The sequence below is a fragment of the Pyrus communis genome, chromosome 6 (assembly GCF_041283825.1).
Source record: "Pyrus communis isolate YQ-2024b chromosome 6, ASM4128382v1, whole genome shotgun sequence".
Lineage (NCBI taxonomy): Eukaryota > Viridiplantae > Streptophyta > Magnoliopsida > Rosales > Rosaceae > Pyrus > Pyrus communis.
The window spans coordinates 16,699,574-16,771,662 of record NC_142570.1 but is presented as its reverse complement, the minus strand read 5'-3'; the positions used below and the strand labels follow the sequence as shown (position 1 = coordinate 16,771,662).

Sequence of the window (72,089 nt, the reverse complement as noted above, 5' to 3'; positions counted from 1 at the left end):
CTTGGTTATGGTTATAATGTATGACTTCACATGCAATCATAAAAGAAAAAAATTCGTTTTTGTAACATGCTTGAAGGAAGGAACTCAAACAAACGCTACAACCCTGAGAGACTTGAGCCTATAACGTTCTTTGGAGAGTATAATCTGTGATTTCTTGTTTTCTAAAGTCGTTGCATGATCTCATTATTCCTTGCTTGGTTGCTACTTAGAATGCAATTGTATCATGATAGAACTAAATGCTAGAACTTATATCCGTTTCATTCAAAGCATGATATTGATTGCATAACATATATCAAGATGAAGTTGTGTAGTTGCCACCATAGCCAAATAGCCTTACTTCCCATATTTCGTATATATTGTAAGTCTTAACCCCGTTGAGCCTCGTTTAACCTATTTTCTTTGCTAACCACATCAACCCTTACCTAGCCTAGATTAGGACCATCCGTACCCTTGTTCTTAAAAGATAGTGAGCATGACTTAAATGAATTCCTTTTGAGTACATTATGAAAGAAAATGAGTGTGGGGGAGAGAATGTTTTGTTCTTAAGCGTTTATGTATGTTTTGAGAAAAAAAAAAAAAAAAAAAAAAAAAAAAAAAAAAAAAAAAAAAAATTGTGAAAAATATATGTAAAAGAAAAACAGAAAAGAAAAGAAAGAAAGGAAAAAGAACTTGTTCCCCCTTGATCAAAAGTTGAGTTTTCATTCAAAAGTGATTTCTACGTTAATTCAAATGCTTTGCTCGCTATTTCTTTGAGAACCTTTGTTTTCCATATACCTTCTTTAGCCAAACACCTTTAGCCCCGTTACACCCCTTTGACTTCTATCTTGATCGTTATGTGTTTAATAATGTGGAGTTTGGAATTGATATGAGCTTATGGAATCACTGGTTCTCATTCTAAGTAGTAGCATTCCATTCATGAGATCATATTCATGTCGTTATCGTAAATTCAGAAAATGCTTTCCTTGTTATAACATATGTGAGTGTTCGTCTACATGTTTACATCAATCTTCTCACATATAACTAGTGTAGGGTGTGTAGTCAGAAAATCTATGTGAAAATAGAGTGCATTCTAGTAAGGAATTGAGGGAATTCTCTAAGGCATGTTACTACATTCAAAACATGGTTTTAAATGCTTAATTGTGAACTAGTATGTGGTGACTATGAGTAAGAATGTACTTAAGTGTAAAAATGGCTAAAATCTGTGGGAATAATGATTTTTAACTTGTCATGTGCTTTGGAAATCCCTGAGACGTTTGTTGGAAGGTTTAGGTTGTGTTTTACTTGTTCGTTTTGTTTTGTTTCTGGTTTCTTTTGTTTTGTTTTGCTCGAGGACTAGCAAAGATAAGTGTGGGGGTATTTGATAGGAGCATTTTCATGCGACTTAAATGGCTTGTTCTCGTGCATTTACGTTATGTTTCTTTAGTTATTTTAGTACTTTAAGCTATTTTCGTGTGTTTGTAGGTCGAAAGGGCTAAAGGAGCAAAAAGATGCATTTTGGAGACTTTTGGAGCACTTTTGGGCTAAGGACGGATAGCTTATGCTTGAAGCCAAAGTGTTGGACGAAATTGAAGACCTAATTGGAGCCAAAGTGTTGGAACCTTGTTCTCTTTAGTTTTAGGACATTTAAACCTTTCCTAATCCCAATCATGCCATGCATAACACACATCCATTCTAACACATTGTCATTGCACATGCATTTCCTTCATTAGTTAACCCACATGCACTTATCACTTATCATCACCACATATCATATCACTTAATCACTTATCACTTATCATCACCACTTAACCACTTATCATATCATAACCACATATCATATCACTTATCACTTATCACTTAACATATCATCCACCTACTTCACCTACAACATCCACCTACTTCACCTACAACATCCACTTCACCTACAACATCCACCTACTTCACCTACAACATCCACCTACTTCACCTACAACATCCACTTCACCTACAACATCCACCTACTTCACCTACAAATGACATAGCCATATGTTCCCTCCACTACTCCTATAAATACCCTTGCATTCATTCAATTCAACATCTCATTTTCATACACAACACATTACAAACACATTCTCCCTTCCCTAGCCGTGAGCTTCCCATCTCTCCCCTTATAATCCAAACACCATTTTTCCATTCCACACTTCCATCCCCCAAACCAATTATCCCTAGACCTTATGCTATTGTGCCGCAACAAAGAAGGAGAAAGAAGAGAGGAGAAGCCTTGGACGTTTTGGCTATTCAAGCTTGGATTGTTGGAGCGTTTCTAGGTGTATTCAATCTTTGTTTTCAATGTTTAATTTATATTCTCTTTGTTTTGTTGTAAACATGAGGAGCTAAACTTGTTTTAGCTAGGGGAGACTTTGAAACCATGATTATATTTGCAATATGAATTGATTAATTCCAGTTGTGATTTCATAAATTGTGAATGCAATTTACTTAACCGTTTGATGGATAACTTATTCTTGTTTGTTGATTAAGGGTGCACACTTAGTTTGCATGCATGAATTTGGGGCTAGAATATAAGGGAGTTTCACATAATCGTTACAAACTTATATTCACAAGTAGTTAAGGTTGTTTTCACAATCATGTTAAGTAAATTCCTAGCATGAGTATCATGATGTCATAGTTACAAGTGCTTTGTCAATACTTATGATTTTCATAGAACGTAATGATCTTTGATTGTATCTCTATTATGATGTCATGTAGGGGACTTTTGAAGAATGCTTTGGGTTGTCGTATGATGTCATCCAATCCAATAACTTAAGGAAAATCTGAGGGTTAATTAGTGATGTCACGGTTAATCTAGGGTGTTGAGGTTCATGGTTTATCGAAAAGCAACTGGAAATCAATTTGTATGCAAGTGTGTCATGTGTGGAGAAGGACCCTCTAGCTAGCTAATCACCCATCCATATCCCCAAATTCGTCCAAAGTTTACTTAAGTCTTTTAGTTACTTGTTTTTCTTTTAAATTCGTCAAAAACCTAATCCCCTTTATTTAGTTGTGTCAAATCTGTCCTAATTGTGAGTTTGAGTGTTTTTGAGTCAAAACCAATTCTATTTTCGTCCAAGTCAAGTCCTAGAGTCTAAATTGAGTCTTTTTTATTGTTTTGAGTTGTTTTGAGTCTTTTAAGTTTGTTTTGAGTCATACAAGTTTAGTTAAGAGTCTTTTGATTTTGTTTACGTGTTTTGAAGTATATTTTTACATCTTTGAGTCAGTTTTCATTAGATTAGCAATCCCTCCTAATCCCCGGCCAAGAACGATCCCTACTTATAACTATACTACAATTGTCAAACGAGGGTTTAATTTGTGCGCGTATAAATCTCGCATCACATATCATGTACAAAGTTTTATAGTTTCCACATGTTCTTTTGGATTGATTTTACGCCTACTATGCCATATTTTATTTAATTTTAGAAATGCCACATTATTGTTGAGATTTATATATTGTCATGGCATATTCATATACATTATACTTGCTCATCAGACATACTCGCACCGGTGTAGTACTCACCCGGGCCAAGGCCAGGCTTCACACGTATGCTCACATCGCACCGTACACTCACCTTGGATCTATTGTAGGTGCTAGTCCTATCATATAGGTTGCAATAGGGAATCTCGTATGTGATGCGCCTAGCGCCAGCCTTCACGTGATTGTAGTACTAGAGCGTATATTATGATTACACCCAGTCCTGTTCATGTCAGATTCCCTCTGCATGAACTCGTGTGTTAGCATAAATTGATGAGCACCTACTTTTATTATTCTACTGTTGAGATATTGTGATTTGGTGTATTTCTGGAATTATTCTTAATTTGCATTTGATTTCATACTTATACGTAGTACGATTTTCTGGAAATTATACATGTTTTACGGCGAGGGATTAGTATGTTTATTAAATAAATGTGTTTTATAAGCCTTTGTTTTTGCCTACTCACCCTTCTGTTTTTCGCCCCTTTAGGACTTAGATAGTTGAAATTCTCCATGGTGTACGAGGAATATCTGGCGATTCTAACATATCCATAAATAAATGTAGGGGGCTTTTCCCAATTGTGTAATAAGTACTTTAACTAGTTTCGAATGCACTACTTTTGTCGTACTATCATCTATGCTCTAAACATTTGTGTTTCATGGGTTCTTCCTACTACTGCGCACTCTGTACTTTAGATTAAAGAAATGTTAGCTTTGGTTTAAATTTATCCATATTTTTGTGCTTCACTTTACTTTTTAGTTATGTCACATTCAGGTATCGACTAGTATGCCTCAAATCCGGTCAGGGTGTGTCAATCGGGCCCCTAGCTGTTCTCATATGAAGGTAAAGCTTACTGCTGCTTCAGATACCGTTAAGCATGTAAATAAGTCCTTCGCTGCTTCCAGTTTGGATGGTAGAAAGGTGATATCAGGTATTTCTTCAAGTCCTTGAATGTTTTCTTGCACTCATCGAAATATTCGTCTTGTTGCTCTTTTTCGATTTAGTCGAAAAAATGGCTCACATTAATTGGTGAATCACTAGAGTAAACGGTTGAGTGCGGCTGCTTATCTGGTTAGACCTTGAATCTTCTTCAGAGTAGTGGGGGACTTCATATTGAAGACCACTCGAATTTTCCTTGAATGTGCATCGGCGGGGCTGGGCTTTGTTGCCTCCACCAAGTTATTGATGTGGTTTAACCACTGTTTTAGCTCAAGAAATATGTGATCGGCGTCTTTTGACCCATCGTCTATTAAGATAGAAGTGTCTTTCTACACTTCAGTAGCCTCTATGGAGGTAAAGGATTTCTTCTTTGACTCCTTCAATACTTGCACAGTGTATCGTCAAGATGTGGCTTAGTTTGACTTAATTTCTTCGATTCCTCCTCCCGGGATGCGGAATCGGATTTTTTCATACTCAATAGAGGTTACCAGGCTCAGCCTTACTAGCTAGTGCCAACCTAGAATCCTATTATAAGGAGACAGGTCGCTAGCTATTGTGAAAATTTTCTTTGAGACCACTGGGGGTGTTCTCACGTCCACTGTTATTTTACCAATGACAATCAACTTGTGACCGTTGAATTCGGTGCGTACCTCCGCTCGGCATATGATTGTGTTTTCCAGGCCCATCTGCTAAATGACTGAGTGTTGGAGTAGGTTGACTACGCTGTCGTTGTCCACCATCATTCTGTCGATTATAGCGTGGGCTTGTTGGAAAGATACCACTAGTGTGTCATCGTGTGGGAAGTTGACGCCTTCGGCATCTTACTTGGTGAAGCCAACGATGGGTCCAAATTAGGTGTTGCCTAGCTGCACTTGTAAGACTAATAGACTCTACTAGATCTTTCTATTCTTGGAGTTGTTGGTGGCCTCCAAGTGCTCAGATTCGGCAAAGATGTTATTGATCCTGCTTGTCCAAGTATATGTCGACCTTGCCTTCTTTCACCAGCTTCTCTAGGTAGTTCCTCCAAGTGTAGCAGTCGCCAGTTGTGTGACCGGGACCTCGATGGAATACGCAGTACTTAGTGTGGTCCAACTTGGAGGTATCTCTCTTTGATTGTTTCGGCAGCTTGAACCATGGTTCGTTCTTGATGTCACAAAGGATTTGGTGGATCGAGATCTAGAACTTAGAGTAGTTCTTGGGCGTCAGGCCTTCTTTAGTAAGGGATCTGTCTTTGGGTTGGCTTCTGCCTGCTTTTGTTGTTGTATTGCTTCCCGTCCTCCTCTTTTTGAGTTATTGGCGATTATTTTCGAGGTTGCTTGAGTGCCTTATTTGCTTGCCGAGGATCGTCCCAAAGTGCATACTTCTCTGCTAGAGTGAAAGAGTTTGCCAGAGTTAGATCTTCTTTCATGATCAATTCTCTGAACAACGGGTTATCTGCTGGGAATCATTTTTGGTAAACTGCACTAACTATTGAGTCGTTGCATCTGACTATTTTTGCCTTCTCTATTTTGACCTTCTTCACATAGTCACGAAGCGAATCCTTTGGGTTCTTATTCACGTTAAAAATGTGGTCAAACTTCTTCTTGATCGAGCGAAAGAATGAATATTCCTTGGTGAAAACCAAAGAAAACTCATCAAAACTACGAATGGATTATGGTGGCAAGGTGTGGAACCAATCTTGTGCCCTTCCTTGTAAAATGGTGCCGAGTATCTTGCACATGAGAGCGTCGTTGTTCCGATAGAGGATCATTGCACTTCGGTAGTGCTTTAGGTGTTTCTCTGGGTCTTCATCCCCTTTGAAGGATATGAAATGCGGTATGCTAAACTGTGAAGGCTCTGCCTACTCGATCTCGTCTGTAAAGAGTGACCTCCTTGTGTTGGTCATGTCTCATCGTAATGCCTCGTCAGTGACCACGTTGCGTTGGAAATCACACAATCTTAGGTCATGAGCCTCTCTACTTCTTCCTAAATTTGCCTTTGTTGGGGTAGCAGAACTCTCAGCTGCTTCGATTGCGACCTATTAGTCTAGGCTACTCTTCTATGTGTTTGGCTCGTCTATGTCGCGGTTACAGTGCATATGGTATGTTCCTAGCAGGCGAGAAAGTTTCTTGCAAGTTGCCAATTGAACTTGAGCCGGATTGAGGGACTACTTTTTTCTGTCTGTCGTGTTGCCTACTCCGATGTGAGGTGAATGATGCTCCTTGCGAGCCCAGCCACGAATGAAAAATTAACCTAAAAAGTTGCTCATGTTGATTATCGGAGTGTGGCTTCATCTGTGATTGTATGCTCATTTATGGGCCTAAATGAGAGTGCACACTTGTCTGCACGCTAAGACAAGAGTATACGCTATCTCAAGGACCTAGTTGGGAGTGTACACTGCCAGAACGCTCGATTCATGCTTGGTCGAGTAGATGATTGCCGGGACACTGCTGGAGAGGTTCATTGTCTGCCCTTGTCCTATTTCGACACACCTTGTCTGGGGCACGCTACATCTCGGTATGCTACAAAAGCTGATTCACCAAAGTCGTCTGCAACGCAAGGGCGCTTGTCAACCCTATGACTTGTTGAGACAATTGTTGTTCACCATTTATGTTGGAAGAGCTTGGACAGTATACGTCTCCTTGAGTAGTGGAAGTGTAATAGACCCCGGGCACGAGATTTTAAACTTCAATTAGCCAAATCTGCATAAAAAATAAAATAAATAAATAAATAAAAACCAAAAAACAGGTCTGAAACATCGAAAAACAGGTCTGAAACTTCTAAAAATGGTTCAAAATAGCCAAAAATAGGCTTGTATGGGCACTAGGAGTCACAGATCTGGGTCATGAGTCAGCGGGTGCAGATTCTGGTCAACTTGACCCACGTTGACTACGGTCGGATGAAGGGCTAGGCCTATATAGATTAAAGGTTGTAGCACGCTGAGCTTCTATGCATTGGGTTTGCACAAGAGTAGGCCTGGGCAACTGCTGCCATGGGGCTACCTCCATGTGGCTGCTGCAACCAATGCTAGGCTCAGATAGGAATTGGCTTGGAAGGCCAAGTTGGAGCACATTCGGCTTCTGAGTCCTGCACACATGGGTTTCCACATTGGGCCTGCGCCTTAGCCTTTTCTGGAGCCCTTCGGCTTGCTGGAATGGCTCAACGCATGGACTGAAGGTAGTCGGTTGCCTTATTTGGCTACAAAAATTGCATCGATGGTTGGTTAGGCCACGGCAGTGGCAGTGGGTAGTGGTAGCCATCGTTGCTCCGTAATTCGTCGAGTGAGTGAAAACTCAAATTTGTAGGGAGCGCCTTTTGTGGTTGTTTCATAATTTTTTTCGTCATTGTATTTCTTCCCTAGGGCTATTCAAAGAATTTATGTAAAAAATTCTAGGAGTAGGAATGTGTGGTTATATCTAAGAATGAACGAAGAAATTTAGAAACGTTGAATGCAAGAGTCTTCTTCGAGCGTGTGAATCAAACTCTCAATGAAAGCACCAATTGTGGATGTAAATTTCTGTCGTCTTCTCCTTTTGACGAAAATGCACCTGCAAAATAATAACACCTAAGATTAAGGCCAAAAGCCTCACGCGCCCACGATAAATGAGTGGGGCTTTGGCCAAAGAATCTCTGATGCGAAAGCTAGAATTCTGAAAAGAATGTGTTTAGGAGTTTATGGGTAGCAAATGGCTTAGCTTTTTAGTGGGAAAATAGGGCTATTTATAGGGGAGTGGCCGGCCCTATTTGGAGAATAGTGGTCACCCATATATGGTGTAATTGGAGAATAATTGCAAGATATTATGTGAAATAATATCTTGCAATTAATCCTAAATTAAATAGGAAAATTAGGAGTTACCTTTTGAATAAGGATTTGATGAGGAGTGATGAGATGGATTTGAATAATTCCATTTTGATCACCTTTGACTCTTCCTTGATTGAGTCGTTATTGTTCGTTGCATGCGCGTGATGCCTCGAGGGTAATATTGTCCTTTTAACCCAAAAGTCCATGTGTCACCTCCATAATTTTCGTGATTATTTTTTGCTCCATAGTATGTGCATTGGAATAAAGTAAATAATACACAATATTTACAAGGTTCGGCAAGTGTGCCTATGTCAACGATGCATCAATAGTAATCTCTCCTATTATCAAATGGAAATTACAAATGGAAACAAAAGATTGTATGTTTTCTTCTATCATAACATTTGTGAGCTAATAGGCCATTACATAAAAAAACATATCATTCCCTACTAAGGCCAAGATATGTGAAAGTAGGCAGCACAACTTCAATATTTGTAGGCTGACAAGATCTTCAACTTTGGTAGGCTGAAAAGAAAAAAAAGGGCGGACAATGCTTATTTCCTCATGTGGGTCATCCTTCTTTATAACACTTCCCATTGGATGACCATAAGTCTTTTATTGATTGTCTATAAAAGTTCTCCAATGATAACGAACATGAATGAATGGATGGTCTAAAGGAAACAAAAATACTTTTCTCAAGTAGCATACTCTTAGACACTCCCCCTGATGATATCTCCCCTTGATTAGAATAAACTTGGGTTAACTAACTTGTTATCATACCAATGCATGTTGGTGCAGTTCTCGAGCTTCTGAAATGAAAACTTTTGGCAAATAGTTGGTGAGTTGTGTGCCATATTAGCTTTGAACGTGTTTCTCTAGTTTCCATTACTTAATTCTTTCTATGAGCCATCTTTGTGCATGCGAGAGAGATACTAAAATGCTTGCCCAATAAGACCATGGCTATTAGTGAGTTCATTGGAATAGAACAAGAACATGTCTGTAATTTCTCGAAGATATCAATATATAAGCTTCATTTCATTCCAATACCTATATGTTGGCAAGTTATGTTTCATTTGATTCAATGTATTGTGCTAAATACAATAAGGCATATAATTCACTAAGATGTGGTACATGTGGACTAAATATTAATTAATTTTCTCCCTCACTAACATGAATGATCCTTCTTAGTGTCTAAATATTGATTGATCAGTTGAGTGTTCAACTCATGATCTTCAATCCATATGGTTCTTTAATACATAAACATCATGGATAAGATTTATGTTGACATATTGTTCGATCTGCAGCTCGAGACAATATTCCTTTTAACACTTTATAATCTTTCTAGACTCTTTGGGAGTCCCAATCCAATATCAACTATTGCAAGAGATTTAATATGTTGCAACAACATCATAATGATAGTACTCACTAAGGCAATTTATACCATCCATTGGTATTGGCTACGTACTCACTAAGTCAATTTATACCATCCATTGGTATTGAGTACATAATTTATGCTTTACCCTTCCAGGGCTTTCTTCAAGCAATTTAAATCCTTCAAGGATTTTGTACACTTCATGACACATTCTTCTTTGGATTGTATACATAGCAACTTGCTTCCATGTATACTTTAGGGATTTACTTATGTAGATATGCTTCTAGCATTTCATAAGCCTTCGTATAATACGTATAATTCTCCATTGAAATGAACAAGTTTCACAATAGGAAGTCAAGTTTGTATTAAAATTTTAGGTTTCAACTCGGAACCTTGTGTCATACCATGTGAGTGTAGTTCACTGTATTACAAATGCCCATATGTAATCTTATGGGTTCAACATCATTTGGTGATTTGTACTATAGGTCCATTTTTCCACGTTCTTACTAAATTGTAATGGAATTGCCCTTCTCCATTTTTGGCCAATAATTTTTCTTTTTGTCAACGAACAAAAGAACGTGGCTCAGTATAAACACAGCTCATTGATGAATTTAGTAGCTACTGTAAAACCAAAATTAACACTGATAATCATCTATTCATGATCCTATAATTCTTATGTGCATGCGCATGCATCTTTATAAGTATTTCATTACTTTGGATATCCTTGCCTCCTCAGGGGCTTTACATTGTCTCTTCTATGATGGCCATCTCTTATTAGATGAATTGTTTTGAGAATTTGGATCATAATCTCCTCCTGAGTGTTATAGAGCTTGGATTTTTAATCTCCACTTCTCAGGAGTTGAATCATTGGAACCTATACATCGATCATGCTTCAAACACGAGATTTATTAAAATTGCCATGTCCATGGATTTTCTTTTTGGAACTTGAATCCATGGGACGACAATCATGCTTCAGGAATGCAATAGTTTAGTAATGCTATAATGACCCGTCCTAAAAAATTATAGTCTTTATAATTTTTAAATGTGAATTTATGGAAATGCCCTTCGAGGCAAAGACGTTGACTTTTGTTGACCGTCTTATCATGTCACGTAAGGTTTGTTTTCTTGGTGTATCCTCGTAGTACTCGTCACTACGAATGCGTGTGCGCAAACGGAACATAATTTGGTGTTATAACGAAGGAGTTATTAACAAATGAAATCGAGGGCAAAATTGTAAATTTATTATTTCTGGAATGCTCCAGATTTTTGGAGCAAAATCTGGAAAACCACGGGTGTAGCCCAGATTAAAGGGAAGAAAAGTTTGGTGGTGGAGATGAAAGATAAAGGAAAGGGAGAAGGATGGGCGCTGCCCAATCGGGAAAAGAGAAAGAAGTGAGTGACCAATGGGAAGAGAAACCAATAAGGGAAAACGAGATGGAGGGAATCGGTCGGGTTCCCCTTAACCCGAGCGATGACCCGACTTCCTTGTAGTTTTTCGACAGTTTTCCATCTAATTTTTCAACCTTCTTTAACCTTCCATCACCACCAAACCTCATCACAACACCCCATCACCTAATTCTAACCAAACCCAACGAATTTTAGACCCGATGTGGTGAGAAAACCCACCGACGGGTCTAAGTGGGTCTCGACCTTGAATCAGCATTTGTGAAATGATTTCTATAGATCTTTACCACTATTAGACTCTCCTTGAACCCAAGAACAAAACCCAACCAACCATAGAGGCAGTTGAGCACCGGAGGAGTCTAATCAATGCACACCCAAATTCTAGGGTTTCGGACGGTTCATGGTGATTTGAAGCTTTTCCTGGCCAAATTGGACTTGACCACAACTATAAAACTTACTCTGCTCGTTGAGATCTTCACTTTTGTGAAGTTTGAGCATTTTTAGAAATAGTTAATTTTTTCGGCGAGTTAGGGCGGTGCATGGGCCGAGGTATCCCCTGACCTTCCTAGGCTAAATTTGATTCCCCAATTCCATATGTGAAATCCGATTGATGAATTTCCATCGTTTGAATCTAGTTCCATTAAGGTCTGCCAGTTGGTTATTATAGCAATCGACGATCTAAACGTTGGATCGTCACCAAACTTTGATACGTTATAGTACGTAATATTTGAGGATATTAGAAACTTACGGATCGAGAATCCGACATATGGATCTTCTTGAATAAGTTATGTAAGTTACGTGTTCTATTGATAAGAATTCTGAGACGTGATTTGATAATTGTTCTAGGCGCCGATCGTTCATGACGCCTCGATATTCGTGCTAGGGAGTTGAAGCATGGATCTCATGTGAGTGGGTCTTTTTCGTTTTTATACCTGATAGTTTTCTAGAAATGCTTTAAATTGATTATGCATAGCATGCCATGATTTAAATGTGTGTATTTAAATATTGCATTGTGATGAGATTTGTGGTTATGCCAAATAATCCTACGGAGGCACTGGTAAGTTCAGGTAAGTTGTTATGTGATTGAAATGGTTGAATTATATGAGCATGCATATATTCATTTAGAGCTCATCATTATTGCACCTTAGTGTTAGTGCTCCCGCCCCGGGCCAGGGCATAGCTTTCACGTGATTATTCACCTCCCCCACCGCACGCTTGCCTTGGATCCAACTAAGGTGCTAACCTGTCGTACAGGTCGCATTAGGTGACTCTGACTCGTAGGTGACCCATGTATAGTGCTAGCTTTCACATGATCATAGCACTAGAGCATACATATTTACACCCAGCCTATCGTACAAGTCACACTAGGTGACTCCGACTTGTGTGCTAACATAGACTGATGAGCAAAAGGTCCAGTCGTACAAGTCACATTTGGTGACTTCGACTGGCATGTTAGTTTAGATTGATCTCACACATGGCTTACATTTATTATTGCTGAGATATTGTGGCATGGCATGCATATGTTTTTACTGCACCTATGCATTCATTTTTCGTACCTACGTAGTATTATTTTTTGGAAACTATACAGGTTTTACCGCAAGGGATTATAACATTTTCGAAAGTTTTTCATTAAAACTTTCTTGTCAGGCCCACTCACCCTTGTTTTTCGTCCTCCAGGTTCTAGTAGCAGAGTTTTCGTACCGACGAGGATTATCAGTGTCACATCCCGACCCGGGCGGGACCATTTCCCGGGCCCGACTCCACTGTAGCACGATATTGTCCACTTTGGGCCCCCAGCACACCCTCATGGATTTGTTTCTGGGAACTCACACGAGAACTTCCCGATGGGGCACCCATCCTGGGAATGCTCTCGCGCGCTACTCGCTTAACTTCGGAGTTCCTACGGAACCCGAAGCCAGTGAGCTCCCAAAAGGCCTCGTGCTAGGTAAGGATGAGAATATACATATAAGGATCACTCCCCTGGGCGATGTGGGATGTCACAATCAGCAAATCTTCGGGTGGACTGTTGGTAATGTGCCTTAAAACCAATCATATGATGATACTTTATGGACATTTCACATGTTAAACTAATCTAGTTTAATATAAAGGGCAAAGATTATTGTTTTAAGCCGTCTCATATAAATGTTACATGCTTAAACGATAAGTCCAAGGAATATGTAATTGGGAGAATGTGATCTAAAGAAGTTAGATTCAAGAGACTATTCTCTTTCTTATACATATCCTAAACGTTCCTGATCATAGGATTGTTAATTGGGCATTGACATTCCGTTAAGATTAGTACGTGTTGTGTCTTCTCTTAGGGAAAGTGACTGGCCTCGAGTCATTAGTGTGATTGACACCAAGACAAGCATATAGGTGCTCAATAGAGAATGAGTCCACTGAACACGATCAACGAGGAGTTCTCATACTCATGTCACATGAGAACTCATGGTTGGGATAATGCAAAGTAGTCCTTTAACCGGAGGCATCATAGTTGTCTTGTGGTTAGGTCCTTGATCTTTGACTGTGTAAAAGTCACTCCGTCAGAGGGTGTCCACGACATAGTTGAGGTTAAGCCACTTAGCCATGGAGGCAAGTGAATGTGCAACAAGGGATCTCTAACGTTCAAACCGTTTGAGGGACAATATTCTATAATATGATAAGAATCTCTGGCCAGAGTATGAATCAGATTTAGGAAGTCGTTCCAAATCACATTCAAGGTCATCATATAAGTAAATGAATCACATTGGATAGTAAACATGAATAAACTATCAAACCAAAAAATGTGGTCAATAGTATTGTATTAGAGAAAAACCATATTGCATTGTAATCCTAAACTGAATAGGTTATCCACCTCTTCTGATTAGCTTGGGTAGCCATGATATACTGCTAGGTGTCGCTCATGGACGTTGGAAGCCCTAAAGGTGTGTAATCACTAAAGGGAGAATTGAAAGTAAGTTTCAATTCACAATCTATTTGAAGAGTTCTAATCGCCCACTGCCTCGCTAAAAGGAACCTAATGGATCGTACACCGTGTAAGGTAAAGATTGAGGAAATAACGGAGATGAGTAAGGATAATTAAATGGTTTAATTATTTATGGCTAGGATTAATTAATATGTTAATTAATCAAACGAATAAGTTCGTTATAGACCTTGGGTTAGTTTTAGGCCGCAAGGCCCAATGGGATTTGAATGTCAAGCCCATTAACATAAGTTGTATGACAACTTATTGACTTAAGACCCAAAAGGGCCCAAACAGCCCATAGCTCTAAGGAGGCCGGCCATATAGAGAAAGAAAATGGTTTTGGCTCTTTTAGTCACTTAATTAAAGGGACTATATAAAGGATTTTATAACCATTTTATCATTAGGGTTTTCCTAGAGGAAATTAGAGAGATCACAAGCTCTCATTTCCTCTCTAAGAGGCCGGCCACCCTAAAGGAAATTAGCTAGCAATCTTACTTCCTCTAGGTCACTCATCTCTTCATCAATGCTCTCCTTGGTGTGGAGACTTAGAAGTTCTCTATTTTGGGAACTTGGAGAATCCATTCTACCATATTCATCCAAGAAATCCATGGAGCTAAGAAGTAAGGAATGAAGGCCCTATCTCTTAGGTGATTAGCCCTTGCTTATGGAAAGAGGAATCAACAAAGGTATAATATTTCTCAACTCACTTTGTTCTTGAGTTGAGTCTTGATTCACCACACTCAGTAGGCCTTGAATTCATGGGTAAAGTTTTGTTTTTTAGTGCATACAAGCATGATTCCGCCTTTTAATTGTTAATTGCATGCATAGATGTTGCTTAAATGGACTAGTATCACAAATAATTTCCTTATAGATGATTACCATCAATGGTATAATTCTCACCCTATTTTATTGTACTATACTTATGCTCTGTCATCACGTATGAAGTAAGTTCATACCTGCGCACCGCGCACTCTTGTACTTAGGCACTTTTAGGTTTAAATTTATTCACATCTTTCACATCAATACACTTTCTGGCTTTGTCACCTTCCAGGTGTCAGCCAACACAACTTGATTCGAAGTCTTAGTGGACATCCCGAGTCAGGGTGTGTCAAGTGCCAAGTCCATAAATAGTCTTATTAAGACTTCAATCCATATGGCATCTTTGTAACTTGTTAATGCATTTGATAGTTTATTAGTAATCGTGAAGATTGTATTACCTTTACATTATCCAAATGATATAAACTAGTAGAGTTTGTTGGGGCTATGAGTAGGATTCCCATCATTGAAGTTTAGTCTTCCATTCACTTAGTCAGACACTCATTTTCTCTCTTTGAACTACTATAGGTTCATTGTTGATCCTTCAGCTTCAACTTGCTGCTCAACAAAAGTGGTGCGCAACCTTTGCCTTTGAATGGTCTTTCAAAGCATCACTTCTTGGTGACTCATCCATACTTGGCAGCTTTAATGTAAAAATCCAATAGTGTACCAACTATTCTGCGACATCGGTGACTTAAAACCCAGCTCCAATAGTAGTTGAAGAAGACAACTTGAGAGCAATGGAAGGTAAGCAACCAAGCAAAGGTTCTAGGCAATCAGTTCCAGACCAGAAGTTTTATTTCAAGTTCTAATTGATTACTTTCTTTCTCCTTGTCTTGCAGGTAGGAGCAAGGGCAAAGGAAAAGACAGGGAAAGAGCTTGATATGAGATACTCTTGTTCTCAACCCTGATGATATAAGATATTTTTAATCTTAAAGAAAAATAATAAATGGATTTGACACTGATGTAAAGCTTCTGGATCAAAATTTCTATTTTCTTGTTGGGAAAACAAGTTTGGCATTTTGAGGGACTTGGTTGAAGAAGTATTGTCAGGGAGAAGAAAGATTGAGTATTTTGTGAAGCTTAGTTGAAGATGCATTCTCGGCAAGGAAGGAAGAAGAGCTAGACATTTTTGGGGCTCTACTTTGACATGGAGGATGAAGTCGACATATATAGGAATTTCCCAATAACAGGTAATGGTGCTATTGAGACCATCTCCTTCATGCTTGTTGGCAACAGTGGTACAGTTTGAACAGTAAAATTCACATTTTTCAACTATGCCAGAGATATTTTGACAGAGTTGTCCTTGATATCTAGAAATCAAAGATTGCATCTGAGAAGTGTCAATGAACTTCATTCAGGAAAATCTGTCTTTTGAAATTTGGAGAGTAATGTATCTTCAATTTTTGAACAAAGGGTTGTGTTGCCTCTCCTTTTATAGAGGCATCAATTGCATCCAAAAGCATGCTCGAAAAGTTATCTTCCTATGAAAATTGCCTTTAAGATTTCACCTTATCTGACCTCTTTTTCTTTCATCTTTTTTGAAAATGGCTTGCCCATCTAATCGTCGTTTCAATTTAAATGTTATGGAAGATGTAGACGTGTCTCTTCAAGACAACAAATGGCACCCATCCTTCTTATCCTCTAATGGTCCTCTTACGGTAGGGGACTCTACGATGAAGAATGATATAACTGCCATAGTAATAGCTAGGAATCTTCTCACTCCCAAGGATAAAAGAATACTTTCAAAATGGTCTGATGAATTGCCTATTCAAGACTCTTTGGCTTTCACTATTAAGTGTGCAAGCTCTGTATCTAATATGGGCCAACGTCTACTTGTTTGAACTCGCCAAGTTAAATCATTAATGGCTAAGGTAGTAAGCCTTAGACAAGAAATTAGAGGGCTCAAGCACAAGAATAGAAGGCTACACATGCTTGCAAATAATTACTCAACGAGCATGAAAAGAAAGCTCGACTATCTACAAGAATCCGAAAGTCAGATTCAAAGTGATCATCAGAGAGTCGTGGCTCTAATCTGAAGGCATCCATTTCCTCCACTGCCTGGAGTTTTACTAAGTACAGATGCTTCAAATGATCAACCTCCGGTGCCTCCCCTTCTAGTGTTCTACCAAGTATTGAGGCGTCACATGATCAATCTCCAATGCCTCCCTCCTCTGGGGTTCTGCCAAGTGAGGCTTCATATGAACAATCTCCAGTGCCTCCCCATTCTGGGGTACCGCCATGTATTGGCTTAACATGAGTGACCTTTGTGAAGGTTCCCCCTTATTTGTTTGTTTTTGTAGTTGTAACTCATTTGTATGCACATCTTAGATATAGGAAACTATGGAAACTTCTGGTTCCATAAATATGATTCAATGAGCCTTTAAGCAAACATGTTTTCAAGTATCATATGCTTTCCACGTGAATTCTCAGGCATTATGAATTCATGAAAATGTCTCTTGTCACTGTTCTAAAAATCCTTGTTTAGCGCAACCTAGGCCCTGTCTAGGCACTAGGCGGCTGGCCACCACCCCGATTAATGCCTAGAAGTATACAAATGAAGAAAGGGCGCCTAGACCTGGTAAGGTGCCCTCCTAGATCGCCTAGGCACCCGCCTAGCTTGCCCAGACCCACCTAGGCACCCACCTAAGTCGCGACTGATAAGAGCACATTTATGCGACTTTGTTAGTCTATTTCCTTGTATTTAGTGAGTTAGTTTCTATTTATTATAGTGATTTAAGCTACTTTCGTGTGTTTGTAGGTTCAATTGGCTAAAGTGACAAGAAAAGGCAATTTGGAGCATTTTAGAGCAATTTTGGGCTTGGAATGGATAGCACATGCATGAAGCAAGGTGAATGGATGAATTTGAAGCTCAAGAGGGGCTAAGAATATGCTAAAGAGATGGAAGAATTAATTCAAGACAAAGAAGATATGGAGCTCAGCAAAGAAAGAAGGAAATATGAGCCAAACTTCCTTATTTTGTCTTAGCCAATCCTAATCCTACACTACCCTAAGTTCCAGCTACAAAGGGGATCCCTAATTATAGTGGGACACTTAAATATATGATTCTAGAAGGCTTATTCCTATTTCTAAAGGGGAGCCGCACCTTTCCTTCTAGAACAACAATTCCTTGCCGCAAACCCCTTTCCCTTTCCCTCTAGGATCTGCCACATCCTATTTCCTTTTCCCTCTTGTATTTTGATTTTAATTAGCCCTTTTTCCTTGTGGATTTGGATTGCAAATCCTTCTCCAAAATTAATTAGGGTTTCTCCCTTTAAATAAATACATTATGCCGCACCACAAACACATACCACTCATCCCTATACCACCATAATTCACACCAACCATCCATCACACACAATAACCCAATTTCATACACAAACACCCTTGTGTCGCAGCCTTGCAAGGAAAAAGGAGAGAAGACCCTTGGAGTCGTACCTGTCATTCATGACTTTTGGATTGTTGGAACGTTTTTAGGTGTATTCAATCTTTTATTTTCAATGTTTAAATTTAATTGTACTTGTTTAATTGCGAACATGAGGAGCTAAACTCATTTTGGCTAGAGGAGAATTCAAAGCCATGAACATATATTTGATATGAATTGATTTCATCCAATTATTGTTTCGTAAAACATGAATGTGATTTGCTTAACTGCTTGATTGATAACTTATTCTTGTATGTTGATTGAGGGTGCACACTTAGTTTACATGCATGAATTTGATGCTAAAATATAAGGGATTTTCACCTAATCATTATGAACTTATATTTGCAAGTAGTGGAGGTCGCTTGTCACGATCATGTTAAGCAAATTCCTGGCAAGAGTATCATGCTTTTCATAGTTATGAATGCCATGTCAATGCTTATGATTTCCATAGAACTTAATGATCTTTGATATGTATCTCTATCATGTTGTTCATAGAAGGAACTTAATAAGAATAATTTGATTGCATCGCTGACTCCAATTCAATGAAATTAGGGAAATCTGATGGTTAATTTGTGCAGTTCACGATTAACTTGGGGCATTGCCATTCATGGTTTATAGCAATAATAATTGGAAATCGATTTGTATGCATATGTGTCATGTGTGGAGAAGGACCCTCTAGCTAGCCTATCACCCATCAATTCACCCAAATTCGTATTAATTTACTTTGTTTTTGTAATGTGTTTGCTTTTATTTTAAATTCGTCAAAACCCAATCCCCCTTTAATATTTCGCATTTACTTAGTTGGAACCTGTTTAGATTTGTTTCTTTTAGTGTTTTGAGTCAAAGTAAAATCGAAATTCGTCCAAAATCACTCTTAGTTTTTGTTTTGAGTCAATTTGCTTGTTTTGTGCTGTTTTGAGTCATTCTAGTTTGTTTTGAGTCATTAGATGAAATACATATAAAAAAAATAAAAAAAAGGGGGCTATACCATGTACGTGTATAAAGGGTTCCCCATTTACTATGAGTGCGCCTCCTGTGTATTGAAAATGTCGAGGATTGGTTGATCGGAAAGCTCGGGCAATAGTAGGACATTCCATAAAAAAATTTCTGATCCACTAGCCTCTCAAATCCCATTTTTTCATCGACAGTTAGGGTGTCTAGTTTTCTGTTTTCGAGTCTAGTTTAAAGTTTTAGAGTTAAAATTAAGTAGATTAGCAGTCCCTCCTAATCCCTAGCCTAGAACGATCCCTACTTTCACATACTACAACTATCAAAAAGAGGGTTTAATTTGTGTGCTATTTTATATCACATCAATGACTCACTTAAATAGAAAATAGATAACTTTCATTTTGCATTTTATTTTTTTCAATAAATTGTTAGAGACTTGTTGCATACTTAAATGAACACACATTATATCCTTATTCCCTATGTTTTCATTTTGTTCTTATACTTCATAATAAATATGTCATTCTATTTTGTAGTTTATAATGAAATTATATACATTTAAAGTATAAGCAGATACTTATTTACACAAAATACAATAGATTTACTTAAATTTGCCTAGGCACTGGGCCCCAGCCCGCCGCCCAACAAGCACCTAGCGTCTTTTAGAACCTTGTCTCTTGTATAAGATATCGATGGTAACAAAATCGAGTTTTGCCTAGTTCGCCATTTTTTTATTCCCAAAAGGAAGAAATTCATGTATGACGGAACTTGAGATAATTAATTCATACCACATATAACACATGTCTACAAAAAATGTTAGAATTTCAAGTTCTTACCAGTATTCATATTTTGAACTTCAGGTCAAAACATTATGCATATGTACTCAAAATTTATTCTCAATATCGACATCATTAGAACCTTTAGGTTCATATTTTTGGAATTCATGCCCATACTTAATATCTACATCGATTAAGGAACTTGTGGTCCTTATTTATATGAATCAAGGAACTTCAAGTCGTCCTATAATAGTCTGTGGACTAAGATGCTTATGGCCATCATTTTAATTTAGTTGAAGAACTGTTGTTCTCTCAATTAATTCAAAAGCTTCAGATTTTGGTTTTGATAAAGGAACTTCGGGTCCAATCATTTTATATGATCAGGATCAAGGAACTTCAAGTCCAATCTTTTTATATAATGGAACTTCAGGTCTAATGATCAAGATCAAGAAACTTCAGGTTCTAATATGATCAAGGAACTTCAGGTCCTTTTTATACTCATCATAACAAAATGTAGTACAATAAGTAAATCAATGCAGAGGGCGGTAATTCCAGCCGTTATAAATAAATTGCTTTAAATAAGTAATGATTGTAACAAGGGCTTTAACTCAGCACCATTCACATAAATATCAAAACTTAAAGATAATAACTGTTATTATATGGAGGGCGACAGTGCCGCGCCATTCATATATATATAAATGTATGATGAAAAAATTCTTTTTTCTCTTTAATGGGAGTTCATCTAAGCTAAATCTCAAGCACCTTCCTAACATCCTCCCTCTTTAAACCTGTACACCCACCACCTCCATTTCCTTGGTCCCTATTTTCCATCTGTCCCATGACCCAGTCAAATCTAATCCCCCTTCCCAACAAAAATCTAGAGGTAAATCGCAATCATGTACCCAAATCTCACATCGTGGTTGTATGTTTTGCATATCCTGGTTTTTCTGCTGTAAATCCTCCGTCAATTTTTAGGTGACCGCAAGTCAAATCCTCCCCAACACTTAACATTTGAACCTCTCAATCTTTCCCCCAAATCAAAGAAATCTAATTTACAACATAATAGCCACCAAAAGTAATGTCCTCAATCCCAAATTCCTTTAGCCCTTTCCAAACCCATACCCACCCTTCATCCCAATACAAACCCAAAGTCTTAGATCAAATCCTCACCTTAATCCCAATACCTACTTTCCCTGATGTACAAATGCACTCCCTACAAGTTTATTTTTAGATTTTAGACAGCTGCAAGTCAAATCTTCCCCAATATATTTCCTGTACCTTCCTCAATCAACCTTGCCAATCAAAAAAATTGGAAACTCCCAAGACCTTTGGTACTCAACTCTGTCAAAATGGCTACCTTCACCCCCTATTTAAACCTGGTCAACCTGCACATCTCAAACACCAGCCCACACAAGTCCCTAATCTTACGAAAAAAACATAGATTGTGGTCCCCCAATCATCTCTCAATCACCACCATGAGCAGCAAATCACCTAACCAAAACAATCTGGTCCTCCAACTCCAAAATAATCTTAATCTAATGGATAGCCAGGGAGGTCTGTATTTAGCTTCTTTCATTTTTGTTGAAAAGTCCCCAAACAGGGGTGCTTTGGTGCGCCTGTTGAATAAGGCTTGGGCAAACCTAGGCAAAATTCGTATTGCTCCAAAGTCTGATCTTTGCTTTGCTATAGCATCCCTAAACCATGGAATCACAGAAAAAATCATCAATGGAGGTCCCTGGAATGTTGTGGGTTACTGTTGTTCGGCACAAAACTAGCTACCTCATCTAGTGTTTGAAGAGATCTCGTCCCATTTGGTGGTGTACTAGGTTTAACTCCATGGTGTCTCTCTGGGGCAATATTCTGAAACTAATGCTCATATGATCAGGGAAAAATTTGGAGATGTCTTACAGGTGGAGGACCCTTTTGCATGCCCAGACGGTGTTCGGGAATTCCTTCAAATCCGTCTCCAGCTGGACGTGCGTAAGCCTATCCCTACTGGCTTCTGGCTTTGAAGAGCTGATGGTTCACCATCTCGTGTTGAGTTTTACTATGAAACGCAACGAATGTATTCCTATGCTACAAGTGTGGTAGGTTGGGACACATGAACAACATTTGTCATTTCAACTATAACCCACAACCAAATTTTGGTAGGCGCTACGGTGGCTGGATGTTTGTTGAACCCATAAGGTCCTCTATTCCGATCACTACTCCTGCTAAGTCCACAACGAATACCCCAACGGGTTTGGAGAGATGGATTTCTGGATCGAGACGTGAACCGCTGATTCTAAGTATTGCAGCCAGAATTTAACCCGAGCCCTAGATAACCATACTTATGACAGGTGTCAAACAGCCTCACTTCTTGAAAATATTGATCAGGCTAGGGGTACGCTCTCTTCCCCTAGTACCAGGCCTGTCCTCTCCAAACTGACAACTTTTTCCAATCATACAATCAACACCGAGCTGCCTCTTCAGCCATCCCATTTTTACCTTCTACAACAAAAGTTCCTCGTTGGAAAACATCTAACATATCTTCTCCCACATGAGTGTTCTGCCCCAACCCCTGGCATATCTCCCCTGTGAAAATGAAACCCTTGGCTTGACTATGGGCTGCCAATTTAGGCCTATGGATACTGCAGACAAATCCACAGAAACTAGGCCTATCTCCACCCATTCATCCTCATCTACTGTTACCGCGAAAAGCCCATTTTTTTCCAGAAAAAAAACCCCTCAAGCTACAATATAGCCCCGTGGGTGGAATAATTCTCAACCAACCCTAACAACCCCTTTCTGTTACTCAAAAAAGCATACTACTTCGAGTGTAACCCCTTTCTCATCCTATAAAAAAAACAAAGAACATAACCTACCCCTAACTCAATCTGGTTGGGAATTGCAACTATAGTGCGGGGTTTTCCTCTACTCCACATAGCAAGGATCGAGGCAAAGGTGTTGCCGCCAGTCAGAGAGGGCACTTTTCTAGTTATGTTGCCCGTCGTGTGGTTACCCAATCTCAACGGGAAGATAGTCTGGTGGAGGTTCAAGTTAATATGAAAGAGGAGATTACTATCATTAGTAAACCCTGCAGAAAACTCTATTCCAGTGGAAGACTTGAGAGGCTTTGATAGAGTGGTTGAGGAAACATTTCTTGCTTCTGATTTGGAGGAACTTGCAAACCTCCAAGGTGGTGGCCGCTGGCCTAATGCAGCCACAGATGAGCCATGATCTACCTGTCTTGGAACTGTCGAGACATTGGGCAAGACTCGACAGTTGATGCAATGCGAGAGCAAATCCACAAACAAAAGCCCTCCATTGTCTTTCTTTCGAAGACTAAAGTGAAAGGCAATGGAATTGAAGTAATCCAAAGATCCTTGGGTTTCCAGCACGGTTTTTTTATGGGTTCGAATGGTCTCTCTAGAGGCTTATACCTATGGTGGAAACATCACCTAGCGGTACAAATTCTTTTCTCTTTCATAAATACCATTGACACTTGTGTTCAAGATCCTTCTCCAGGGGAGGCCATGCAGTTGTCCTAGTTTTATGGCTCTCCACATGAAGAAAATAAGTCATCCTTTTAGGACGGTCATGCTAGGTCTTTCTCGGCGGATGGCTGTCCTTGGTTGTGCGCTGGGGATTTTAATGAACTTCTTTGATCACATGAAAAGCATGGAGGTCGAGAGTGGGACCCGAGCCACCGGTGTTTTCTAAAAGATTTTATGCAGCAAAAGGAGCTGGTAGACTTGGGATTTTCTGGTCCGCATTTCACATGGGAACGGGATTTGGAAGATTGGGGTCGCATTAAAGAACGGCTGGATAGTGCAGTGGCAAACAACCTCCAGATGGATAGCTGGCCTAACACCATTGTTCATCATCGTCCCCTAGCACTACAAACAAAAAATTGTCATTTGCCACCAACTTTTTCCGAGGACCTAAAAATACTCTTGGAAAAACCACTATTTCCGACCAAAAATTGTGCTCCGTCAGAAATATGTCGACAAGAGGTTTACTATTTTCGACACCCAAAATGCCTCTGGAAAAGAGATCCATCTTCGTCGGAAATAGCTATTTTTGGAGGGAAATCTTGGCTCCACATTTATTTACGACAAAACTTATTTTCGTCGGTAATAGTTATATTTTTTCTAAGAGCGTGTTTAAATTGTCGGAAGTAATTGTTTATTTTCAAGGATGATTAGTTATATTGGAAGTGAATGTGTATTTGCGAGAGGAACTAGAGGCCGTCAAAATTAACTATCTATATTCGAGGGCAATCCATGGCTTTTAAAAATGAATATTTATTTATAAGGGTATATAGTTGTCGTCGGAAAGAGATCATTGCCTAGCGTAAATATTTGATTATGTGGTATTCAATAGTGTAAATATTTTAAATTGAAGATCAAATTAGTTCATTGTATTCTTATAAGTTCGAGGAGTGTGCTTGTAAAAAAAACATCAAAATTTGAGGTAAAGTAACCGTTAAATCGTGATTTTTTTGTAACCGTCGAAATTTTTTGTCCCATTACCTAATCTTTGAATGTTTGGTTTATGTGATTTTTGGCGTATGCGATCTCAAAGTATATACAAACAAGTTTGCCCGTTGGATTGTTGAAACTAGTTTCGTAGAATGCATATCTTGTCAAAACGATATATTTAATAAACACTAGAGTTTATTTTATACTTTTCTGAAGTATAACACAAGATTTTGTTGTATCTACTAGTATATTATTTTACATTAATGGTGAAATTAGTTCATTGTATTCTTATGGGTTCGAGGAGTGTACTTGTAAAAAAAACATCAAAATTGGAGCTAAAATAACCGTTAAATTGTGATTTTTCGTTTATAATCATTGAAATGTTTTGTCCTGTTACCTAATCTTGGAATGTTTGTTTTTTGTGATTTTGGACGTATGTGATCTCGGAATATATATAAACAAGTTTGACAGTTGGATCGTTGAAACTAGTTTCGTAGAATGAGAATCCCGCCAAAATGATAGATTCAACAAACCCTAAGAGTTTATTTTACACTCCTATTAAGTATAACATAAGATTTAGTTGTATCCACTAGTGTAAATATTTTAAATTGGAGATCAAATTTGTTTATTGTATTCTAATAAGGTCGAGGAGTATAGCTGTAAAAAAATATCAAAATCGGAGCTAAAATCACCATTAAATCGTGATTTTTCATTTATAACCATAAAAAAAATAAAAATAAAATTGTTCCTTTGCCTAATCTCTGAATGTTTGGTTTTTGTGATTTTGGACGTATGTGATCTCGGAGTATATACAAACAATTTTGACGGTTGGATCGTTGAAACTAGTTTCGAAGAATGGAAATCCCACCAAAACAATGGATTCAACAAACACTAAGAGTTTATTTTACCCTCCTAGTAAGTATAACATAAGATTTTGTTGTATCCACTAGTGTAAATATTTTAAATTGAAGATCAAATTTGTTCATTGTATTCTAATAGGGTCGAGTAGTGTAATTGCAAAAAAAATATAAAAATCGGAACCAAAATCATCGTTAAATCGTGATTTTTCATTTATAACAGTAAAAAAATTTCGTTCCGTTACCTAATCTCTGAATGTTTTTTTTTTTTTTTTTTTTTCTTTTTGCGATATTTTACATACGCAATCTCGGAGTATATACAAACAATTTTGACGGTTGGATCAACTAGATTCATAGAATGCGTATTTCGTCAAAACAATAGATTCAACAAACACTTCGAGTTTAATTTATACTTCTATTAAGAATAACATAAGATTTTGTGGTATCTGTGACAGCCCGTCCCGGACTTTTCATACCGTAGGGGTGAAATGACGATTTTGCCCCTAGTATGGTTGTTTCGTTGTGTGGTTGTTTTTGGGTTTTGATTGGTTGATTTTGGACCACACACACCCCACACTCATTTCTCTCTCTCTGCCCTGTCCCGAGTCCCTCTCTCTATCCCTTTCCTATCTTCTTCGTACGGACAACACCCAAAACCCTTGAAATCTTCACGGATCGAGGAAACAAACTACATATTTGTGCTCGTGATGTCCTTAGGAGTTCAACCATACCCATTTCAGGTAAGGGAACCTTCATTTTCACGTCGAACCCGAGAAGTGTAATTCGAGGTATGTTCATGCACACGTTAAATTTTTGTGTTTTTGGGAATTTCAAGCTTGTAGGAAGCTTGGTGAGGTCCTTAGGAGGCTCGGGGTGGTTCGTTTGAAGGTTTTGGACGTCGGGATCGTGAGTTGCAGGTTTGGCCGGAGTTGGTGGTGTTTTCCAGCGCTGGCGACGGCTCCGGAGGTTGGCCGGAGAAGATGACGGAATATTCTGTCAGTTTGGACGGAATATTCCTAACTGCGTTAACAAAATCAGTTAGATTTAACGGAATATTCCTGACAGTGTTAACTGATGCCGTCAGTGTGCCAGGCACGTGCCTACGCATGGGCGGCACGTGTGGCCGTGCCTTGGCCGACACGTGGGGGCGCGTGCGGTGTCAGAAAATTATTTTTAAAATATGGGGATGTTCGTGAGGTTGAGTAGATCACGTTGGTGTATTCATACACCTCATTTGAGCATTGTATGAGAAGTTATTTCGTAATGTTGGTTATGTGCTTTAAAATTTACGTTTTTATAGTTGTTTCGCATATAGGTGAGACATATCCCGAGGCAAGAGGGTTACGACCCTTCTACATACCAGTGAGTGGGCTTTTGGTTTTCCGTATATACCTATATACTTGTGTTTTTCCCAGAAAGTGAAATGAAACGTTTATATGTTTTACATGCCATGCATTATGTTTGCCCGTTTAATTATGCATTATTAGTTGCATATATATATATATATATATATGTTTGGTGCTGCGGACGCACAGGTAAGTGCTAGGTAAGTTATGGTTTATGTTTATGTTTGGTAGTGATTTGAGATGCATAGAGAGCTCATAACCTGCACCCCCGGTGTTAGTGCTCCCCCCCAGCGTTGGGCACAGTCCTTCACGTGATGTTCACCTCCCGCACCACACGCTCATCTTGGATCCAAGTTAGCTGCACAGTCCTGTCGTACAGACCACTTTAGGTGGTTCCAACTTGTAGGTGACCCGCGATTATTCGCCTAGTCTTCACGTGATCGTAGCACTTGAGCATACTTATTATACACCCAGTCTTGTCGTATAGACCACTTTAGGTGGTTCCAACTCGTGTGTAGGTGTAGTTAGTAAGTTGGAGATTTGAGCTCTAGATTCAGCTGTACAGGTCACGTTAGGTGACTCCGGTTGACAGATTATATGGCATGGATTGGCATTACCTGAGTACTTGCATCTTATTTAGAGGCATTTGACATGGCATATTTCTGAGCATGATTTATGTATATGTATATATTATATTTTTCTAGGAAGTATACAGGTTTTACGGCGAGGGGTTAGAACTTTGTTTATGAAATGATTTTTTTGAAAAGCTTTGTTTTTGCCTACTCACGCTTTCTGTTTTGCGCCCCTCCAGGTTCTAGTTGGCTAGCACTTTTGGTGGCTCCCCAGAGGATTTTCTCGGCTTATCTGACAGATTATCACCAGTGTAGGACCACCTTTGGGTGTGTTTATTTAGTGTTCTTTCTCCCGAACTGCACTAGGTCTTCCGTGCTCTGAACTTGGTTTTTTTTCACACTTACGCTTGCACATGTATGTTATTTACTTTGTGTATAGCTAGGTTTGTTTTTATTCGTACTTTTATTATTATTTCTTAGCTTCCGCATTGTGCACATGGTTACGTCACTTCCACGTGACGGCCAGCATGCCCTGATCTAGGTCGAGGTGTGTCAGTATTGACTAGTGTAAATATTTTAAATTGAAGATCGAATTCATTCATTGTATTCTAATAGGGTCGAGCAGTGTAGCTATAAAAAATTATTAAAGTTGGAGTTAAATTAATCGTTGAATCAACCGTAAAAATAAAAAAAAATAAAAAAATTGCCATGTTAACCAATCTTTGAATATTAAATTTTTGAGATTTTTTACGTATGCAACCTCGGAGTATATACAAACAAGTTGAACAGTTGAATCGTTGAAATTTATTTTGTAGAATGCATATCCCGTTAAAATGATAGATTCAAATAGAATCATACATTTTGACAAAACAAAAATTAGAATCATTCATAATTAAAAAAATTTGGAGGAGTCGAGAGACAAAATTTTTGGAGGACTGCTAATGTCACATCCCCGCCTGGGCTCCCACCACATCCTAGGCTCAACTCCATTGTAGCACGATATTTTTCGTTTTGGGCCCCGACCATGCCCTCATGATTTTCCTTCTGGGAACTCATGTGAGCAGAACTTCCCAGTAGGTCACCCATCCTGGGAATGCTCTGGCCCTTTTCTTGCTTAACTTCAAAGTTCTGATGGAACCCGAAGCCAGTGAGCTCCCAAAAGGCCTCGTGCTAGGCAGAGATGGGAATATACATATGCGGCTTATAGGATCGACTCCCCTGGGCGATGTGGGATGTTACAATCCACCCCCTTCTCGTCAGCACACTTCCAGCCAAGGATTGGCTCTGATACCAAATTGTCATATCCCGGCCCAGGCCTTCACCACATCCCGAGCTCGACTCCATCGTAGCAGGATATTGTCCGCTTTGGGCCCCAACCACGCCCTCACTGTTTTGTTTATAGGAACTCATGCGAGTAGAACTTCCCAATTGGTCACCCATCCTGGGAATGCCTTGGCCCCTTTCTCGCTTACGTTCGGAGTTCCGATGGAACTCGAAGCCAGTGAGCACCCAAAAGGCCTCGTGCTAGGTAAAGATGAGAATATACATATAAGGCTTACATGATCCACTCCCTTGGGCAATGGCTTGACTCCACCGTAGCACGATACACTCCGCTTTGGGCCCTTACCACACCCTCACAATTTTGTTTCTAGGAACTCATGCGAGCAGAACTTCCCAGTAGGCCACCCATCCTGGGAATGTTTTGGCCCCTTTCTCGCTTAACTTCGGAGTTCTGATGGAACCCTAAGCATGTGAGCTCCCAAAAGGCCTCGAGCTAGGTAGAGATGGGAATATACATATAAGGCCTACAGGATTCACTCTCCTAGGCGACGTGGGATGTTACAGCTAAAATTTTGGCATAGAGCCCAAAAACTTAAACGAAAACTAATGAAAAAATGCTTCAAATCTTTGCATTTTAATACAAAATCATCCAGTAACTATATTTTATGATAAGGAACAAAATTATTATTATTTTCCACTCTGGTTTCTCCCCATTGTCAGCTATCATTAAGAAAATTTTGGCATGGAGCCGAAAAACTTAAAGGAAAACTAATGAAAAAATGCTTCAAATCTTTGCATTTTAATAAAAAAAATCATCCAGTAACTATATTTTATGATAAGGGACAAAATTATTATTATTTTCCACTCTAGTTTCTCCCCATTGTCAGCTATCATTAAGACATTATTACTACTACTACTACTACTTCTAACACTTATAATTATTATTATTACTACTACTACTACTACTAGCATTTGTCTACACACTTTGTGTATATGAACACATTAGAAAATGATATAGATTATTATTATTATTATTACTACTACTACTACTATCATTTGTCTCCACACTTCGTGTGTATGAACACATTTTTTTAGAAAATGATATAGAGAGAGAGGGAGAGAGAGAGAACGTGAGTGGAGTGAAATGTTTTTGTTTTTGGGTTTTTTTTTTAAATATTGAAGGTATTATTATTATTATTATTATTATTATTACTGCTACTAGCATTTGCCTACATACTTTGTGTGTATGAACACATTTTTTTAGAAAATGATAAGGAGACAGGGAGAGAGAGAACGTGGGGGGGGGGGAGTGGGAGGTTTTGTTTTTGGTCTTTTTTTTTTTTTTTAATATTGAAAGTATTTTAACATCACCTGTAGGTGATGACACACCCCAACTCAGAATGTCCACTAGGACCCTGAATCGAGCTGTGCTGGCCGACACCGGGAAGGTGACGAAACCATAAGTGTGATAGTGTATTAAATGTGAATAAATTAAAACCTAAAAGTGCTTAAGTACACGAGTGCGCGATGAACGGGTCTGGACCCATTTCATGCGTGATACAGAGCATAGGTAAAGTACAGTAAGGTAAGATAATGTTTATACCAACATAAGAAGACATATGCACTGAAAAGTGCCACGAATCCTCGTCGATACGGAAATCTGCTACTAAAACCTAGAGGGGTGCAAATATAGAAAATGTGAGTGAGCGAAACAAAACTTCTCAAATCAATTTCAATTACCAAAGGCGGTAATACCTCGCCTTAATACCTGTATAATTTCCTAGAAAAATAATAGACGTGACTATAACTCAAAACCATAACCAAAATAACCGTCTTACCGTTACGCCATGTCAAATATCTCAACAAGAATAAGTAAACCAAGTGATATAAATCAATATGAAAAGGTATGTTAGTCGGATCCACCTATTGTGGTATGTATGGCTAAACCAATAGCTCATCAACATGTTAGCCAGAGTCACCTCGCGTGATCTGTATGGCTTATCCATATCTCATCAATCAACGTTAGCATATAAGTCGGGAGTCACCTATAGTGACCTGTACGACTTAATCAATATCTTATCACATATCTTATCAATCAATGCTAGCATATCAGTCGGAGTCACCAATAGTGACTTGTACGACTTAATCAATATCTTATCACATATCTCATCAATCAACGCTAGCACATAAGTCGGAGCCACCTATAATGACCTGTACGACTTAATCTATATCTTATCACATATCTCATCAATTAATGCGAGCATATAAGTCGGAGTCACCTATAATGACATGTACGACTTATCCATAGCTTATCAAACATGCCTGCACACAAGTCGAAACCACCTCTAGTGGTCTGTACGACAAGGCTGGGTGTAAATAAATACGCTCAAGTGCTACGATCACGTGAAGACCGTACGAATAATCGCGGGTCACCTACGAGTTGGAACCATCTATAATGGTCTGTATGACAGGACTGTACACCTACCTTGGATCCAAGGTAAGCGTAAGGTGCGTGAGGTGAACATCAAGTGAAGGACTACGCCCTGGCCACGGGTGGGAGCACTAACACCGGGGTGCAGGTTTATGAGCTCTCAGTGCATCTCAATACAACATGTATAACTCGTGGGCAACCAGTATGACAGTGTCAAAGTTGCCTAACACATAAATGTAGTCAAGCCATAACTCCATCGATCCGACTAATACTATAAACTCACCTGAACTTACCTGGGTGTCCTGCGTTCACCTTCGCACTTCAAAGCATTCACAATAATTATGTCCAGGTAACACACATGGACATACCAGAATGTAAATCTAAAATTCAACCGTATCATAATATTTCCAAATATAAAAACATATATACAAATGGCATAATATGCGTAAGCTGTAGCACCCCATTCCCGAACTATTTATTTCGGGTATAATTATCAGGAACAAGTCCAATTAAATATTAGTTTAATTAACCATCATTATTTATGATTCTTTACTTCACTTCACTCTCTCAATGCCTCACATATTGATTTATGACCAACATTTAACCACCAAAAATATAAGGTTAAATCTTACCTTTCCACCAACTTCCTTCACATTGCTCAAATTCCTAAATAAGGCTTTTGTCTCAAATATATTATGGCTGCATCTAACGTCTTGTTAGACTGCCTACGTACCCTAAACAAGGATCAAGCCATTCGTAGTTCATATTAGTACTTCAAGCATTCACATTAATTATATGAAGGTAATATACCTAAATCAATTTAAAAGTGTTGATAGAACTCTCAATAATATGTACAATAAAAAGGAAAAGATCCACTCACCTGGAGTCCATGCTATGATTCTCTAGCGCACGCATCAAGGCGTCCTGAATGATTGGCGCCTGTGACCAATTATCGAATCACATTTCAGAACTCTTATCAACAGAATACGTAATTCACATAAAACACAACCTCAAGGGCATTCTAAAATAGTTCGAGATCCATTGACCACAAGTCAACAGTCAATCAAAGATCGACGGTAAGGTCTACAACCCTGTATAACTCGACCCGAAAAATTCGCATATCAAATTTCCAATCCGCAACTCCCAAAGATCCACAATATGTTTCTAGAATAACATATTAAAATTTCATTACGATCCAACGGTCGAATCTCCACTAATTTCCCAAAACCAAGTAGCAGTAACATTTATTTTACTAACTTACAAATCCAATTTGGGAAGATCCGTATATCAGATTCCCGATCCATAAATTCCTATGATCTTTAAATATTACGTATTACAATCTATCCAAGTTTGGTGACGATCCAACGGTCGGATCGTCGATTCACATTTTTATCAAGTAACGCATCGTAACGAATTTAGGTTCCAACGATCAACCTACGTCATTTAAATAACAAAACTGAATTCAAGACATTCGACATAGCCTAAAAATAGCATTGGCGGCCCACTGGCCAAGCGCCGCCGCACGCACCGCCGTGGGTGCCGGTCAGCCGCCCCAGCTCGTCGGAAAATCCAACTATTTCCAAAAATTCTCAAACTTCACAGAAATGAAGATCTCAATGAGTGGAGAAACTTTCATACCTGCCACGAAGTCCAAAAGGGGACGCAAGATGGTCAATTTTGCCCACAAAGCTGGCGGGTGCCTAAAACTTCCCGACGTCGATTCGTCGTCTACGGTGGTCCAACGGGGTCAAGGTTGGTTGGGTTTTGCTCCTGGGATGATGGGCTACAAAGCCCAAGTGGTGGCATCGGCCATCGCTTTGCCGATTTTCAGGAAAATCAAAAAGGGTGCCCGGAGCACCGTGAGAACCGTCAACTTTCGTGGCCTCAAACCGCCACATACCGTGGTTAATCAAGGCGGTTATTGGGTGGGTTTTGTAGAGGGGAATGAGAGCTTCAAGATGGTGGTGGTGGAGTCAAAAAAATCCATCGGAGTTGGCCGGAATCGGCCTTGGAAAATGGGTGGTCGCAAGGGAAAAAATGCACGGGAAAGCTGGGAGCTATCTCTTTTTTTTTTTCCCTTCTTTCTGAGGCTTTCCTCCTCTCTTCTAATTGGTTCCTTGTCCCTTTAATTTAATTGGTCCACTATTCCCACATGGTGGGAGTTCAAAATTATTTAATTAACAAGTAACCAATTTCAATGTCCGTAACTAAATCTTTATAATCCGGACTCGCAAAAGGTTTCGCCTATGCGTTCGTACCAACGAGTACTACAAGGACATACTAAAAGAATAAGTTCCACATGTTTATAACCGATGGTCAACTAAGGTCAACACCCTCGCCTTTAAGGGCATTTTCGTAAAATCATGTTTTTAAAATTTATAAAATTGTAAAATTAGGGATGGGTTGTCACAATCTAACCCCCCTTAAGAAAATTTCGACCCCGAAATTTAAAATGATCAGTAAAATTTGGACTTGTGAAATTACATTATTGGCCATCATTTTTTTTTTTTTGTGTGATAGAATATTAATTTATCTTTTCACCCCCCTTAAGAAAATTTCGTCCCCGAAATTTAAAATGATCAGTAAAATTTGGACTTGTGAAATTACATTATTGGCCATCATTTTTTATTTTTTTTTTGTGTGATAGAAGATGAATTTATCTTTTTACCCTCTTTTGGTTGACAAAGAGAGTTTCATTAATTAGTAGAGATTATTATTATTATTATTATTATTATTATTATTTTGCATAGAACAAGAGAAAGAATCACATTTTCCCAGTTTTATTTTTATGGTGTTGTTTCCCAATAGTAGTCAAAATGACGAGATATTAGAAGATTAATTTATCTTTTCACCCTCTTTTGGTTGACAAAGAGAGTTTCATTAATTAGTAGAGATTATTATTATTATTATTATTATTATTATTATTATTATTATTTTGCATAGAATAAGAGAAAGAATTACATTTTCCCAGTTTTATTTTTATGGTGTTGTTTCCCAATAGTAGTCAAAATGACGAGATATTTTTCAATGTGCCCAGAACATGGAGTGATACACCACGTCTCTATACAAGTGGTGAGATTTTTGTGTTAAAAAAATAAAATTTCCCACCACTTACATAATAACACGTGGTGTAGAAAGTTAAGATTGTTGGTGGAGGAGAAGAGGAAGCCGTAGATGGGCGGACAATAGAAGAAAATTAAGTAATTGGTGTAAAAGGTTAGAAATTGAAGAGATACAAAGAAAATTTGATGAGTATCGAAGAAAATGTGTTTGGAAGGTGAGAATGTGCCAAGAAAATTCAAGAAAATGAGAGAGAAGAATGTAGTGTCGTTAAGTTTCATGAACAATGCAGTACTGTTAAGTTTCATAAACAGTGTAGCACCGTTAAATTTCATAAACAATGTAGTATCGTTCAGTTTCATAAACAGTGTAGTAAGTTTCATAAACAGTGTCATAAGTTTTCATAAACAGTGAAATAAGTTTCATAAATAGTGTCGTAAATTTCATTAACAATGTAGTACCGTTAAGTTTCATAAACTGTGTAGAAAGTTTCATAAACAGTTTGTGTGAGGATGTGTGGAGCCGCTTGTCAGATTTTTTTTAAATTTTTTTAATATTAAAATTATATATTTTTCATTAAAATTTAAGTTCTTTTGTTATTTTTATTAAAATTTAAGAATATTTCATTAAAATTTAAGTTTTTTTAATTAAATAAAATTATAATATATAATTTTTTATTAAAATAAACTTAGCTTAAATCCTTTCCATGAAAGTTTCCCAAAACTTAACTCTCTATTTCCAAAGAGAGCCGTTTAGCGCTCTCTCCTCCTTTTCATCTCTCGCAACTTTGCCTTTCCTCTTCAGAAACAAAACCCTAACCTCCATCCTTCATTTCGTTCTCAAAATCTCAGAGTCGCATTCATCAAAATCTTCTCCATTTCTCTCTATCTATGCCTTCATCCAAAAATTTCCACACGCCTCCACCTCTGCAAAGCCGAGCACAATTACACCTTTTCGAAATCAGAAGCAAACCCGGCGAGTTGTGAACACGTCCTCCCCTCCTTCTCTGCAACAACATGGGTTCCTCTGCTACACACCACAGCCGCGCCAAATTGTGCACCCAAGTCCGCGGCTTCTTCTGTAAGGTAAAAATCTGAAGACTACGTTCCAATATGCTCATGTATGTGTTTCGTCTTATATTGCATGTAACTTGTGCTGCGATTTCTCTTTCTCCTTTGATAGAAATTTGAATAGAATCGGTCTGACTTGGTGCTTCTCCTCTGGCAGCCGACGTCAAAACTTGAAGTCCTTCCCCACTTACAAGTGTTTCTCGTCTCCAGCTTCTCGTCCAAATCTAAGATCACAGAATCGGACGGCCAGAAACAAGTGTTGCCGGTGGTGAAGATGTCTATTGTCTAATTTCAGAATCTGAGACTTACTTAAAATTTAAACATCTGAAGCTTAATTTTGAAATTGCTTAATTTTCAGGGTGAGATTGATCGATCGACGGAGGGGAAACTCTTGCCACATCTGGACCCATCAGTGAAGGTAATTGAAATGTGAGTTGTCATTTATTGATTTATTTATTTATTGTATCATTACTTTTGGGTTTTTGATATTTGTATAGGTTGTGGTGGGAACTAGACCTACTAAAGATGGTGCAAATTGGGGAGATGACTGTTAAGAAGGTCTTGTGGCGCAGTTTTATCTGTTGGACCTTACATTTTCATTTGATTCAGTTTTTGGTTTGAAATCATGACATGTATGATTCTTTGATTGATCTACAGTTGTTTGTAGACTAAATTTTGAAAACTAAAAAACATGGAAGTTGATGATTGATTTATTAGTTAAGCGTTGATGGACTTGCTCATTTCTATTAGTGACACATCATTTAGTTTGCAATTTTAGTCTCCAAATTGAGTTTTCCTAACATTACTCTTTTTTGAGTTGGTGAAGCCTGAACAATATGACGAGTGTGGAATTGAATTTTTGTTAATCTTCTTAGCTTCGAAAACTAAATTCAGGCGGAATTAATAATGCATTGAAATTATATCATTAATGCGGTGTTTTTGCCACACAGTATATACCATGACACTAAAGCATGCATTAAATTTTATAACAATAATTTTCATATATATATATATATATATATATATATCACGTAATTAGGGGAATTTTAGGCATTCAGAAATTTTACAAAATGTGAAGTCAAACTTAATTAATTATTTTGCTTATGTGGAGTCTAGTCAGTGAGTTTTATTTAGAGAAAAATACTATGTTAGGTTTTAGGTAAACAAAATTCATTTTTAAGGGGTAAAGTTATACTTCCGTTAATTTATTAACTGAACTTTTGAATACTTATTTACAAGTTCGGTTGCTGTTTGGATTAACATAATGATCACTGGGAACCAATGATTTTATGTGGAGTCTGGTCCAGGAAGAGATGCGTGTTGGGGAACACTTTGTCCTGGTTGATGCAACAAAACAGAAGGTTTGGTGTAATTATTGTCAATGGGAGTTCAGTGGAGGCGTATACCGGATGAACTTTCACAATTAGCTCAAATTAAAAACAAGGATATAGCTCCCTGCACAGAAGTTCCGACTGATGTGCGAGATCAAATTTTAAGCATAATAAGCACTCCCAAGAAACAGAAAACTCCCATGAACCTAATGGTGGATAAGGCAATTGTGCAAGTGGCTCTTTACCACAATGGTGAAAAGGAGTTAAGCCCTTGCATGACGGTGTGAGTTTGAACCTCGTCGGTGGCTAATTTAACATCTAATCTAATAAAATATCGTTTGACAATAAAAGATAAGGCACTTGCAGTCAACATTTATATATCTAAAGGGAACTCTCTTTCTGAAGTCAATTGATGTATAAGGTCATGAAGACGATGCTTCTTAGGCCATCTCCAACTGAAGGGTCCAGAGGGTCAGAGGGCCGAAAATAACCCGAAAACCGTCTCCAACTGAGGGCTAGGCCAAAGGGCTGTGGAATCTGAGAGGGCCCCACGGAATCGAAGAGGGCTAGAGGGCTGGTTACATGCAGCAAGCCAGCCAGCCCGAGGCTGGCCAGAATTCAAATCAATCCTGTCAGTTATAACCGACAGTAATACATTTATACTAAATAATATGCATGTATTATTGTCGGTTTTAACCGACAGGATTGATTTGAATTTTTTTTTTTCAGTTTTATATTATTTTTTATTTACGAAAGTTTTCATATAACTTCTATTTTTCATTTTTTTTTAAATTCTATTTTTTTTCCTATAACTTTTATTTTACAAAATTTGTAGTTTTTAACAACATTTAACAAATTATTAAAAACATTTCTAGTTTTTCATATTTGTTAAAAAACATTTAACAACATTTAAGTTGTACTTTTTAAATAATAAATTATGTTTAGCCCTATGCCCCTCGGTTGGAGATGGTTTTTTGTGATAGGCCTAAAACGAGCCATCTGGCCCTTTGGCCCTCGGTTGGAAACGGAAGCAAATATGGCCCTATATTGTTCATTAAAATATTAATATCTTGAACAATCTTGGAGGGCCAGAGGGCTAAAACAAGCCCTCTGCCAGCCATCGGTTGGAGATGACCTAAGGCCTTCTCCAACTGGACTGGCCAAAAGGTCATAGACCGAAAAATAGCCCGTTTTGAAAATACTAATAATAATAATTTTTCGGATATAAGTTTAAAGCATGTGAAGAATTGAAATAAAACAAAGAATGTGAAGAATAATAACAATAATTTTTCGGATATGAGTTCAAAGAATGTAAAGAATATGAAGAATGTGCCAAACGGGCTATGTTTTAGTCAACGGCCCTTTAGCCAACCCGATTGGAGATGGCCTTTCTTGTTTGAGTTGAGCTGATTGAGTCTTTTGTCTTGGAGGTTGGTGTTGAGAATATTGGGCAAGTTATAACGAATACTTCTGCAAGTTATGTTTATGCAGGAAGGCTTCTTATGACCAAGTATAACAAATTTTTTTGGTCTTCTTGTGCGTCTTATTGTACTAATAAAATGCTGGAGGACACCGAAGAGGAGTGGATGGCTACAGTTCTAGTAGAGGCAAAGACCATCGCAAGGTTCACATACAGTCACGCATGGACTTTGAGTACGATAAGAAAATTCACTGGCGGAACGGAATTGCTATTGCCAAAACTTGGTAGATTCGTGACTAATTTCCTCACCTTGAGGTCCATTGTGATTCAGGAGGATAATTTAAGGAACATGTTTTCTGTGAGAATGTGAGGATAACCTCCCATATCAATGAGGGACTAAACTATGTAAAGGCTTATACGAAGTTGGCCAACTTCTCATATTGTCAATTGATTTTATGGTGGAACCTAACTTTCTTCATTGTATCATAGCAGGTTGGCCCACGTGTGAAGCTCAATAGCCACATGTGTTTCACGTCACCCCGTTTATATTGTCCACATATTAGGTTTGAAAATTCATCATACATAAAGAGTCATGAGAGTGAAGATAAAATCGAAATTCACCACACATAAGGAGTCATGAGAGTGAGAATTAAGTCCCACCTCTTGACAAGGAACAAAAGCTACCACACTGAATGTCAATGCATGTACAAGGCACTCTTGGGGCGGATTTTGCAATCATGGGAACGACACTGAATGCCCCAGGTACGTAAACTTGCAATTACAATCAAACATGTTGAACAACAACAATAATAAAACAAAACATTTTTGGAGCATGTCCTGGTTATATAATTATGGTTGCCAACTAATGCAATCTGACTACTTACAGCCCGCTCAACTACTATTTCATTTTTCGTTATTAGCTTTCATTTTGGTGTGAAGTGAAACAGGTCTGACAGACTGATTTTGCGTATGGAAGACATGTACCTTCTCAGTTCCCCTTCGTGGGCTTGTTTGTGATGCTTCTGGAATGGCGTTAAGCGTACAAAAAATGTATTTTAATGCGTTTGGCATGAACACTTAAAAATTGTTTTGTTTTACAGAAGCGTTTATAAGTAGAAGTGTTCTTTATTGCATTTGACATGAACACTTCAACTAGTTCATAAGAAAATGACTTCTTATAAAAGCATTCATGAGTAAAAGTGTTGTCTATAACACTCCCGAACGAGGCCTAAGACTGGTTCATAGTGCAGTGGGAAGAGTGATATATGTTCTTTTTCTTCTCCAAACATCTAGGACAGCAGCTCTTGTTTGTTATTTTGGATTATATTTGTTTCAAAAATGGGTATTTATTTGACATTTCACCATACATTTACAGAGATTAGTGGCACCGGCACGTTATGGTTATGAAATCGTTTTATTTTTTAATAATCAGAAATAAACTATTTTGTATAATGACAAAGCTTGCTAAGTGCCAAGTTCATCTTCTAAGAGTATGAGTATGATTCTTACAAATCTTGAGATAACTGACATTATAAAGAAGTCTAAATCATGTTGACAAGAGTTAATCCAATCATGTTGGTATATTGAGGACTCTTGTGTTTGCTCGTTCATAGGACTCATACTGATATAAGGAATGCAATCTTGTATTCCTTGTAGGATTGTAATAAGGCAATCTATGTTTAGTATAAAAACATAAGCCACTGCTCTCACAAAATATACGCTCAATATTGAACTAAGACCTATTTTTAGTTTGAGTACTTTTCGTTTTGCAAGAGAGGAGAAGGTGCACTGTTTGAAGTCTCATTTGGCTTCTTCTTTTACTGCTTTTTACTGGTTATTTTATCATTATGTTTATCGAATTGTGATTTTAATACTTGAACAAATTTGTGGTTCATGAGCTTAATCTCTTAACTTGTATTTTTGATAAGTTTAGTCTTACATGTGGTATCAGAGCAAATTGAACATTGTGCTTTTGTGGGCCGAATTATTCAATTGGTCAATATTGTCTCCTTGAAATCTTGATCATCCAATTTTAATTGAGATAAAGAAATAATAGAGAGGATGTCCTTAAGCAAAAGATTAGGTAGTGTTGTTTTCAAAATTATTTTGACGATTGCAATTTTGAAAAGGGGGAAAATCGTGTTCTATCTAAACGATCATTCTGCAAAAGATCAAGGGGTTATTGAGGTTTGTGAATATATGAACGCATACATGCACTTGTGATATTTATTTTGAGCTAGAATTATTATTGTACATATGTCAATATATATTGAATTGCATATGTCGATATTGGAGGCCATGGTTTTGTGTCTTGATGCATCTAATGGTTAGTCTAATAATTAACCTTTTTATTTGTTGTTGTCATTAAATTAATGGTTTGATATTAGACTAATGAAGCATTAATGGATGTGACACAATCAGTTTTTGAGGCAAGAAACTATTATTTGTAATTTTTATAAGGATTATCTTGAATGCAACTTGTGTATTTGTAATTATGAAATATTGGTTTTGAGGTTTCTTGGTTTGAAGACATTTATATGTTGTCTAACATATTCTAAGAGATACTAACGTTCATAATTTTTTACGGGAATTTGTGTTGACGAGATATCGGCCGATAACTTTTGACGATGATTTTGGTTCGGTGAACTTGTAACACTAGAGATTTACTTCGGTAATCTGCAATATTATGGGATCGATGTGAATCTGGAGTGAAGGCAATCCTCATGGATGGTTCTCAAGCATTGCGACAATGAGTATTGCGACAATAAACTTTTAGCCATTTACAAAATGTATATTCTATTATGAATCGGAAAGCAAATAATTATTTTGTCATCTTATTGGAAAGTCATAAGATTAATGATATGTGGCTGTCATTATTTTCTCCAATGACTTGCTTACAAATCTGTATATAATTGATGATGGTGTTGACAATGAATTAAAGGTATGAAGATTTTTTATTTTGGATTATTGTCAACTTATGTTATCATGTATAAATCTTAGGATTAATAGACTTGTTACTGTCCATGGTCTGTTTATTCTATTGTGAAAATTATGGAGTTTAAGATGCATGCTTATTGTATATGGATATTTTTCATTTCATTTATGATGCATGCTTCCGCTATTATGTTTTGGTTGAAATCACAAATAGGGAGGAAGATGATCTTTGAGTTCTCCAGAAGAAATAGTGGTCTTGATTATCTCGTTTTAATCAAGACATGTTGTTGTGATATATATCCAAATATTATCAAAATTTGGTTGATCTTGCTTGATGGATATTGAACTAGATATTGAACTAGTTAGGATCAAATTGAATGCAAAAATATTATCCTATTCTGATTGTGATCGTTGTTGAAACTGGTGATTTTGGGTTTATGTGAGATAAGTTTGTCCGAATGGATTGTGACTATCTTTTGATACATAGACAGTTTGCATAATGGTTTAGGTGTATATGACTAAACTAAGATTATGCAATTGGTGAGGAATTGGGAACCAATTGGTTCATATCTCAAGTATCTTTATTGGATGTGCAGTATATTCTGCTTATGCTTAAGTAGGAGAATCATATGTTCAAATGTAAGCATAAGGCTAAGAGTTAGGCCGGCCATTATAATTCATTTCGTTGAATTATTTGTGTTACTTAATTTGTTTAAGTAACGAGAAGGATCCTATTATGTTGGTTAGCATTCAAAAGGAAATGAATTTGGTTTCCATATGGATTCTAATTAGTCATTCATTGTATTGGAATGATTTTTTAGTTAATATAGTTGCTATAGCACATATTTTACTTAACTTGGTTGTGTTAAGTATGGTCTAGATACGTGGGAGCAAATTGGTTTGGTTTTGCTAAATTGGTTCACATAATTACAAAGTGCAAATTAAGTATGTTGTGACTTTTGAGTTAATTATGCAATGTAACAGAAAAGATTCTTAAGTTCAACACTTTAAAATGCATAGGTAAGTTCTATGTGAGGTTAAGCTTTTGTTATCCAAAAGATTTGGTGATCACTTCTATGAACATGATAAAGCTGTTGATTGGATCATAACTGTGCTATTCATAAAATTATGAATAATTTTAAGTTGACAGCCTACTGTCATGAATGTTTGGTATTTTTAATATAAATTTTGGGCTATATGAGTGGGAGTAGACATCTTGGTTTACTTTTCAGCTTAGATACATTGCTATGAACATGAACTGGACATTGTGATTTGTAAGTTCAATCTGTATTTTGTGTTGCAGAGGCAATTATAAATTCATTGTTTTGGTTTATGTAAGTTAGTTGTGTCTATGTACTAGTCTGTTGATGAATGACTTATGCGATCACCTTTTATAATAATTTGAGATGATTATCGATTGTGATGAATCATACTCAAGTGGGAGAATATAAGAGTATGAGTATGATTCTTACAAGTTTTGGGATAATTGACATTATAAAGAAGTCTAAATCATGTTGACAAGAGTTAATCCAATCATATTAGTATATTAAGGACTCTTGTGTTTGCTCGTTTATAGGTCTCATACTGATATAAGGAATGCAATCTTGTATTCCTTATAGGATTGTAATAAGGCAATCTATGTTTAGTATAAAAACATAAGCCACTGCTCTCACAAAATATACACTCAATATTGAACTAAGACCTATTTTTAGTTTGAGTACTTTTGGTTTTGCAAGAGAGGAGAAGGTGCACTGTTTGAAGTCTCATTTGGCTTCTTCTTTTACTGCTTTTTACTAGTTAGTTTATCATTATGTTTATCGAATTGTGATTTTAATACTTGTACATATTTGTGGTTCATGGGCTTAATCTCTTAACTTGTATTTTTGATAAGTTTAGTCTTACATGTGGTATCAGAACAAATTGAACATTGTGCTTTTGTGGGCCAAATTATTCAATTGGTCAATATTGTCTCTTTGAAATCTTGATCATCAAATGTATGCATAAGGCTAAGAGTTAGGCTGGCCGTTATAATTCATTTCGTTAAATTATTTGTGTTACTTAATTTGTTTAAGTAACGAGAAGGATCCTATTATGTTGGTTAGCATTCAAAAGGAAACGAATTTGGTTTTCTTATGGATTCTAATTAGTCATTCATTGTATTGGAATGATTTTTTTAGTTAATATAGTTGCTATAGCACAAATTTTACTTAACTTGGTTGTGTTAAGTATGGTCTAGATAAGTGGGAGCAAATTGGTTTGGTGTTGCTAAATTGGTTCACATAATTACAAAGTGCCAATTAAGTATGTTGTGACTTTTGAGTTAATTATGCAATGTAGCAAAAATGATTCTTAAGTTCAATACTTTAAAATGCATAGGTAAGTTGTATGTGAGGTTAAGCTTTTGTTATCCAAAAGATTTGGTGATCACTTCTATGAACATGATAAAGCTGTTGACTGGATCATAACTGTGCTATTCATACAATTATGAATAATTTTAAGTTGACAGCCTACTGTCAAGAATGTTTGGTATTTTTAATATAAATTTTGGGCTATATGAGTGGGAGTAGACATCTTGGTTTACTTTTCAGCTTAGATACATTGCTATGAACATGAACTGGACATTGTGATTTGTAAGTGAAATCTGTATTTTGTGTTGCAGAGGCAATTATAAATTCATTGTTTTGGTTTATGTAAGTTGGTTGTGTCTATGTACTAGTCTGTTGATGAATGACTTATGCGATCACCTTTATAATAATTTGAGATGATTATCGGTTCTGATGAATCATACTCAAGAGGGAGAATATAAGAGTATGAGTATGATTCTTACAAGGTTTGGGATAATTGACATTATAAAGAAGTCTAAATCATGTTGACAAGAGTTAATCCAATCATATTGGTATATTAAGGACTCTTGTGTTTGCTCGTTTATAGGACTCATACTGATATAAGGAATGCAATCTTGTATTCCTTGTAGGATTGTAATAAGGCAATCTATGTTTAGTATAAAAACATAAGTTACTGCTCTCACAAAATATACACTCAATATTGAACTAAGACCTATTTTTAGTTTTAGTACTTTTGGTTTTGCAAGAGAGGAGAAGGTGCACTGTTTGAAGTCTGACTTGGCTTCTTCTTTTACTGCTTTTTACCGGTTAGTTTGTCATTATGTTTATCGAATTATGATTTTAATACTTGTATAAATTTGTGGTTCATGAGCTTAATCTCTTAACTTGTATTTTTTAGTGAAAATATGACTTTAGCCCTTCAAACACAATTTTCTTCATATAAAACCCTACATAACTTTTTTACTCAAAGAAAACCCAATGGCTAGGATCCACAGAAGCAAATTCATTAACTTCATATTAATTCACACATTTTACATTTTTCACATGCCTAAAATACCCCTATTACATACTTGATGTAGACAATTAATTGTAAGGAAATAGTAAATGATTTTGCAACAAGAAAAAAAAAAGACATTAATGTTAAAAATTTATTGCATATTAATTTTTTAGAAAGGTTTTGAATTTTCATAAAACTATTCGATTTAGTTTTTTCACCCTACTCTTGAATACTTTTGAATTTATCCCTTTTTATTAATATATTAGAACATTGTATTTCATTATCTACATGCACATTAATTTACCTACAACAATTATACCATGGGTGTAATATAATATCTCTTTTTTACAATGATGCAAAATAATATACCAACAACAAAACGTGCCTAACATATGTACTAATTACATGGAAAATAATTTACCTATATTAAGAAGGAATGTAGATCGATGCATAGTATTAAAAATACTATGTTATACCCATGTTTATAAAACAATAAAACGTGCCTAACATATCTAACAATACATGGAAAATAATTTACCTACAAGTTAGAGAAATGTTATTTGGTTGGGTGTAGCATAAATTTTTTTAATAATTGGAAAAATTAAATATAACTAGGTGTCGTGTAATTTTTTTTATATAATTAGAACAAATTAATTTACCTACCTACTTTTTGAAATGTTCATTTCCAATGATGCAAAATGTTCATTACCTAACTACAAATTAATTTCCAATAATTTACCTACACCAATTATACCATGGGTGTAGGTACCAAACACTAAACTTGCCTAACATAAGTACTTGTACATGGAAAATAATTTACCTATAACAAAAGAAATGCAGTTTGATGTATAAAATCAACAATATTATGTTCCACTCATATTTATACAACAACAAAACGTGTCTAACATATATAACAATACATAGAAAATAATTTACCTACAAGTTAGAGGAATGTTATTTGATTCAAAATATATAATATATGTGTTGTATTTTTTTTTTTTTAAATAATTGGAACAAACTAATTTACCTACCAATTAATATGGATAAAATTGCTACAAAATATATCACGAAAAAAAAAAACTACTTTTCTAGTTTAACATAGATACGGTTAATGCAAACACTTTTTTCATTTTATTTCACTTTTTCTACTACTTTTAATTTGGCATAAATTTAAGAATTTGAAAAAGGGACCATAAAGTATGAGTGGCATGAGTGTAAATAAATTGCATTAATAGGTCAATAGTGTTCCTATATGTTTGCAAATTTTAAATTAGGGCTTAAACTGGATCTTTAAAGATAGATGAGTTTTTATTTAGAAATAATGAATTGTAAGGGCTAAAATCTAAAGCAAACATAAGTTTAGTCTTACGCATCTAATTAGAAAGATACCATGTACAGCCGGCAAGCCAACAAAATATTCCTTCACTTGATTATTATATTAATCCAGTCTTCCTGCATTCCCAATCAATTGCCGTTCCCAAACACTGCACCCAGTGTACAGAAATGGCTTCCGGTTCCCATTCTAGCTACCTGTACTCCCTCTGGTCTCAATCCCGCCCATCAAGAACTGACCAAACTTTGCTGACCTTCATCTCCGCCATTTTCCTCGTCTTTCTGTACCACTGGCTGGTCAAAAAATCTAACAACCCGAACCCGCCGCTGCCACCCGGCCCACGGGCCCTGCCCTTGCTCGGGAACCTCCTCTCCCTCGACCCAGAACTCCACTCCTACTTCGCGGGCCTGGCCCAATCATACGGCCCCATCTTCAAGCTCCTCCTCGGCAACACCATCGGCGTTGTAGTCACCACCCCTTCCTTAGCTCGCGAGATTCTCAAGGACCATGATATCACCTTCGCCAACCGCGACGTCCCCTCCGCGGGTCGGGCCGCGTCGTACGGGGGATCCGACATCGTGTGGACCCCGTACGGACCGGAGTGGCGGATGCTGAGGAAAGTTTGCGTGCAAAAAATGCTCAGCAACACCACTCTTGACTCTGTGTACGCGCTCCGGCGGAAACAGCTCCGACGGACCGTCGGGTACTTCTACGATCGGATCGGATCGCCGGTCAACGTGGGGGAGCAGATGTTCCTGAACGTGATGAATGTTATTACAAACATGCTGTGGGGCGGGACCGTGCAGGGAGACGAGAAGGCGGGGCTCGCGGCGGAGTATCGGGAAGTGGTGTCGGAGATGACGGTGCTTTTGGGGAAGCCGAATGTTTCGGACTTTTATCCGGGTTTGGCCAGGTTTGATTTGCAAGGGGTGGTGAAGAAGATGGGCTGGTTGGCCCGGAGGTTTGATGGGATATTTGAGAAGATAATAGATCAACGGCTGAGGATTGACAAGGAAGGGGAGGAGGGGAATAAGGATTTTTTGACGTTTTTGTTGAAGTTGAAGGAGGAAGGAGGAGATTCGAAGACGCCCTTCACCATGACTCATCTCAAAGCCTTGCTCATGGTAAGTAAATGTTTGACTTACTTTGAATTTGTGGCAAGCTTTTAGTTTTACTTTTCACATTTTTTTTTTTCACTAAAACTTGTTTAGTAACGCATTATCGAATTATTGTTGGAAAAATTACAAAAAAATTGTGATATTTTTCTAAGAAGCGGGTAGACATTAGATTGAGGCACGAGTATCTCACTCTCTATAAGAAAATTCAAGCTCACTGCAATTTGACAATAATTCACGAACCGGTTCAGCAAAACGCTACTTGATAAATGCACTGACACCATAGAAAAATGCTAGTGGGATGATAAATAAAAATATGATGTAGAAAATGCTACTAATTATAAGTTTATTATCACACCTTAGTGAATAGGGTAATAAGCCTATAATTAACAATAAATAGAGTTACAAGAGTTACAATAGGTGAAGGGTTAAACGATTCCACTTAATTCCCTACTAATAACAAATAATGGAAAAGGATCCGGCGAGGATCCTTTTCCTAGGGATCCCATAATCATGTTCATTTTATCGTACATCGTGCGATCAGTTTTCATTAGATATTATTTATATTTGAATTAAGAGGAAACACAAAAAAAAAAAAAAAAAAAAAAAAGGAGAATTTAAATTTACAGGGAAAAAAAAAAAAAAAAAAAAAAAGGGAGGAAATGGAAAGAAGACGAAGAGGATGAGGTAAAGGAAAGAATAAAAAAGAATAGAAGTTTCCGATTTTCAAGGCGTCAAAATGGTTGGAGTGTCTGACTGTCTTGGCTGATGTGAGGCATGGGGACTAGAGTTGGAGGGAAGGGATCACATCACAATGGGCTTAGCCTCACAATGGGCTAGCAATAGTGTCGTTCAAATTCGCCTTTGGCGATAATCGAACTCAAGACCTCTCACTTATAAGTGAAGAAGAATATCATTAGACCGTAATATTAAGTAGCTTTTTAATTTTTTTAGACAAACTATATCATCTACACTCAATGGGAGGGGATGAGCTTACTCCCATTGGGTTAGCAATAATATGGTTCAAATTCGCATTTGGCGAGAATCAAACCTAAAACAGTGGAAAAGCCATAATTTTTGTTAAGGAGGGTCAATTTTCTTCTTTAGTTCAGGAAAATTTTAGGAGATGGAGAATGTGATCACAAGAATTCGTTTGTAGGATCAAAAGTTCATCATGATTATATTACTTGATACCTACACTGTTAATTTGTTTGATATATTCAGATGACTAAACAATCACTAATTCAAATGATTTTTTCATAGAATGAAATTAAGAGGTTGAATGGTTTCGATTGTGAAATTTCTGTTTTGAAGATACATTATTTGCAAGTGCATAGATGAACTCATCTCTAAAAGGGAATGCAAGTATGGTTTAGTTTAGTTAGAGGAATGATATAAACATAACATATGATGTCCATGATCCATATATATTGACAAATCAGGTTTGATTTAGTTAGAGGAATATGGATAATGTACTGAAGAAATTTATTTGTGAGAAGGGTCAAGTTTTATATGAAACCAAATAAGTCTAAAGACAATAAATGATTACAAACTTGGCAAACGGTGAGGAGGGTCAGCTGACCATGCTAGGCATTAATTGGCTCTACCTATGACCTATGATCCCTGACTTACAAGTATAGAGGAATACCCTTATAGCGTAGTAATAAGTGGCAAAACCGTCCAATAGTTTGATCACCAAATTCGTGAGTTTTCATTCAATGTTTTTGTGTGCATGAGGTTATGTCTTTCCTTGAAACATGATGCGTTGAGACAACCTTAATCTCAAATTCAATCTCACTTATTGACATGGTTGATTGTTTTACAGGGTACGTTAAGTTTTAGCCTTACATTGGCGGCTAATCGCTTAGATTTTAGGTTTCAAGTTTCAGTTTTAGCTAATGGAAACTCTTGTAGAAAGTACCTAACCTCCTACCTGTATGAAAGTTACTTTCCACATGAGGATTTGTTTTCCCTGGTTTCCAGAAAGCCAATTAGTACAGTAACACAACTTTCTATGGACAGGATATGGTGGTGGGTGGGACTGACACTTCCTCCAACACAACTGAGTTTGCAATGGCTGAAATCATGAACAAACTAGAGGTGATGGAAAAAGTCCAGCAAGAGTTAGAAGACGTAGTTGGCAAGCACAACATTGTAGAAGAATCCCACATCGGCAAATTGCCATACTTACAAGCTGTGATGAAAGAAACTCTGCGCTTGCACCCAGCCTTGCCTCTGTTAGTCCCTCATTGCCCAAGTGAAACATGCATTGTGGGAGAGTACACCATTCCAAAACGATCTCGGATTTTCATCAATGTTTGGGCCATACACAGAGACCCTTCGATTTGGGAAAACCCATTGGAGTTCAATCCAGAGCGGTTCTTGGATAGCAAATGGGACTATAGTGGGAAAGACTTCAACTATTTTCCATTTGGATCAGGTAGAAGAATTTGTGCTGGAATTGCAATGGCTGAGAGGATGGTGATGCATTCACTTGCTACACTTTTGCATTCTTTTGATTGGAAATTGCCAGAGGGAGAGAAGTTGGATCTTTCTGAGAAGTTTGGGATTGTGTTGAAGAAGAAGATACCTTTGATTGCCATCCCAACTCCAAGGTTATCAGATCCAACACTTTATGAGTAGAACAATGCTGCTATCAAATTCCTTAGAATACTTCACTTGTAATAATTAATACCAACTTAAGCCCAAAAATATTTCTCGAAAACTACATGTTTACGATAATGTTCTATTGTGAGATATCGATATATATATATACACACACACACACACAGATATATATATATATATATATATGTAGATTATGAATTTATACCAAACTTATGTTCCTAGAAATTTCTAGGTATAAGAGCATTTGTTATTGAAAACTTCAAGCTGTTGTCCCCTTTCTACGGTTTTCTTTTCTCAAGCATTTCTGGATTTGACTTGTTTTATTCTTCTCTGTTCAAATGATGAAAAGTGATATTTCAAATTGCTCAAGTCCGAAGGATAGGACTAATTCCCAGTGAAATCCGAAAAATTACAATAAAATTGTGATATTGAATCGCCTAGACATCAGGTTGAGACGTTGGTATCTCACTCTCTTTAAAGAGATTCACGCCCACTATGGTTTGACAAAAGTTCTCAAACTGGTGCAGCAATATATATCCTAACTTGCCCCCTCCATGATATAACATGACTAAAACCTAGCTGCACAAAAATGAAGAGTCCACAAAAACACCCTTCAGTGCCCAGTAAGTAAAAGATGGAAAAATGGAGGCATGAAGAACAATAGATGTAGAGGAAAATGCTAGTGGGATGATAAATAAAAATATGATGAAGAAAATGCTACTAATTATTGTTTATTCTCACCCTTAAGTGAATAGGTAATAAACCTATAATTAACAATAATAAGAGCTACAAGAGTTACAACAAGTGAAAGGTTAAAAGACACCACTTAATTTCGTACTAATAACAAATAACGACAAACAAACTTAACTCCCCACTAGCAGTCAAATAATTATAATTATAATTTATTTATTTAATATTAAAAAGGATTTTTATAACAAATGACCATTAGAATTGGCCCATCCCATCAACATCAAGATGGTCTCTGAAATTGAAAATCGATTCATGTCGTCCTTAAATATGGGTGCTGCAAATCAATGTAGTTATTCCGTTAGTATTCTGTCAAATAATCTGTTAGTGTGTTGATGTGACACATTTATAGACCCATGTACCCTATTAAATAGCAACATGTGGATTATATCAAGCTATTATTTTTAAGAATGATCAAAATTCTGAAAACAATAAACCTGAGTAAATAGAAAGAAATAAACAAAAGTTTAGTCGTTCTTGCTTTTAGGATCTCTCGACTCTCTAGTTCCTTCCACTGTTTTTGATCTTTTGGATCGTAATCGAAGAACCGATTCTCCCTCAGACTTGGTCTCATCTTCTCCCGGTTTTGACCATGGTCAATGGAACAAGAGGGGTGATGTCAGCATGTGATTAAAATTTTAACCTCATTTTGTTATGAATCTTATTGATTTTGGTCTTTGTGACTTATCAGACCAGGTTATGCATAGATAACGAAGATTACAGAAAATTGTGGTATCTCTATAGCTATGGGATTACTGGCGATGTCTAAACAAAAAAAAAAAAAAAAAAAAAAAAAAAAATCTTGAAAATCAAAACTGGAAATTGCGAGTGGGGGATCGTGGAAGAATGTGGGGCGCCAGGGAAGGGAAGATGGGTGTGCGCGGATGGGAGGTTCGATCGGAGAGGGGGGAGAAAGAAAGAAGGGGTAGGCGTGAAAGAGGGAGAGAGAAGCCATCACGTTGTGGGGGACTTTGGCAGCTTTGAGTGGGTTGGGGAGGGATGGGAACGGCAGCTATAAGTAGTTGGGGTGGCTGTGGCTTGCTGTTCCTTTTGTTTTTTTTTTTTTTTTTTTAAAAAAAAGCTTTGGAAAAAAAAAAAAACTCATTTTTATTTAAAAAATAAAACATAATCCACATTACAACTGATAATTTTTTATACGATCCGTTAACACGACACGTAAACGACACAAAAATAACGGATTTCGGGTCAACACTATAACTAATCGGGTCATTATCGGGTCACACGATAATAACCCGTTAATAATGGGTCTTTAACAGATTTACACAGAAGTAACACGCGGGTAACCGATTTCGACACGATAAGAAAAAAGTTATTTTGATGATTTTAATTTTTTAAACTACTAAAAAAAACTTACTATAAAATACAATAGATATAATGAATATGTATATATTGTTTATTAATTATTATTCTATATAAAATTTAAATTTTAAGTTTTATTTATTTATTTTTATAGTATAATATAGGCAAAGATTGAGATTAAAAATCATAAAACATATTAAAAATAAAATATCAAGTAATTTAAAAATACCCAACACATTAAAAAAATTATAATAATTAATTAACATGTACGAAAAATATGAAAAAATATGCAAACGCTCGTAGTCGTAGTTGCATCCTCTACACTTTAAGGATGGGTATATGATCGTTTGAATTTTTAAAACCATACAAATTCTCATGAATAGTATTTTTAAGGGAGTTTAAAATAAACAAAATTCATAATCATTAATGTATAAGTTTTAAAGATGTGAAAGCATAATAAACGTTCATAATTGCATCCTCAACGCTTAGACGATGGTTACATAGTCGTTTAGATTTTTAAAACCCTCCAAATCTCATGAACATTATTTTTTATTTGAGTGCAAAATTAATAAAATTAATAATAATTATTGTAGAAGTGTGAAAAATGTGATCACTCATAATGAAAAGTTTTACAACTTTCATGAAGGGGTCAACTCTGAAATTTAGTATGTATATACTAATTTAGTATTATGTTTTACATTTTTTTGGGTCAAATTATGTTTTTAATTTTCATTTTTATTGATTTAAAAGATATTTTTCTTAACGAGTAATAGGTCTGGTCATATTACCTAATAATATTAACGGGTTGATTTTGGGTCGGGTCATATTACCCGTTTACTTTAACGGGTATTACACAACACGACACGACCCGTTAAGCTATCGAATATGACATGAAAACGAGACGAACATGAGAAACACGACATGAATGCCAATTCTAATCCACATGGTTCATTTTAATTGGATATATGAATTCATATGTGTGCCACATCAACACACTAACAGATTATTTGACAGAATTCTAACAGAAGGGCTATATTGATTTGCAACACCTATATTCAGGGACAATATTGATTGATTTTCAATTTCAAGGACCATGTTGATGAGATGGATCAATTTCAGGCACCATTTATGATAAAAACCCTATTAAAAATGCACCAACAAGCTATTTAGTACTACGGTCTAGTGATATTCCTTCTCATTTTTAAGTGAGAAGTTTTAAGTTTAATTCTCGCCAAAAGCGAAATTGAACTACATTAGCACATTGTAAATATTAGCTTACTCCCCCACCCCTTCATTGTAGATACTATCATTTGTTGAAAAAAAAAAAAAAAAAAAAAAAAAAAAAGACAAAAAATGCACCAACAATACTTAATTAAAAATTGAAAGGTAAAGTTTGAAAATTCAAAAAATATAACTTTTAGTTTTTGGTTTTTAGCTATGAAACAAATATGCAAACAAAGAGAAAACCAATTCGGTAATCATTTTCTAATTGGAAGTTTATGCCTACCCAACACTATCATTCTTTTCTAAATGGACGTTTGTGGCTACCCAATTAAGTGCATGTGGTCCATGAGAGTCTCCATGGTTTTGTTGTCTGCACTATTTTCATGCTTGGATTTACAATGTCGCTGTCCCTTCTAAACTCATCTTTCATCTCATCCATTCATTTTGTCCTACATCATGATTTCTTCTTTTCAAAAAGGTTTGTACATGACAAGTTTGTGGATAAATTCGAGTTCCGTATACCCGAGTTCAAAAAGCAAAAGGGAATTTTAAGACCTTCCAATAGTGTTTTTTTTTTTTTTTTTTAACAAACTATATTATCTATATTAAAAGGGAAATGAGTGCGCTTAGTCTCACAATGGGCTAGCAATAATGTGGTTCAAATTCGCTTTTGGCGAGAATCGAACCTAAGACCTGTCACTTACAAGTGAAAATGAATACCACTAGACTGTAGTACTAAGTGGCAAGACTGTCCAATAGTTTAACCACCAAATTCGTAAGTTTTCATTCAATGTTTCTGTGTGCATGTGGTTATGTCTTCCCTCGAAATATTATGCATTAAGACAACCTAAATCTCAAATTTAATCTCACCTATTGACATGGTTGATTGCTTTACAGTCTACGTTAAGTTTTTAGCCTAACATTGGTAGCTAATCGCTTAGATTTTAGGTTTCAAGTTTCAAGTTTTTAGCCCTACATGTATGGAAGTTACTTTCCACACGAGCATTTGTTTTCCCTTGTTTCCTGAGAGCCAATTTAGTACAGTAACACAACTTTTTGTGGACAGGATATGGTGGTGGAGGGGGGGGGGGGACTGACACTTCCTCCAACACAACTGAGTTTGCATTGGCTGAAATCTTGAACAACCCAAAGATGATGGAAAAAGCCAAGCAAGACTTAGAAGATGTAGTTGGAAAACACAACATTGTAGAAGAATCCCACATCGACAAATTGCCATACTTACAATTTGTGATGAAAGAAACTTTGCGCTTGCACCCAGCCCTGCCTTTGTTAGTCTCTCATTGCCCAAGTGAAACATGCATTGTGGGAGGCTACACCATTCTGAAAGGATCTCAGATTTTCATCAATGTTTGGGCCATACTCAGAGACCCTTCAATTTGGGAAAACCCGTTGGAGTTCAATCCGGAGAGGTTCTTGGACATCAAATGGGACTACAGTGGGAAGGACTTCAACAAATTTCCATTTGGTTCAAGCAGAAGAATATGTGTTGGGATTCCAATGGCTGAGAGCATGGTGATGCATTCACTTGATACACTTTTGCATTCTTTCGATTGGAAATTGCCAAAGGGAGAGAAGTTGGATCTTTCTGAGAAGTTTGGGATTGTGTTGAAGAAGAAGCTTCCTTTGGTTGCCATCCTAACTCCAAGGTTATCAGATGCAGCACTCTATGAGTAGAACAATGCTGCTATCAAATTCCTTAAAATACTTCACTTGTAATAATTAATACCTACTTAAGCCCAAAAATATTTCTGGAAAGTTGCATGTTTACGATAATGTTCTCTTGTGAGATATTGGTATATCAATTATGAATTTATACCAAACTTTTGTTCCTAGAAATTTCTAGGTATAAGAGCATTTGTTTTGAAAACCTCAAGCTTATGTTCCTCTTTCTACGATTTTCTTTTCTCAAGCATTTCCGGATTTGACTTTTTTTATTTATCTTCTCTGTTAATATGATGAAAAATGATATTTCAAATTGCTCAAGTCCGAAGGGTAGGACTAATCCCCAATGAAACTCGGAAAAGCTAAGTTACACATGGAATGAATATCAAGAATCTTCTTAAATAGAATTAGTCGATGCCTCTATTAAGACGATTTTGAATAAATTGTTTCAGTAAAAAGGTTTAACATTAGGATTTGGAGGTAACTTGAATGTTGTTCAATGAATCTATTTATTGGTTTATATAAAAATCGGTGTAGCATGATTAGGGTAAAAATATTGTTAATCAATGGGCGGCATTATTTTATTTTTGAACAAACGATATTATCTTCACAATGGACTAGTAATAATGTGATTCAAATTTATCTTTGACGAAAATCGAATCTAAGACCTCTCATTAATAAGTGAAGAGGAATACCACTAGAACGTTGTACTAAGTGGCAAAACATGCTTAATTTATTTCTACTCAAATGATACCAATGAGATTAGTATCTTTGATGATATCAATAACTAGAAAAAAGAAATGGGAGCTTTAAGTTTAAGGGAGTGTATTGTATATGACTCTTAGACCTCGTGTGGCAACTCGAACTGTACAGACTATTTCAATCGGATAGGACAAATAGTCTAGTATTGACTAAATTAGTCGGGCGTTTGGTGTTATGTCGGATTAATTTGTCCATCGGATAATATGTTGGACTATAATTATTATTTTTTTAAAATCACATAATAATTGTTGTCAAAATGAAAAAAGGGAGAAAAACAGAAGGAAAAAAAAAAGTAATTAAATATCATTAAGACAAAATTAAAAAAAAATTAGAAAAAAGGGAAGGTGAAAAACCCAGGTCTATTCCAACGTGTCTTCCTTTCTTCACCATCTTACCCACGCTTCAAATTCCACCCTCCCATGCGAACCCACTTCCTCATTTCTTCAATCACCCAAACCCACATCGATTCACCAACCAAAACAACTACTGATTAAATTGAAGATCCAAATTGATGAAGAAAAGAAATCAATTCGTGGCATTGTCTGAGTTAACCAGAACCGTCGGAGTTGGATCCAACGTTGTTGGCGGCGGAAGATGATTGAGTTGCTAAGCTTCTTGTTGTTGACAATCAATCGGGCTTCTTGATCTCAACTACCTCTTCGTCCACATCATTGTGCTTTGATGTTGACGGCTGAAATGTGATAGAACAGGAAGCGATTAATAATACCAAGCTTTTGGGTTGTATTAATTGTCCAATGTCAGCCGAAGTAAATTGATGGATGCTATAATTAAGCGGGTGCTTATTTAGTATGCGAGTGCACCAAACAATGGCTACCATATTATTAATCCTATCCAATGCTTAATACGATGTGCCAAACTAGGCTTTAAATTCAAGTGTATTCAATCCTGGTTTTGTTGGAGACTAATACAAGTCACCCTGTATTGAATAAAGACTTTTTATGACTTTTAAAGTCTACAAAACTCTTGTAGTATTATATTGTGACTTTTTTACTGGCCTACAAAAGTTTAGATTTATTCAATATTTCATTGATTTTAAAAAGGAAATTTTAACGAAACACTTTCGGTACTGTTCACCTTTAAGAAAAAACCACATTTTTACATTTCCCTAGTACTATTCACTACACCTTTATTTGTCACTTTTCATTAAAACTAAAGTTTTTTGGACTTTTCGTTAGTTTTTCATTTTAAAAAAGTCATGGACTTTTAGAGACTTTGATGTGTTTTATGGTATAGTTGTTGTCATAATAAATCCAACCTCTCCTCCTAAAATTTTGATGGATTTTGTTTTATTACTTCTAATGATTACTCCATCACCAGCCATGATGCAATAAGAATCAGATATCTCCACTTCCTCAACACCATGTCGTCACCATTGATGCCGCTACCGTCACAATCATCTCATTTCTTCTACTAGCACCTTGCCATACAATCATCACGGTGTCACAAGATCCTAGAACCATATTTATGCCTCCACCGATACAACCAACATGATCGCCACTTGAAATAATGCCATGTTAACTTGCCGCGCCACCACCACTCCTTCCACCACCTCTACTACCACTACATTGTCACAACCACCATCATCATAACCTTCTGCGATCACTTTATCGTCGCCACCCCCACCTATGACTATTGACACTGCCATCATCATGATCGCCACCTTTACTTCCCTCTTATACGCCCATTACCACCACCACCACCACCCCCACCCCATCCCCACTCCACCCCCACTCCACCCCCACTCAACCACTCTAGCACGACATTAGAAACACACAATTTACAAGAATTTGGAATAAAAAGATATAATGTTTATGGGTTAAGGATTCTTTCATATGTCTAACAATTTTGTTAATATTAGGAAAAAGTAAATTACATAAGTGTAACATTACTTACTCCTAATTGGTTTCTTAACCAAAAAAGAGGTATAATTATTACAAAGTTTGTTAAATTCTCTTGAACTCTAAAAAAAGTCGAGCATTAAACTCTCAAAAGTATATAGGAGTCTATCAAGAAAAAGTGTGTGGATTTCAATAAAAGTCTATGAATTCTACAAAAGTCTTATCACATAAAAAGGATTGGAGCTCTACTCTTACAGAAGAATTTTCTTGCAACAGTGATGTTGGTATATCTTAGTCGATCACGTACTACTTTATAATATATTTTGTGTATATATAGGCATATCAATGTTGAATATAAGTTCCTAGAGAATTAAGAAAATAAAATACGATATACAAGTTTATGGTTCCACTCTTAATAACATTGAGACATTTTGTGATAAAATTCAACACCACAATATTAGTGTGGTTAGGAGTGGATCAAATGATCTGTCTCTTTGAATTTCTGACAAATCGATCGCATTATTAGAAAATATGAAACTCGAGATATATTTGGAAATTCAGAACTTGAGACCTTGTCCGAGTAGGTATATGATACCACTAGAAAAATCAAGTATGGAGGTAGGCATACATAGAAATGATGGTACCATTTAGACAACCCTAGGTCATCACCACCATGTTAACCTGCCGAAACAGCGGTCTGTCCATTTTATTCCACCACGTCGCCACCCAAAGGCGGCATACTTCTCAGTTACGCAACAACAATGACAAAATGTAATGGATTATACATATTTGTTTCGTTTTCAGGAATCTTTGACGAACTATAATTAGTGTAATTAAAGTGCTTTTAGAAATCTCCAAGTCATCAGATTTCACGAGTTCATTGTCACACAAGCTAAAGCTAATCAAATGGATAAACTTTTAGGCATATGTTCCACCACCAACATCACAAATTACATACTGGAATTGAACAATACATATACAATGCAAGATCATTCCACTAATTTCTTTTATTTTCGGGTCACGTCGCTTTTGTATGACTTGTAAGTTGTTACATACTTATATACATCAAAGCTAATTTCATAGAAAACCCCAAAGTAGGCACATATGGAGGAAACTTTCTACAAGCAACTCATCATAAATACATCTTTGAGGTTAAAGCAACGGATTTCATGTGGAATGCGCTCTACCTTAATTAAGCTGAAGCAGCAGCCGTGCAAACGGGTAGATCTGTGGCAATGTTAGGCGGAGTCCGAAGTATGGGGTTACTGTCAAAGAAATTGACAGGTTAAAGCAACGGATTTCATGTGGAATGCGCTCTACCTTAATTAAGCTGAAGCAGCAACCGTGCAAACGGGTAGATCTGTGGCAATGTTAGGCGGAGTCCGAAGTATGGGGTTACTCTCAAAGAAATTGACAGGTTTGATATCAAAGCTAGATGACACAGTTGGCATTATAGGGAAGTCTTCTTGACAGGGTATGTGATGAAACCCTAATGTGTACCAAACCACAATGTCCTTGTTCTCGATTGGTCGGTCCCTACAATATCAAAATGAATCAAATTGTATCAGCATTGTGTACATGTGATCAGTAAAGTCAATGCAAATAAATGACCTAACAGTAGTATGTACGTACCTGTTAGACCACACGGCAAGAGTATCTTCGCCCATGCTTTGGTCTACAAACAACCCACCAGCCCATTGTTCACTCCTATTGTATGGGGTAACCCAAATTTGATTATTTGTAAAAGCACCTCTCTTTTGGGGAGGGTCGTCAAGATCAAGCAAGCTAGCAGCAGTGCCACCGGGAACCAACTTGTACCCTACAGGGTTTCCAACCCGTGTCTTTTTCGACGGGTTGATCATGTGGAAGTCGGACGGGTCGTAGAGTTAGAGCTTAGTCTGTGCATCTTTCTCAGTTTTGGCAACGGTTTTAGTAGCTTTCAAGTAGCTTTTCCTTGGTGATTCAGTTGGGGAGTTAGACTGCCTTTGGAGATTCACCTTCATAAAGGAGTCATCTGAGCCGTCCACGTCCATATCAAGATGAATTGTGACGTAATGATCGTGAATAACGCCAATAACGTTCTCCGACAAGAGGGTGCCATAGAGATTCTCTTGGCGAGATGAGACTTGGTTCATGTTCTCATAGGAGGTGCCTTTCACCATCAAAATGCCACTAAGTCCAACCTATATGTTCGTTGCACACACGTATTATATGTAGTATTAACAATCTTAAAATACAAAATATTATGGTGAATTTCCATAAAAATACAATAAATGACAGGATTAGTCCCTCTGCCAATTCTAGTTATTCAAGCTTGTAAGACTCATAAATAAACGACCACAATCAGAGATATTCATGTTTGTGAGACTCATAAAGTAGAAACAACCACAATCAATCAGATGATACGCCATGCACTATTAATCCTAATTACACTCTAAGAGAACATATATATATATATATCAGGATTTTAATCAAACTCAAAAGGAAACATAAAATGCAAAAATGATTGTAATTATAGGAGAAGTAATCACCACTAACCTTACCCAGTCGACGATATAATCATAGTTAGCAACTGATGCTGCCATTCTAACTACCAATGTCACCTTTGGCCTCACTTCCCTAACCTGTCACAACGCATTATTTTTGTACTAATTATATATTATCATCGCCAATGCTATTTACTTGCATAAAACTGATACACTTGCTAAAAACATCATAATATACTAAATATTTTGTTTAATAGAAATGAAAGTGCATGTATAGATGAGTCTTACTTCTATTCAAAATATTAATAATGTAACATAAAACTAATAAATACGATACATGTAACATTAAGTTCTTTGCCTCCATGCCCGTTATCGGACACTCTGTGTGCCGCCACCCGATATCGCTCATATAGCTTTCGAATATGCAAACCATGTTTGATCGGACGTATGGTTTTCCATCAGCTACCGCAAACACACTCCATATAGTAGGCGTTATGTGGACAATGGTTAAGCGGCTCCAGAGGCATTGCCTGTAACCCGAACCCGTATTAGGTTCTTAAAGTACCACTCATCGGTGGGGTCCATGTAAAGCACAAACAACTCTGATGTAAACCCTTTGTACATCACATCCCTCAACTCCCTGGTGTTCAGGTCCCAGACTTTGGCCCGAGATACGATGATGCCCGCCCTGGCGTCAGGCTTCAAGTGAAATTCCAAATTTGCCTATTTGACCAAATGATCATTTTCTACCGTAAAACTCGGCCCATCCGGCTGTTCTATAGATATGGGCTTGATCAGCTTTTTCACTTCATTAGGCCTTTGGGCTGAGTACCTATAATCTGTATTGGCGGCCTTTGGTATGGGGATGCTCCTGCCCTTATCTAAAATCTCCACCACTTGTTTGGTGTCCAAGTCAACGAGAACAATTAACCCTTCAATTGGACGCATGTAGAAGTTCACAGTATCCTTGGTGGAGTAGCACTGCACCTTAATTAACCTCATGTTCTCGTCGGCCGCGCCGTACCACCCCGTGGAAAGAGGGAGACACCCCAGGTCTGCCAAATCGACCATGCGCTTGACGATCGTATGGTTGAAATCAGCGTTCTTAAAGGGGCTGAACATGGCAGCGATCAGCTCCTTCAGCGTCATCATCGGGTAACCGTAGTGGGAGCCAATCTCGTGAACAGTCACCTCGAACGTGGTTAGGTCGATGGTTAGCACAAACGACTTATTGTCGGCACGTGCGACGATAAAGGCATTTCTGGGGAAGAAAGGGTCGACGTGCTTCCATCCGAGGACAAGAGACTTGTCGGGAGGTGGAGGTGAAGAGCGCGTGGGAGTTGAGGATGGTGCGGATGGCGTTGAGTTCTTGGATGGTGAGGGGGTCGAAAGGCTAATGGGGGTGTCGGAGCTATGGTCTTTGAGGTGGCGTGTTGGGATAAGGGGTTTGGATTAAATGCGATTTTTGGAGGAGCACCAGGCGGAGTTTGTTGTGCAATCGAGGAGGTCGGAGACGTACAAAGGGCGCGTAAGGGAGGTGGGACCAAGTGAAGAGAAGGACTAGGCCTATGCAGAGGGAAAGGGAGAAAAAACACAGGAATCTCCAACCTTCCATGGATTCTGTGTTTTAGAGTTTGAGTGAGAGTGAGAAAGAAATCGTAAATAATGACAAACTAGCTGATAGCTGGGTTGAAATAGAGGGCATGGCTGGGTACAGGATAAGCGCTGATGACACGAGGAAGATTCCAAACAAAAAGATGATTAATATTAGAGAATCAGAATATGCAAAAGTCAATTGTTGTGCATACCAATCACCCATGCACTTTTTCATATACTGCACGGTGACGTAATGTAACTTTCTTGGCTATCACAACTTTATGAATTTTCGAGGGCTGAAATCATTAAAACTAAACATTGATAATTCATATTTATTATAAATTGATTATGTTATCAATCAAAAATTACATATCAATCAAATCTCAAAAAGTTAAGGCAATGTGTGTCCCTTTATAGGGGACTTATTTATTTCCACTTATTATTAACGAACTTTTACCATTTGACTGTCATAATTAGAACGGTTTCAAGGAAGAAGGAATGTGAACCAGACCATAAGGGTTTCCCGATGAAGTTGTAAACACAAAAATTCTATAGCGAATGAAATAAGAACACGTGTACAAAGTAGATTTGCATTGATTTGAATTTGTAGGTTACAATCTTTGTTTACAATTTTCCTATGACTCAGCCTTCAAATTTGTTGTAAATGCGTGATTGTTGATCCAAGGGTCGTGATGACTTAATCTCGGACGAACAATTGAACGATTGCTTCAAGTTTTGAGCTTGAAAACAACGCGTGGATGGTCTTCACCTCAAGGGTGTGGCCAAGGGTAGTGTTTGATGCGGGATTTCGTTGCTTCAAGGGTCTAGATGACTTGATCTTGAAACGAACGTTGATACAAGTTTATAAGCTAGAACTAGGGGGATTAAGTTCTGGCTCCTTCCTCTTCCTTCTCAAAGTCCGCTCAAAATCGTCATCAAAGTCCAACATATTTGCACGAACAGTTAAGAGCTTCGAGTAAAAAACTAGTACCTAAAAACAAGAAAAGAAAACAAGGTCAGTAACTAAAAAAAAACACACGAAAAAGAAACAACAGGGGATTAGCAACCGGCAACGGTGCCAAAAATTTGATGTGATAAAAGATAGCACTCAAATTAAACCCTCTTGTTGACAATTGTAGTAAAGATGTAACTAGGGATCGTTCTAGGACGGGGATTAGGAAGGATTGCTAATCTACTAAAAACTGAGTCAAAGATACAAAACTAGGCTTAAAAACACTTAAATAAACTCAAAGACTCTTAACTAGACTTATATGACTCAAAACAAACTAAAAAGACTTAAAACAGCACAAAACAATCAAATAGACACAAAACAAACTCTAAGACTTACTTTGGACGAAAATTGAATTGGTTTTGACTCAAAACACTTAAAAACACATAATAGGACAGATTCTAACGAATTTGACACAACAAAGTAAAGGGGGCTGGGTTTTTGATGAATTTAAAGTAAAAACAAGTAACTTAAAGACTTAAACAAAGTTTGACACAAAATTGGGTGAATGGATGGGTGATAAGCTAGCTAGAGGGTCCTTCTCCACACATGACATACTTGCATACAAATTGATTTCCAATTGTTTTTACAATAAACCATGAACCACAACACCCCAGATTAACCGTGACATCATTAATTAACCCTCAAATTTTCCTTAAGTCATTGAATTGGATGGACAATGCATCGGCAACCAAATTATTCTTCCCAAGTTCCCTACATGAACTGCATAGTAGAGACACAAGCAAAGATCATTAAGCTTTGCGAAAATCATAAGCATTGACAAGACATTCATAACTATAACATCATGATACTCATGCCAGGAATTCAACTTAACATGATTGTGACAAGCAACCTTTACTACTTGTTGATGCAAGATTTATACGCACACAAATTAAACCCTCTTTTTGACAATTGTAGTATAAGTATAAGTAGGGATCGTTCTGGACCGGGGATTAGGAGGGATTGCAAATCACTTGGAAACTGACTCAAAAACGTAAAAACATAATATAAAACACTATACTAGACTCAAAGTATGCAAAACTTAACAACGTAATATAAAGTTTAAAACACTTAAACTAAACTCAAAGAATGCAAAACTAAACAAACGTAAAATACTTAAAACAAATCAAATGAATAAGACTTAACAAAATATGGGGGGAATTGTGGTTTGGACGAGATTAAATTAAATGGACAGATTATAATTTAAAACAGATAGTAAAGATGAATGTGATGAAAATATGGATGATGGAATAGCTAAGGGGTTCTTCTCCACACATGTTACACTTGCATACAAGATTGATTCTCAGTTGGTCTTTTGATAAATTATGAAACTCAACACCCTAGGTTAATTAGGTCCGTTTAAATTAACCGTCAAGTTCTCCTTTAAGTTAATGAATTGGATGGGTTTGAGCAACGCAATTCACAACATTCTCCAAAAGTCCTTTACGTGAAAAGCACAATAAAGATACAATCAAAGATCATTAAGCATTATGAAAACTATAAGTGTTGACGAGGCATTCGTTACTATGGAATACGCATGAAACTTATGCCAAGAATTCGTTTAACGCGATTGTTTATAAGCAACCTTCACTACTTGTGAATATAAGTTCGTAACGATTAGGTGAAACTCACTTATATTCTAGCGTCATATTTATGCATGAAAATTAAGCGCGCATTCTTAATAAACGTACATAAATAAGTTATCAATCAAACGGTTTAAACAAATTGAATCCACAACTTATGAAATTCCAACGAAAGTTAATCAATTCATATTGCAAATATAAACATAGTTTCGAATCACCCCCTAGCTAAAGGGGGTTTAGTTCCTCATAACTTTGAAATCAAAGAAACACCTAAACATTCCAACAACTCAAACTTGAATTGTATGAACGTTTAGGCACTCTTCTCTTCCATTACAAAACAAAGAGAATTGAATTTAAACATTGAAATCAAAGAAACACCTAAACATTCCAACAACTCAAACTTGAATTGTATGAACGTTTAGGCACTCTTCTCTTCCTCGTTGTTGTAGCACAAGGTCTAAGGTGAGCTTTGGGGATTATGTGAAGTGTTTTGGAGGGATGGGAAGTGGTTGGATAGTGGCTGCAATGGAGGAGAAAAACTGCACAGAAATGGAAGGATATGCACGGCTATGGATGTGTGTTTGTGTTGTGTGTTGTGTTGTGAATGGAATGAATCAATTGTGGCTGCAATGCATGCTTATTTATAGGTAAATAAGAGGGAACATGACAGCTAGGAAGTGGGTGGAAATGTGGCTGCAATGTTAGTGAATGATTAAAGGGATTGCTAGGTTGGAAATGCATGTGGAAGCAATGAAGGAAAGCTGGAATTAAGGTGGGTTATGCACGGCAAAGGGAGGTTGTTTGTGGCTGCATGTTTGGGTTTGTTTAAAGGGTGCATGTGGGTGAATGTTAGGTTGAAATAATGATGGAAAAACAGCTAGGAAAAGAGGGAATGCATGTGGAAGTGTGGCTGCAAAGAGAATGAGAAAAGCTGGAAAATGGAATGTGTTGATGTGCAATGCACGGCAAAGGCAGATTTTGGTGTTTGGAAATGCATGTGTTTTAGGTTGTGAAAGCATGTGGATTAGGTGGAAAGAGGTGGGTGTGCATGTGAGTTGAAATGCATGTGTTTAAATGGTTGAAATGTGTAGATGATTATGAGTATGATAAGTGATAAGTGAATGATATTGATAAGTGATAAATGAATGATATGTTAAGTGATAAATGAATGATATGTGGTGATGATAAGTGTATGATATGTTAAGTGATAAGTGAATGATATGTGGTGATGATAAGTTGGTCTTCAATTTCGTCCATTCCTTTTGCTCCAAACATAAGCTATCCATTCCAAGTCCGATTTTGCTCCAAAAGGCTCCAAAAGGCATCCTTTTGCATACTTTGCCCTTAGAACCTGAAAACACACAAAAGAAGCATAAATGACTAAAATAACTACAGAAACATAACGTAAATGCACGAGAACAAGCCATTTAAGTCGCATGAATATGCTCCTATCACTTGTGAATATAAATTTGCAACGATTATGTGAAACTCCCTTATATTCTAGCATCAAATTCAAGCATGCAAACTAAGTAGGCCTCCTTAATTAACATACAAGAATAAGTTCTTAATCAAACAATTAAGTAAATTGCATTCACAATTTATGAAATCACAACTGGAATTAATCAATTCATATCGCAAATATAATCGTGGTTTCAAAGTCTCCTCTAGCTAAAACAAGTTTAACCTCTCATGTTCACAGCAAAACAAAGAGAATTTAAATTAAACATTGAAAACAAAAGATAGATTACACCTAAAAACGTTCCAACAATCCAACTTGAATGCCAAAAATGTCCAAGGCTGCCTCTCCATTCCTTCTTCCTTGCTAGGCTGCGGCACAAGGTTGTAAGGGTGTGAAATTGGGTTTTGGTGTGTTATGGTGAAGGATTGATGTATAGCAAGGATATATGATGGATGAAGAGATGCGGAATTGTGTATGGATTATGGTTGAATCGAAGGTTGCGGCTATGGGTGGTGAGTAAGTATGAATGATGGTTGAATTGTGTATATGAATGAATGGATGTGTGTATGGGTGCGGCAAAGGGTATATATTTTAGGGAAAGGATCCTAGCTTTAATTAATTGTTTTAGGAAAGAATTGGACCCTAAATCCACAAGGAAAAGGAGAATTAAAGTCAGAATCCTAAGAGAAAAGGGATAAGAAACTTGCGGCAAGGCAAATAGGAAAGGGAATGGTGTTTCCCTTGCATGGCAAGGAAGGGAGAAAGGGTAAGGTGGTGCAGCATCCTTCTTTTTCTGGGATTAAGGCTTCTAGAATTTATATTTAGGTGTCCTAAATTAATTAGGGACCCTCTTTGGTAGCTGGAACTTATGTAGGAAAAGATAAGGGAAGCAAAGTCAAAATAAGGAAGTTTGACTCATGTTTCCTTCTTTGTGGCTGATTTCTTTACTTCCAAATCTTGAATTAATTTCTTCCATCTTTTTAGCAGATTCCTAGCCTCCTTTGGTCTTCAATTTCGTCCATCCACCTTGCTTCAAGCATGTGCTAGTCATTCCAACCCCAAAACTACTCCAAAATGCTCCAAATTGCACTTTCTTGCCACTTTAGCCATTTGGACCTACAAACACACGAAAATAGCTCAAAATACTAAAATAACTATGAACTAACAACATAAATGTAAGAAAACAAGCTAACTAAGTTGCGTAAATATGCTCCTATCAAATTTCCCCACAATTAGCTTTTGCTAGTCCTCGAGCAAAACAAAACAAACAAAACACAATCTAAACCTTCCAACATTTAGCTCAGGGACTTCCAATTAACATGACATATTAAAGAACACTACTCCCACAGATTTTAACCATCTCTACTCTAGAGCAAACACTTAACCATAGTTACCACTTACTAGCTCACATTTAATCAATTGAAACAACATTTTGAATGTAGTAACATGCCTTAGAGAATTCCCTCAATTCCTTACTAGATATACTCTCTATTTTCATACAGATTTTCTGACTACACTCCCTACACTAGGTATATGTGAAAAGATTGATGTAAACATGTAGACTAGCACTCATAATATGTTAAAAGAAGGGCCAGGTCCTAGTCCTAGATAAGATTATGTCGGCTGCTCTTCAGTGGATGTTACTAATTTTCCCTCACTTTCATAGCTATATAGGCATCCCTCTGATGAATAAAGTTGACGCAGGTAGACACTTGTGTCTTGCGCGTATCCCTATTCGAGGTAGGTACACGGAGAGTAACCCTGCGTCTCCTCTTACGGGTAGTACTATCATACACCCAGATCTCTAGCATTTTCTGGAATTATTACAATGTCATGTATATGATCTCATGAATGGAATGCTACTACTTAAAACAAGAACCAGGGATTCCATATGCTCATATCAATTTCAAACTCCACATATTGAACACATAACATCAAGATAGAACTCTAAGGGTGTAATGAGGTTAAGGTATTAGCTAACAAAGAAAGGTAACGGATAAACAAGGGTTCTTAAGGTAATAGGAAGTAAAGTAATGAAATTGACACTTAGAATGCTTTTTTGATGCAGAAATCAACTTTTAAACACAAAGGGAAGATTCACACAAAACTCAGGGTCAAATTCAAACTTTTGGACCCTTTCTTCAATAGCCAATACTTGTGAGTTTATTCTCACTTATTTCTCAATTCTTTTTCTTTCTTTTCACAACCTTTCTTATTCTATTTTTTTTTTTCTTTGCCGTGCCCTTTTACACTCCCCCACACTTGTTTTCTGCAATATGTTGATCAAAAGGAATTCCTTTTAAGTCATGTTTCACTATCCTTTAAGAACAAGGGTATGGATAGTCCTAATCTAGGCTAGGTGAAGATAATGTGGTTAACAAAGAAAATAAGCTAATTAAGGCTCAAAAGGGTTAAACCTACAATACATATGCAAAGGGATAAGGCTTTTTGGCTGTGGTTTAACTAAACAACTTCATCTTATTGTGTGTTATGCAATCAATATCATGCTTTGAATGAAATGGGCATGAGTTCTAGTATTTGGAACTATAATGATGAAAACGCATTCTAAGTAACAACCAAGCAAAGAAACAATGAGATCATGCAACAATTTTAGAAAACAATAATCCACAGATTTTTAACTCTCCAAACAAAGTTTAGGCTTAAATCTCTCAGGGTTGTAGCGTTAGTTTGAGTTCCTTTCTTCAAGCATGTTACAAAAACTGATTTTTTTTTTCTTTGTGATTACATGTGAATTCGTAAACAACAACTATAACTAAGCATAAACAAAGAGCAAATCAAACTTCCATCCATGTTTGTTACTTTCTTTAATAGTCATGCATTTAAAAACCAAATCTTCACCATTGTGTTGGAAGGTACCCTAAAACACAAATAAACACTAAAAAACAACTCTAAAACACTCTTTTTGGGTTTTTCAAATTTTTTTTTCAAATTTTCGTATTTTTGGAATAAGAGACATAAAGACACATCAAAACACACTAAAAACACTTTAAAACAGTGAGTAACAACATTAGAAGTGATAGGTGAATAAATCCCACGAAAATCATGTAAAAACAGCTTGTTTACCCCCCCCCCCCCCAACCCCAAATACTTAAATCAAACATTGTCCTCAATGTTTCAAACAAAGACTCACACACAAACAAGCAAACAACACAACAAACAAACACAACTAACATGGCAAAGTAAAAGCAATAAAGAGAAAGGTTTAGGAATGCAAATCTGGTTGTGGATTGTTGGATTGCCTAAGTCTTCTTTATTTGAATGCATGGGTTGCCTCCCAAGAAGCGCTTGCTTTAACGTCTTCCAGCTGGATGATACCTCTTCTTAAACTCTATTAGGGCCCACGGCATGAAGGGGTACATCCTCACAATCTGCCCTTCAACATTCTCATAATATGGCTTCAAACGATGCCCATTGACCTTGAATTCTTGGCTATTCCTTAAGCTTTGGATTTGGACTGCACCATAAGGAAAAACATTAATAATAACAAAATGACCAATCCACTTAGAACGTAACTTACTAGGAAACAAATGAAGGCGAGAGTTGAAAAGTAACACTTTCTGCCCCATTGAGAATGTCTTGCTACGAATCATCTTGTCATGGAATGCCTTTGTCTTCTCCTTGTAAATGTGAGCATTCTCATAAGCTTCATGCCTAATCTCTTCAAGTTCATTCAATTGAAGCTTCCTATGAATTCCAGCCACATCTATGTCCATGTTGAATGTTTTGACAACCCAATGCGCCTTATGTTCTAATTCCACGAGAATATGACATGGTTTGCCATAGATAAGCCGAAATAGGGACATGCCAATGGGTGTTTTGTAGGCTGTACGATATGCCCACAGTGCATCCTCTAAACGCAAGCTCCAATCCTTTCTTGTTGGCCCAACGGTCTTTTCCAAAATCTGCTTGATTTCTCTATTTGAAACCTCGGCTTGGTCATTTGTTTGAAGGTGATAAGATCTTATGTGTGACATTATATTTCTTGAGCAGCGCCTCAATGGTGAGATTACAAAAATGAGACCCACCATCGCTTATGAGCACTCTAGGCATCCCAAATCTAGAGAAGATGTTAGTTTTGATGAAATTTACAACCACTCTAGAATCATTAGTACGGGTGGCTTTTTCTTCCACCCATTTCGAGACATAATCAACCACAAGAAAAATATAAGTGAAACCATATGAAGAAGGAAAAGGACCTATGAAATCAATGCCCAAAACATCAAAAATTTCAACATTAAGCATAGCGGTCTGTGGCATTTGATCCCTTGCACCTATATTGCCCATTCTTTGACAACGATCACAAGTCATACAAAAAGTTCTAGCATCCTTAAAGATTGTAGGCCAATAAAATCCACATTCTAACACCTTAAGGGCTGTGCGTTGTGTGCCAAAATGACCTCCACATGCATAAGTGTGAAAAAAACTTAAAATTGAATTAAACTCACAATCATGCACACACCTACGAAGAATCTAATCAGAGCAATATTTCCACAAATATAGGTCATCCCACACATAAAACCGTGCATCCTTCTTGAGTTTATCACGTTGGTGTTTGTTTAGGGTGTTTGGAACTTGTTTAGACACCAAATAATTCACCAAATCAGCATACCATGGCTCACTTACCTCAATGGACAACAATTGCTCATCTGGGAACATCTCTTGGATAGGTAAGAACTCCTCATTGTGCACCAAACGACTCAAGTGGTCAGCAACCACGTTTTCACTTTATTTCTTGTCTTTAATTTCAATATTGAACTCTTGGAGGAGAAGCATCCAGCAAATTAGCCTTGGTTTGGCCTCCTTCTTGGTGAATAAATACTTCAAAGCTACATGGTCAGAATAAACAACAACTTTAGTGCCAAGTAAATATGAACGAAACTTATCTAAAGCAAACACAACAACAAGAAGTTCTTTTTCAGTGGTAGAGTAGTTCAATTGAGCATCATTCAAGGTCCGAGATGTATAATTGTTCTTCCTTTGGCCTAAAACAGCCCCTATTGCATAATCTAATGCATCACACATTAGCTCAAAAGGTATGCTCCAATCTGGTGGAACTATGACTGGTGCCAAGGTAAGCAATCCTTTGAGGTGTTTGAATGCCATCTCACACTCCTCATTGAACTCGAAGGACACTTCCTTTTGAAGGAGATGACAAAGGGGTTGTGCAATCTTTGAAAAGTCCTTGATAAATCGCCTATAAAAATCCTGCATGTCCAAGAAAAGAACGAACCTCTCTCACCGAAGTGGGAGAGGGTAAGTGGCGTACAAGATCTATTTTTGACTTATCAACCTCAATTCCTTTTTCAGAGATTATGTGACCCAAAACTATACCTTGTTTTACCATAAAATGACATTTTTCCCAATTCAAAACAAGATTAGTTTCAACGCATAGTTTCAAGATTAAAGTGAGATTATGTAAACAATCATCAAATGAATCACTAAAAACACTAAAATCATCCATGAATACCTCAATGATCTTCTCACTATAATCAGAAAATATACTTACCATTGATAGGAGCATATTCATGCGACTTAAATGGCTTGTTCTCGTGCATTTACGTTATGTTTCTTTAGTTATTTTAGTACTTTAAGCTATTTTCGTGTGTTTGTAGGTCCAAAGGGCTAAAGGAGCAAAAAGATGCATTTTGGAGACTTTTGGAGCACTTTTGGGCTAAGGATGGATAGCTTATGCTTGGAGCCAAAGTGTTGGACGAAATTGAAGACCCAATTGAAGACCAAAGTGTTGGAACCTTGTTCCCTTTAGTTTTAGGACATTTAAACCTTTCCAATTCCCTTATGCCGTGCATCTCCACAATCCCATTCATCAACACATGCATTCACATGCTTTCACAACCTAATCCACATGCTTTCCCATTACTTATCATCACCACATATCATACATTTATCACTTATCACTTATCATACACTTATCACTTATCACTCATCATAACCATACACTTATCACTTATCATAACCACATACCATACACTTATCATCACCACATATCATATCATTTATCATCACCACTTATCACTTATCATAACCATACACTTATCACTTATCATACTCATAATCATTCACACCTTGCAGCCACATGCATTCCCCTTTTTGCACATGCTTTCCCAATTCATTAAAACATTGCACATGCACTCCCATCCTTTACCATTGCAGCCACATGCATTTCCCCCTTTATCATTTCTGCACATGCACTTTGCCTTTCATCATTGCACCACAAATCAGCACATTCACCTTCATTTCCAGATTGTCCCCTTGCACATGCAGCCACATATTCATTGCACATGCATTTCCACCCTTTAATCACATGCATAAATCAGCCACATGCATCTCCCATCACCATTCCAGATTTCCACCAAGTTCCTAGCTGTCATGTTCCCCCCATTTCACCTATAAATAAGCATCCATTGCAGCCACAATTCATTCATTCCATTCACAACACAATTCACTCATCCATTGCAGAAATTCATCCATACACACCAACAACATCCCCTTAGAATCCAAAGTGCCATACATTCATCCATATTGCAGCAACAAACCCCTTGTTGCCGTGCCTTCCCTATTAATCCAAACACCACTCCCCAAACCATTCACACCATCAAACTATCCTTAGACCTTGTGCTACAACAACGAAGAAGAGAAGAGTGCCTAAACGTTCATACAATTCAAGTTTGAGTTGTTGGAATGTTTAGGTGTTTCTTTGATTTCAATGTTTAAATTCAATTCTCTTTGTTTTGTACGTATGAGGAATGGAAGAGAAGAGTGCCTAAACGTTCATACAATTCAAGTTTGAGTTGTTGGAATGTTTAGGTGTTTCTTTGATTTCAAAGTTATGAGGAACTAAACCCCCCTTTGTTAGGGGGTGATTCGAAATATATGTTTATGCTTGCATTTTGATTTGATTACTTCTAATTGCGTTTCATAAGTTGTGGATTCAATTTGTTTAACCGTTTGATTGATAACTTATTTATGTATGTTTATTGAGAGTGCACGCTTAATTTTCATGCATGAATATGACGCTAGAATATAAGTGAGTTTCACCTAATAGTTACGAACTTATATTCACAAGTAGTGGAGGTTGCTTATAAACAATCGCGTTAAACGAATTCTTGGCATAAGTTTCATGCAATCCATAGTAACGAATGCCTCGTCAACACTTATAATTTTCATAGAGCGTAATGATTCTTGCTTGTATCTCTTCTATGCATTCATGTTGAGGACTTGTGGGGAATGTTTTG

General features: G+C 37.1%; 1 protein-coding gene, 1 long non-coding RNA gene and 2 pseudogenes across 3 annotated transcripts; 3 read left to right on the top strand and 1 right to left on the bottom strand.

Moving 5' to 3' along the window:
* Positions 1 to 34,662: 34,662 nt before the first annotated feature.
* On the top strand, positions 34,663 to 35,716 carry LOC148696360 (uncharacterized). Its single transcript, XR_015963262.1, has 4 exons — positions 34,663 to 34,999; positions 35,142 to 35,249; positions 35,343 to 35,402; positions 35,482 to 35,716. It is a non-coding gene; the product is annotated as an uncharacterized LOC148696360 (long non-coding RNA).
* A 9,574-nt stretch (positions 35,717 to 45,290) lies between these two features.
* LOC137710790 (flavonoid 3'-monooxygenase CYP75B137-like) lies at positions 45,291 to 49,201 on the top strand. The gene is made up of 2 exons (XM_068449917.2): positions 45,291 to 46,468; positions 48,482 to 49,201. Exons 1-2 carry the CDS (start codon positions 45,515 to 45,517, stop codon positions 49,100 to 49,102), a joined length of 1,575 nt encoding a protein of 524 aa, XP_068306018.2. The 5' UTR covers positions 45,291 to 45,514; the 3' UTR covers positions 49,103 to 49,201.
* A 3,633-nt stretch (positions 49,202 to 52,834) lies between these two features.
* On the top strand, positions 52,835 to 54,304 carry LOC148696359 (cytochrome P450 76C1 pseudogene; annotated as a pseudogene).
* A 3,355-nt stretch (positions 54,305 to 57,659) lies between these two features.
* LOC137709993 (amine oxidase [copper-containing] gamma 2-like) lies at positions 57,660 to 60,798 on the bottom strand (annotated as a pseudogene). Its single transcript, XR_015963629.1, has 4 exons — positions 59,527 to 60,798; positions 59,214 to 59,306; positions 58,315 to 58,865; positions 57,660 to 58,218 (listed from the first exon to the last, which is right to left on the bottom strand). The product of XR_015963629.1 is annotated as an amine oxidase [copper-containing] gamma 2-like (transcript).
* Positions 60,799 to 72,089: the final 11,291 nt, after the last annotated feature.

Excerpts from the sequence above, each read along its gene's own strand:
- LOC137710790 (XM_068449917.2), top strand. The coding sequence starts at position 45,515 with ATGGCTTCCGGTTCCCATTCTAGCTACCTGTACTCCCTCTGGTCTCAA. Across the intron at positions 46,469-48,481 it reads ATCTCAAAGCCTTGCTCATG|GATATGGTGGTGGGTGGGAC; the intron begins GTAAGTAAATGT and ends TTCTATGGACAG.